General features: G+C 39.2%; 4 protein-coding genes across 4 annotated transcripts in view; 2 read left to right on the top strand and 2 right to left on the bottom strand.

The window, feature by feature from the left end:
- Positions 1-13,477: 13,477 nt before the first annotated feature.
- LOC139736494 (uncharacterized) lies at positions 13,478-16,976 on the bottom strand. Its single transcript, XM_071647244.1, has 3 exons — positions 16,496-16,976; positions 15,530-15,732; positions 13,478-14,564 (listed from the first exon to the last, which is right to left on the bottom strand). Exons 1-3 carry the CDS (start codon positions 16,762-16,764, stop codon positions 13,540-13,542), a joined length of 1,497 nt encoding a protein of 498 aa, XP_071503345.1. The 5' UTR covers positions 16,765-16,976; the 3' UTR covers positions 13,478-13,539.
- A 7,784-nt stretch (positions 16,977-24,760) lies between these two features.
- LOC139736493 (uncharacterized) lies at positions 24,761-40,486 on the top strand. The gene is made up of 4 exons (XM_071647243.1): positions 24,761-24,860; positions 34,613-34,806; positions 39,148-39,352; positions 39,870-40,486. Exons 1-4 carry the CDS (start codon positions 24,783-24,785, stop codon positions 39,969-39,971), a joined length of 579 nt encoding a protein of 192 aa, XP_071503344.1. The 5' UTR covers positions 24,761-24,782; the 3' UTR covers positions 39,972-40,486.
- Positions 40,487-48,802: 8,316 nt separating this feature from the next.
- On the bottom strand, positions 48,803-63,297 carry LOC139736475 (HHIP-like protein 2). Its single transcript, XM_071647226.1, has 9 exons — positions 63,165-63,297; positions 60,026-61,111; positions 59,178-59,509; positions 58,238-58,367; positions 57,079-57,221; positions 56,278-56,359; positions 55,620-55,708; positions 50,924-51,001; positions 48,803-49,140 (listed from the first exon to the last, which is right to left on the bottom strand). The coding sequence occupies exons 2-9, from the start codon at positions 61,081-61,083 to the stop codon at positions 48,803-48,805; spliced, it is 2,250 nt and encodes a 749-aa protein (XP_071503327.1). The 5' UTR covers positions 61,084-61,111; positions 63,165-63,297.
- Positions 63,298-67,028: 3,731 nt separating this feature from the next.
- LOC139736474 (uncharacterized) overlaps positions 67,029-72,089 on the top strand; it is a 15,019-nt gene continuing 9,958 nt past the window's right edge. The window contains exon 1 of the mRNA XM_071647225.1: positions 67,029-67,128. The gene's annotated coding sequence lies outside the window, so the exon portion shown is untranslated. The remainder of the gene's footprint in view (positions 67,129-72,089) is intronic.

Below are 72,089 nucleotides of genomic sequence, written 5' to 3'. Positions count from 1 at the left end.
CAACTCAAGTATCTTCTTCCATGGAATGTTTTTATTTTGATTGGCTGTTGGGTATAGTTGTCATGCTAGTTACCAAGTTACCATAATTGTAACTTTTATGCAACGGGCCCCTGAACATTCCTAGTGTAATGTAAATGAAATACATAGAAACAAGCCAAGGACGACGCGGTTGCTGTGAGGATGTCACCAACAGTACAGACTGTACAGTTTTCAACTTTGACCGTAAACTCGGTGGAGTCCAGTGGGGATTCTTCATCCGTCAATATCGAGACAGGATCTACCGTGTCGTCATCCTTTAAGTAAAAGAGACAATGATGAAGCCAATTTAGTATCCAGTTTTATTATAATTATTATTATTTTTCAAATAAAGCCCTTTATAATTAGTAAATTGCAAAATTATTTCATTTACAACAGACAATGATATTCTAAATATCATTTTGTCTTTGGGGTGTATCCCTCCAAAGTGTAGAATTTCAGGCATTTCATGAGTATGCAGATGATAGAGCTCAGATGACCATGCTCACCGAGTCATGTAACAGTATAAGCCTGCATTCATATGCATTTAAATGAAGCCAATTTCATGGCTCAGTGAATGCATGAACCAAAAACTGTGGCTTCATGGTTCCCACTGCAATGATTTTCAAGATGACCTATAGTTTCCAGAAATAAGTGAAGGTAGTATAGTAGCAAAACTACTTAGCCAAAATCAACAATCATGGTATCAATCTACTCATCAATAGCAAAAAAAAAAAACAATTAAATGAATACATGTACATAAAAACAAAGGTTTTCTGACATACGAAATTACCATAAATTGACCATCCCTATTTTTATGGGGGCCATCAGATCATGCAGCTGTCTGGTGTTTGCAAGACATTAGTTTATTGTGCCTTCTTGGACATGAATAATAGTGGCAAGTTTCAGATCACAGTACACAATTCACAGACTCATATATCTTGCTTACTTGAATGTTACATAGAATAGGACTGAACCATTGCATGTATTGAGCAGAGTCATTAATAGATATCAAGAGAACCTCAAAAATATGTTCAGTTCTTTTTCACAAGATGGCAGGAAATTTTCCACCCTGCCCACAAATCAACTTGTGTAATAATAGAAAGTCTACTATAGATTGAAGAATCCTTTTCTTTTACCTTTTGTCTGACGAAGCTGCCACTCTCCTTCAGCAACACAGGAGTGACAGTAATAGCAGCCTTTGACTCTGCATCTATTATAATTAAGGGGGAATAAAAGAAAATAGGACTACACTTGATAAGTGAATTGACTGTGATCAATTTCAGACTCTTGTCTGACCATTGCAAACACAAATCAATATCATTAGTGATTAAACCAATATGATAAATGAGGGTTATAAGAACTGAAGGAGAACACCATTCCAAAAAATCTTAAACACAAATCACAAAATTATCTTTGGGCATCAAGAAATTATTGGGAACATCAGTTGGGGGCTGGACCCCCTCCCACACCTCTGTCTTACAAAGGTTAAAGGTTGCATTGCTAGAGACATGTGCAGCCTAGGAATTGAGATTTTATGGGTTACATCAGGAAACTGAAATCATAAATTTAGAAAAATAAATAAAATGTATACTGCCTATGCCTGTGAATATATGCGTTCTATGAAAAAAAACACCTTATCATAAATTTTAAAGAATAAATAAATAAATAAACAAGAGACCCGCGGGTCTAGCGCTCACCTGAGTATCGCAAGTTCACCTTTCACGCAGTCACTAATCTAAATTATTCACAGCTCTACCAAAATTTGACGAGGCATTCTCAAGTGGAAGATGAAAATGTACAATAAGGGCCCAATTTTTTCAAGATTCCTTAATTTGGGGGAATTGGGGCCCCCTGGGGCCCTCTGGGTGGGGCATGGTGCCCAGTTTGATAAATTGAGATCCTGACCACCTAGGGATGCTACCTGCCAAGTTTGACAAAAATCCATCATGAGGTTTTCAGGAAGAAGATGAAAATGTACAATTCAGGCCCCCATTTGGACCCTTCCAACCACCCCCCTCCCCCTACCCCCAAGAGGGGCACCCCTGGATCTCCTATGAACAAACTTGAAACTACAGTCATTAATGTACTCACTCATAGTATTATCTCAGCTCTATAACTTCTGATTCTAGAGAAGATTTTTAAAGATTCCTTCATTTGGGGGGTTTGGGCCCCCTGGGGGCCCCCTGGGCGGGACATGGTGCCCATTTTAACAAATTGAGATCCTAACCCCCTAGGAATGCTACCTGCCAAGTTTGGTGAAAATGGGTCATGGGGTTCTCAAGAAGAAGATAAAAATGTACAATTTAGGCCCCATTAGGACCCCTCCTCACCCCCACCCCCCACCCCCCCCCCCCCGGGTCCCAAGGGGGGCACCCCTGATTCTGCCATGAACAAACTTGAAACTACAGTCATCAATGTGCTAACTCATAGTATTAACCTAGCTCTATCACTTCTGGTTCTAGAGAAGAAGGTTTTTGCGGATTCCTTAATTTTGGGGGGTTTGGGCCCCCTGGGGGCCCCCTGGGTGGGTCATGGTGCCCATTTTAATAAATGGAGTTCCTAACCCCCTAGGGATGCTACCTGCCAAGTTTGGTGAAAATGGGTCATGGAGTTCTCAAGAAGAAGATGAAAATGTACAATTTAGGCCCCATTAGAACCCTTCCCCACCCCCCTCCCCTGGGTCCCAAGGGGGGCACCCCTGATTCTGCCATGAACAAACTTGAAACTACAGTCATCAATGTACTAACTCATAGTATTAACTTCGCTCTATCACTTCTGGTTCTAGAGAAGAAGATTTTTACAGATTCCTTAATTTTGGGGGGTTTGGGCCCCCCTGGGGGCCCCCTGGGTGGGGCATGGTGCCCATTTTAACAAATTGAGTTCCTAACCCCCTAGGGATGCTACCTGCCAAGTTTGATGAAAATCGGTCATGGGGTTTTCAAGAAGAAGATGAAAATGTAAAAAGTTTACGCACGACACACGACGGACGACGGACGACGGACGACGGACGACGCACGACGCACGACGCACGACGGACGCCGGACGAAGGGCGATCGCAATAGCTCACTTGAGCCTTTGGCTCAGGTGAGCTAAAAAATCACCCGAGAACTTGCCTTTCCTTCAATCTCCATCATCCAGTTTGATGATAACTTCAATGACTTCATCAGTCCAATTTGCTAGCGAAGTAGGTTTACCCCTCCGACTGTTGTAGCAATGCAGCTTTGCAGGATTGCTGCGGCTTGCATCTTAAGTCCTGCATCTAACAGACTGATGATACCCTCCTCTCTACCATGTATCCGACGAAATTCAGCAAGGAGCAAAAAGATAAATCAAAATACATGTATTAGGATATAAATCTTATGATTTTTAACATTTTTCACATGGAATGTAGCTTTGCCATTGAAATGTATTCATTTCTCTCTCTCTCTCTCTCTTTTTCTCTGGTCTCTCAACTCAGCTGCACTTTACAACCCCATAGTAACAGGGAATGCTGCACAGTAATAGGGCCCAATTTCGCACACACATCAAAAAAAAAAAAAAAAAAAAATTTAGGGCCTATTTAGGGAAGGACTAACCCCAGAGCCCTCCCATGACAGTGGGAGGGCCCTGAAGTGTTTGCATTGTATGTTAAGTAGCAGTAAGGTAAGGGTAGGCCCTACCACCTATCGTCAGGGTACCTTGACATCGGCACCCTGCGTATCATGGCTGTTTGCGTATAAAGGTACGTCAGGGAATAAGTGCCATAAGCTATGAAAACAATAAAAACGAAGAAATGAAAATCTAACTCACAAACAAACTAACAAATCCGTTTCAATATTAGACATCCGCTCAGTAACGACGCATTGCTGTGAAATTCACGTGTGTATTACCTATGGAGGGAGGGGGTGCCCATCATTAGGTCCCCTTTTGAGCTTCGCGAAGAACATGGAACGCATCACAAAAATCGCGCTTTTTTAAAATGGAGATTCAGAATCAACGTAACGGTCAAGACATTCAAAACTGCAGGGGAGATGGCATGTTTGAGATAAGAATTAGGTGAATTTGTTTTATACTTTTGGAATAAACAGGATACAAAATCCTTATGCACTTGTCAATGTAATGATGCACCCCACTACCCCCGGACATGGGTGCGTCATGGTCATTTTTTGACTGACCACACGGGGTTTTTGACGGACACCACAGTCACTTTTTTGACGGACATAACGCTGCAAGTGACGAACACCACAGTCACTTTTTTGACGGACAACACGTTGAAAGTGACGCACACCTCGGTCACTTTTGTGACGGACATCCTCGGTACATTTGACGCACCCCCGTAAATACCGAAACGATTTTTGCATCCGTTTTATTCAAGCAATTTCATTTTCTTTTGGTTCGTACACATAATTTGTAAAAGTTTCGGCAAGTTTCCCTTACCATGTAAGCACCGTATTGTCATTCACCGTACATCACGCTGCTGCTACGATATTCCGAACAGTAGTATGTATTCTGTGCATGCAATCCATATTATGACAATCACATACTACTTAGTAGTATGTGCAGAATGCGCTGTGTGCGCGCGGCCATTGCTAGTGCGGTGGATGCATACTGCTGCAGCGCAGGTAGGTACACCACGCCACGGCATTCATATTCCCGCTCGCGTTTTTTTTACTGCGTAACTACAGCCTAGTCGCGGTACGTAGAGATTCGCACAGCTAACAGCGTCGCGCGCGCGTCTGGCCAGCTGGTCGGGCTATCCCGCAAGCAGAAAATAGCATGCGGCAGGCAGTTCTTCTGCTGCCGTTTCGACAGGAAAGATTGAACTAAGTTGTTACATCGCTGAACAGTCCCTGGTTTGAGATTGAGTATGCATGATTTCATGGGTTTGTTGGAGGGAAAATGTAAGGAGAAAGGGTGGCTTTTAAATTCTTTGCTTGCCAGATTCTGGCAAGCATTTTTTCCTCTTATTCCCGTTTACGCTTCCCGACTTTGATTTTCACTTGCCGCGGGAAAGCGCTCACTGTAATTTCACTCGCGGTACGTACGTGTATCCGGCGGGACCGGTAGCGTGCAAAAATGCGTGCAGTTTTCCATAGCCAAGTAACGTACCATGACGCACCCCTCGGTTCAAAATAATGCGTGTTATTTTCCATAGCCAAGTGACGTACCATGACGCACCCCTCGGTCAAAATTTTGACCGACAATGATGGGATTTTGACGCACCCCTCGGTCAAAAATTTGACGGACAAAGCTGGTAAAATGACGAACACCTGGGTCACAAATTTGACGGACCAAACGAGGAAATGACGCACCCATGTCCGGGGGTAGTGGGGTGAGTCATTACATTGACAAGTGCATTAGGGAGACGATCGGATAGGTGGTACCTTCAATCATACACCTTCCTACCAGTACTAGTCCACTACTATAGTATAAGTACGGTACAGGCGCCGATATTAAAAGTGCCCAATTAAAAAAAAAAAGCTGAGAATTGTGACCCAAACAGGAAACATCAATAACATTGCAAAGCCCGTCACGTTTATTCAGTAATTGAAGCTACTTTAGTACATATTCAAATTAACATTTTCAAAACCGCAAAGAATACAGACTGTGACATTGTGTTAATATCCACAGCCCTGGCAGTACGTGCGAGGGCTGTCGCAGTTTAGGGAAGGACTAGACCTAGCCCGACCAGACGCTGTTACAACTACGCTGTGCGAATCTACGTACAGCTACATGTACACAACCTGCTACTAGTATAAGCCTTTTCGCAGTTGTAACTGCGCATGCGCGAGAAAATCGGGTTTGGAGATAAATTAACCAAACAGTCAATGCGTGCGCGGCTCGGGCCGGGCGATCGAATCGACAGGTGATTCGTGAATGCATTGTGGATGTTGGCGGACCAACGAACGGTAATTTTTGCCGACATTCTGTGAATCTTGACTCTAGGCCTTTGATAATCTGTTTATCTATATATTCCTATATTAATGAATCATGTATTTTTTTTTTATTTTTTTTATTTTTTTTATTTTTTTGCGTTGTGAGATTTTAGACGATCTTCAATCATAGTCAGTTTTAGACTAGGTCCAGGCTAACTGCGACAGCCGTCGCACGAAGCGGCGCGGTCCCCGGGGCTAGGTCCAGGCTAGGACAGGTAGGCCGGATAACGTGGCTTTCAGACAAAACATCACATATTAAAGATAATGGATGGGACTGTTAGTGTTGTTAAGAATGAGATTCTAACTTCTATAAATGGCATAGATTTCTAGGCCTAATGTTGAATATGTTTTCAGGTGCAATATTTATTCATGGTTACGTACAGGCCAGGAACTGATGTTTGAGATTGCATTAATTGGATTTTTGACAAAAATACTCTTATGTTTGAATTCTGAATTCTGTCGATTTGATTGTTATGTAGACTGTTAGGTCTAGAGCACTCATAGAGCACTTACTATACCCAGTAATGGTAAATGACACCACCTTTTCTTCATGAATATTTGCTTCAAATATTTACTCTTTTAAATTACTTTTTGCAAATTCAAATTCATTGTTAGTTTACATCAATATCAAACATCCAGAAAGTGCTGAAAACATAAGCTAACAGTAACATCCAAATGTTAAAAGAAAAAAAAATTATACCTACTTTAATTCCATAGTCACCAAAATGATCCCGTACGGTTTTGGGACTTTTGTACACGAGTGTGCATTCAAACAAATGCCACTGTATTTTACGTTCGTGCCCGTATAAGGTCATATTACTTGTAATTTGACCTTGTACTTGTAGAAGTGGTCTAGAGAAGACTATAGATCTACGTGTAAACTCAGCCTATAGTATGAGTATGACATGTTATTGTAAAACCTTAATTAAATGGGAGTCTTTGGATGAGAGAGCACATTTTTTTGTCACTGTGAGAAAGATGTTGAAGGTGTGAGTGTAAAGTTGTTATGTTTAATATTGTGTACGGTGTGCGTGTATGTCTTAGCATCTTGTTTACATTTGTGGAGAGTGAGTCATCAGATCTATGTCTAGCGTCAGAGCATGAAAGAGGCTTGCAAGTAATATTGCATAACCATGCACAGTGCCTGATTCCCCCATTCTGCGGGGAGCAGTCGATTTGGTTCACAATTCCAATTGTTCTAACTTCTCCGCAGGATGGTGGTGGTGGATTTGACAAGCACCGGCATGGTACTGTGCACTGTTTCTTTATGCAACCTACTTTTTGGTCTTTGCTTCCTTCATTTTTTTTTTAATTGACAGAACCCTTTCCGGTGTAACTATCGAAAATCCTTACATGTTGGTCTATATTGCTATATATTTTTTTGTGTATCGTTATATTTCTTTCATGTTCAATGCCCAACTAGCTATGCATTAATTCAGTTGGGCCTAGAAGATGATTAATTATGCCTACTTTTGTGTGCTGGGCAGTAGAGCCAGCACATTTTAGTTTTTACACATAAAGATGGTTTGGATAGATAGTATCGTAAATTATTTTGTTTCCTTTTCTTCCACTTCAGCTCGAATCACCATGAAGCTGTGTGCAGTTGTTGGCTGTAGCAATGGATCTTATCAGCTGGATAAGTGGAAGCAGGGAAAATGCTCCAAGCATCAAACTTTCAATGGACTAGGGTGTTGTGATTGTGATCCTCCATTTCATCTCTTCCCATTTCCCACTGAGAAGCAAGATCAAGATGGCAGAAGGCGATGGAATAAGCTTATGAACCAAAAGGATCAATCAACTGGTAAAAACTGGATAAACAAACCTCATGATAGAGTGTGTTCGAAACATTTCCCGGATGGGAAACCAACCTTGGCGCATCCTGATCCTGTACTTCATCTTGGATACAAACTTTCACCGCAAATAGCACCAAAGCGTGCACCACCAAGAGATCGTGAAGAGCCAACCAAATCTAGGAAAAGAGTTTGCCGTACTCCCACTACATCTTCAACACCAAGTCCATCTATTGGCATGGCTGCTTCAGTGAAGGTTGAAGAGGATCACAGGTACACTTACAAGTGTGATTGCAAGCCTAGTTGTGATTGTGTAGGCTGCATCCAAAAACAGGCAAAAATTATTTCTCTTGAACACAGAGTCAAGGAGTTACAACACAAATTAATTTCAAGACAAACTGAAAACAAAGGACCAAAGAGCTGCAGAAAGAAACTTATATGTGCAGAGAACATAAGTACTGACAAAGATGTTAACCATTGTACAGGTATCAGCTCCAAACAAGCATTTGAGGACATGTACAAATTTGTAGAGCCTCATGCAAAGACAATGAGCTACTGGAAGAGTGCTAAATGTAGCAGGAAAGGCCGTCCATTCAAGGGTACCCCAAAGAAATCTGGTCCAAGGAGAAAATTGCAACTAAAGGATGAATTTCTACTTGTTCTGATGCGTCTTCGATTAGACTTGACTGTCCAGTTTCTAGCATTGCTGTTTGGAATTGTATCCAGCACATGCTCCCAGATAATTACAACTTGGTTAAGGTTCCTTGCAATGACCCTAAAACCTCTGATTGTGTGGCCAAACAGATCATCCATCTCTCTTAATATGCCCATACAATTTAGGAAGCACTGCCGGAACATTAGATCCATAATTGACTGCACGGAAATATTCATTGAGAGGCCACGATCACTTGACCTGCAGGCATCAACTTGGTCAGATTATAAGAAACATAATACCATTAAAGTATTAGTTGGGATCACGCCAAATGGGCATATTTCCTTCTTGTCAAAAGCCTACGGAGGAAGAGCATCTGATGTTGCAATCTTCAGAGAAAGTGGGTTTCTAAGCCTCCTAGACCCAAATGATGTTGTAATGGCCGATAGGGGATTTCCAATACAGGAAGAATTACTCTTGCACCATGCTACGCTTGAAATACCACCAGCTGCACAAGGCAAGCGTCAGATGACAAGGAGTAAAGTGCAAAAGACAAAAGTTATTGCCAATCTTAGAATTCATGTGGAGAGAGCAATTAATCGTTTGAAAGATTTTAAAATCTTAAACAACACAATGCCTCTCACACTTGTACCCAGCGCAGATGATATATTGATTGTATGTGCAGCTCTAGTTAATCTGCAACCAGATCTTATTAAGTGATGTTCAGGTGGACTACAAACTTTTGTGGTAGTTTTATGTCATGACTATGATTCAAAATATTTTTGTGAGGTCAAATAACTGAAAAAAAATTGTAATGGAAAAGATGTACATATATATCCAAAACAGAGTAAAGTTTCAATTCTTCAAAGTGATGTCTTACTGCTTTTGTACTTAAAAAAAAAAAAATTACATATACTACAAAGTATTTCTTCGAAAATATTTTCTTTCATATCCTTTTCCCCCCTCTCGTGCTTTGAAAGAGACAGCAAAACAACACAGTGGTGGATCCAGGCAGGGGACAAAGTTGATGCGCGCTCCCTCTGTAATTTTAAGCCACAAGATAGTTATGGTAAATTGCAAAAATTGAATGAAATCAAATTTTTTTATAAATGTGCTATTTTGTGGTGCTGGGTGAATAATTTTAATGCTTTGTTAAATCATTTTCAAAAGAAAATACCGAAAACTTTGGAAATATTGAATTGTTCCCATATAGGTATTGTATGTACTACATGTAGGGTCCTATAGTGATATTTTGCCATTTGTCATAATTATAAATGAAAATATGTTGTACAAAATGATTGCAAGTACTAGTAGGTTTAATTGTGTTTTGGGACAAAATCCAGCACTTTCTGTAGATCAAGTAAAAAATTTTTGAATTCACCAAAACATTGAATGTGTACACTAATATAGCTAAATCTAATTGTCATTTTGTGCCAATTTTATATTTGCTCTTTGTGCCCCCACTCATTCCAAATCCTGGCTTGTGTAATAGAATCAATGCTCAATCCATTCTAAATTTCATCTCACATTGTCTTAGGTGCTGTTGATGTAATGCACCTAACATTGCTTTTAGGTGCTAAATGGTTTCTAATGTGTTTATCATTTAACTTTGACCAATTGTTATACAGGGTGGCCCAGAAAAAATGGCCTAACCTATTTCCCACGGATTGTTTTTGCAATGAATGGTATCAGTGGATGAGGTAACGTCTTCTGAGAAAAATGACACCAAGATCAGAAAATTTGGTTCAGCAGTTTTCATTTAATAGTACATTGTGTGGGGCAAAGTCACGCCTTAGAATTGTTCTCTTGTCGGCTACCCCTGAACTGAAAATGGTGGAAATCCGGGCGTACCACAGCTAGAAAGAGTAATCAGATTAAGTTGATCAATTCTTACGAGTAGTCTCTAGTCAATACAATTTATCAACTGAATCAGATTACCCTAAACAACTGTGGTACGCTCAAATATCCACTATTTTCAGTTTAGGGTTAGCCGACGAGAAAATTTTTAGGGCTCGACATTACCTGACAAAATGTACTAGAAAATGAAAACTACTCAACCAAATTTGCTCATCTTGGTGTCACTTTTCTAATCAGATGTTACCTTATCCACTGATACCATTCATTGCAAAAACAATCCGTGGAAAATAGGTTAGGCCGTTTTTTTCTGGGCCGCCCTGTATAGTAAATAAAGAAGCTTTAATAGGAGTGAACTGTAATTTGTTAAACAAATTTCGGCATTACTCTCATGTGGTGAAGGTCGCATGTTCGATCTGTAATGAATATCGCAAGTCACCAAGTCACAAAAAAACTGGAAGTGGGATTCAAACCTGCCATCTACTGCATGCAGGGCAGGAACTTGCCCACCAGGCTGTTCTGGTTCAAGGCTAAGTCACAATCTTCGGCACGTGGGAGTAATGCTGAACACTTGTTTGAAAATTATTGTAATATTCAGGCGCGGTTCTACGGGGAAGAGGGGGGCTTAATTGTACATTATATGTCAGTATACAGGGAAACCCCGTTATAACGAGCTCGGATATAGCGAGATATCGCTTTCAACGAGGAGATTTTACTGGTCCCATTTTCATTTGCACATATCAAAATGGTACAAAAATGCATACGTTTATAACGAGGTACCGGTTATAACGAGGAAAAATTGGCGGTCCCTTGGACCTCGTTATAACGGGGTTTCCCTGTATAATGATTATAATCTTTGGCTCTAGGTCCGCACTTGGTAATACATGTATGTATCTTGTGATTCCATGACTACTGAGAGTCTGTACAGAAATTTATACAAATGAAACAAAATGTAATTCAGTTACATGTTCAGGTGTTTTGTTTTATTAGAAGTGAGCCAGTCTTCAATGCATTGAAGCTCAGACATTGAGGAGGTAGATCTTTTTCTGTATACATAAGTACACCCGATAAAATTTAGTAAAACACATAACCTTAATGCCCGCTGAACACTACACGATGGTCTTCAGCCATGAAGTAACATGAAATTGCATACATTTTCTGCACAGTGGGTCAATGGCCAGTCTTAAAAAATTTGACATGTCAAATCCTTAAGACTGGTCTTAAGACCGAGTCTTAAGACTGGAGACTGACAAGGTTGTGACGTCACACTTCTGGTCTTAAGACCGGTGAATCTTGGCAATAGTACGCGGTGGGCTTTAGTTACAATTTGATGAAAAACCTGATAACCTTTACCATCATTTTAAAGGTTTTAAACTTTGTTACAGGCTACTAGTCTTGTACATTAAAGTTTGTTGCTTTAATTATATCTAGGGAGCACACAGGTCTAGTACTGATACTGGATGGAAATAAATTAAGAATGAAGAATACACACACATTTACCTACATGTACATGTAGGTGTAATACTGACATTGTATTGAAACAGCTATCAAGAATGCAGAGAAATTACATGTACATGTAACCTCATAGATCACTCATGATTTTCCCAGTGTACTTGTTTTGTCACGTTTATCCCACTATCACTTGTGCTTGCACATTGAGTAATTCCCTTTAAAAATGGTTACATGAATGATGAATTTGAATGTAAAGAACTATTTGAAAGATGTTTTTTTTAATATGGCCATGTCATTAAAAGAGAAAGATGCATGTAATGAATATGCACCTGTATTTGAGTCTTCAAATTCTTATGTGCTGTACTTACACAAGTTATCTTTTAAAGTCATAAGTAGCTGCCTGCAGTAATAGAGTGAAAGGGTTGAGAGGGTGAAGAATGCATGAGAGAGATTGAGAGAGCACTAAAAAAAAGTGAGAAAAGGGGGAGGTGGGGGGGGGAGAGGTAGAACAGTACACGAATATGTGCAGTCAACCTCGCTGAAATTGAATACAAATGAACAAGAAAAAAATCCTTTCACAAATGTTGCTTTACACAATAAAATAAATACTGGTTTACACCTATGTGAACCAGAATTTTTCTTTGACTTATACGATTATTCGAGTTGTGTGAAGATTCGGAGTAGCATCTCTTAAATTCCATATCTCAGACTAGCGTCTATTAAATTCCATATTAAAGCAAATACATCGTTCTCATCAGGGTCATTGTGAATAACTCTTGAAGCATAAAAAATGGCAAGCATAATTGCATTTTGATATTAATAATCTATGAGAAAAGAGTGTGAATCTGTATGCAGTCATTTAGGCAAGGCACAGGTATTTCCCAGTGATGTACATGTACATGTATGTAAGTACATGTACATGTAGTAGCAGGTATAGCAATGACGATTTTTGTTTCCTTGAACAGTGCAAACTCACAATATGCTTACGACCAATAAAATTACCTCGATATTTCAAGTTCACGTATCTTTTCATTTCATCTATGAATAAAATCAGAAAATTAATGATACTAGCAAAAATATCTTAAAGATAGAGACATTTGCAGCCTAAAACCTGATATGTTCATACACCTTGAAAAGTCACAAAACTTTGCATGAATAAATGTTAACTCTTCTCAAAATGTGTGTGAAATCTTAGAATCATACCTTTAATACAATATTTGTAAAGTATGAAAACTAATCAACTAGTGTCGCCTGATATCGCAATATACATTTTAACCAGATAAAATTTAAAATGATGAGACTTTGTCATGTCCCCTTGAACTAGCTCAGACAAAATATTACAAAGTACTAATTCAAGGTTCTAGATTGATAACTGCTTTATGTGAAAGACATAAATAACCGAAGAAATCTCACATTTTAGGCTGCAAATGTCTCTGTCTGCCATTAACCCTTTATGCGTTACGTTCGCAATTTTGCACAATTGTCATGAAATTCAAAGGCAGGAAGTACTGCTCATTGTTCTGGGAATGAACAATCGAAAAAATCAATACCTTTCTCCCAAGGTGCTGGGTCTGTTGGGGGACCAATTCAATGCACTATTAACCCTCTCATTACCATAGGCATGTAGATGTCTAGTAAGTCAATGGAGTTTGCAAGGTCTGGTACTGAGAGGGTTAATGTGCTCAGAAAAGTATTTAAGTTCATTTTCTTGGATATCACTCTTTAAGTAATCTTAAAGTAACCCATAAAGAGTTAAGGGGTAAAAGGTAGTGTGAATGATAAATATTTTCCAGATATTTTAAGTTATATTCCATTCATAGTACTGTCAATATTCAATACAGTTGCTGCACACACTATGCTACGGTTCATGGCTTTTACTGACAAGTTCAGGGGCAATGTGTTGGCAGAAGAATTTCTCGGCCACATCCATCGCTTTGTTCCACATTTCTCTATTAAAAAAAATGCGCTCTAGATGGAATCCTGATTGGGTGTATACAAAGAAGTCACACCACGTGCGTCCAGTGATCCCCATTTGGCACTGAACTTGATAATAGTACTGGTGATTGTTTTTCAGTTTTGTTTCTCCATCTACCATGGTGAGATAGTCGAGATTCTCAGCTGTTGGTTCCTCAAAGGCAATGGTCCGAGGACACTTTATCTCTAGGACTCCAGGCTCATCACAGCACTTACAAGAAACCAATCCATCAGGTGAAGCTCCAAGAAACACCTTGATTGGATGGACGAATAGACCACACTCCTTTACCTGTACACTTTGGTGGCCATTTTCTTTTTGGATTGTTTCATATGCATTCCTTGCGATTGGCTCCATTATCCGTCCATACTTCAGATTCGGTAAATTTCGATCAATAGTAGAACGACCCATCAGTCTTTCTATGATAGGTTTTGTGTCCTGACTTTTGGAAGAACATGGATCATCGAGCGTAGCTTGCCTTGTAATGGCTGATTTCAAGTTAGATGCTGTTATCATTCCTGCACGAAATTTTGCCCACTGTATATTTTCTGCTTGGCCTCTTGTATGTTCTTCCACGACATTAACTTCCTCCTGTGTATACGTAGGCAAACCATTCAGGAACGACTCTACAGTCTCATACCTGCCACCTAAAGTTGTCAGACAGTCGGGATCGACTGAATTCTTTGTTTCAACTTCTACCTCTTGTCCCAGATTGAAGTCTACTTCAGGAGAGTAGTTCACAGATGGTGACACATTGTGGCTTTCTTCATCCTGTAAATACTTAAATACTGTTGATCTCTCACAAGTTGGGTACATGGCATTCGCAAGTTGTCTTGCTGGTGGTATTGCCTTGCTTCCCATTGGGTTGAATAGCCTCTTTACTGCTGTGTTGACTGGCTGTTTGCGTTTCCCTGTATTAGAGAAAAAAAAATGGAATCAACATTGAACCCCAAAATACATAATAAATAATTTTGATAATTTCCTTCAGAGGCCTTTCAACCTAAATATACTTTTTTAAAGTTCATTAAATATCAGAAGTTATTAAACAAGTAGTAAAAATTTACATCCTAGATTCATACTTTATTGCAGTTTTTTGTTTTCCAATTCTTTTGATAAATACACGGCTTAAAGCCACTGTTTAACATCGTAACTGATCGATTTAAAAAATTCTAAAACTGTGTAGCCTGACCTCTCTAATCATGTTCAGATGGATGAAAAAACAGCCAAGAATGCAAAAATAATGAAAGAAAACCAGTCATTATCAAGATATCTATGAAAGTTGTAGTTATTATCGCTAGCTATAATAACTCCAGTACTGTAGTCTATGGGGTGATCTTTTAGGTTTTCACTCTTTTGAAGCACTAAATAATAACATTGAAGCCTAATTTTTTCACAGGTGCATTTTTACACCCCATCACATACTCTGATAGCATGTAGGACCATGCAGCTCAGATTTTTTAAATCTAGAAACTGTTAAACTATGCCTTTAATATACATGTACAATAACAAAATATTGGCCTATTTATCGAGGGAGAAAGATAATTCAATTCTAAACAAAAAAGTTACCTTCTATTACTCCTCTCCTTTATCATAAATTTGGGGTCTAAATCAATTCTTGATCATGCTAACCATCAGGCATCAGGCACTGGCATATTTTCCACTTTTGGTCATATTTCCCGAACCCTGTCCAAACAATAGAAAGTCAATGGGAGAAATTTATATTTCCCGGACAATTAGGTGGGAAATAAGATTCTGATCGGGAAATATGCCATCCCTCCTAACCATTACTCATAATCCATGGATGAATTAATGTAATGATTAAAAAAAAAGAAAAAAAAGGGGGGGGTATTGAAAATAGGAAGTAAAGTATGCTTACTTTTGTTTCCATAGCTTGGTTTCACCCACTGCATCTCACACACTGGCTTGCCATGAAGAACTGCAGCTGCACCCCCACTGTACACATTCCAACTGCAGACTTTCGATGTGCATGGTAGATGTCGATTTTGCGACACTCCAGTCATGAAGGCATGATCCAACTTGAAAACCAGTGCAGCAACATGGTTGCATGAAGATCCCAGACTGTAGAAAGTAGAATACAAATCATAATGTAATTAACATATATAGACAACAATATAATAATAGTTTTAAACTTCAAAACGGAGGTATCATCCTACTCTTACCCAGTCGGGGAGCCATTGGTATGAGCTGTGCAAATTTACGTGTCATGCAGTTTCTATAGTTGGAGACAGAAATGAACATTATCGAACTTGTGGAAAATATTGTCCTGTACACCCTAGTGATAAAATATCCTTTTTTTCATCCCACTCCTTCAATTGGATACATGTTACATGTAGACTCTATATCTTGATGATGTGCTTCACATCATGCTGATCACTGATCTTGTTCATATTTTATTAAAATATACTAGATCTCGACTCGAGGGATTAGCACTGGCGGACCCCCCCCCCCCCAAATTAAATAAATCAATCTGTCAGATAGAGGGCAGTGCTGAAATTTGTGTTGGCCATAGACTTACATGGTGTTTGCAGGAGTGTGTGTAAGTTGCTTATTCAATTGGATAGGAGAAAAAAATACAGTGCGCTCATCAAAACCTAAATTTTCCACAACTGGACGCAAGAAGAGACAAGGTAAGTATTTTGGGTTTTTAAATCAAACGGTTCATTTAGATGCCCATTTGTACGGCACATAGATCTAGACCTAAGTCACCTAGTCCCAAACAATATAGTCTACCTTCGTATTAACTATTATTCAGCAATTTACTAGAGTCTAAGTGCAAGTTTATCTGGCAACAACATCATTGCATAATTTGTGTGATTCTTACCCAGCAAAGCAACTACAGTAGGCACTGTAGATTTTTCCGGAGGACTTGTCAATGGCAACCCACACGCTGTGAGGTATGTTTTTTACTGCCAATGAGGGAGTACATTGTGCTTTCAACACAGAAACTTCACTTTCCGCTGAAATTGGGTGGTAGAATATTTCGTGGAGCCACTTGCTGTTGAAGTAAGAGAAGGCCTTTCCCTCTTTGTAGTCTGAGAGTAATCTTTCTTGCAACGTTTTTGGTCTAGTACCACGCGATTTCCGTTCCATCTTACTTGCTTCACTGGGGCAGGGCGCCTCGCTTAACAACCACTCGGCTATTTCAAAATAACTAACGGGTGGCCAAAACTTCACTCCTTCTTTTTCTGGCAACCAGTCATCTTTCAGGTCCGCCAACGGATCTGGAATTTGTTTTCCGTTTATGAACAACAATTCTGCATACTGTTTTGACCGCGATCGTTCTTCTTCAACTTCGCTTGGTTTCACACTGTATCCAAATCGCACTGCGCTGTTTGTAGACTAACGCTTGCAGCTCCGCTTTCAAACCCGTCGTTTTTAGTCCTCTTATGCGAAGAAAATCCTTTAAAGCGTCCACTTTCCAAAATTTGATTTCTTCCAAGGTTAGCTGACGTTCATTTTCCGTCCCATTTGCCTCCATTTTCGATAAATAGTTAAATATTCATTTCTGAATTCTAATCGTCACTGTACACACGTACGATTCAAGTGCAGACTACGATTATTATAAGTTTGTTTATCTCCAATGACCTTTGACATAAACCCACAATGCAATGCGCGCCGAGATTGCGAATCGGCTTATACTGTACGTTTGCTCCGTAGCAGCAACTGGGCTGTGTACCAACAGGTATAGTTAGGGAAGGACTTGACTAGATTACTGACACCGCGATTTCAAGTTAAAATGTTTACTTTTGAAAAAAAAAAATAGCTTGAATTTTATAGAGAAAATATTTTCTCAATTTGGAACATTCAACTATCGAATGAGATAACTGATGTGCTTGAAAAAAAAATGCACGATAACGTTAATACTATAGCCCCCACCATTGTTAGCATGCGTGATTTTGCGCTTGTTACTTGCAAGCGACACTACTGTATACTAGACTCTACAGACTGTACAGTACAGCGATCATAATGACATTAAGTAACAGTACATCAGGCTACAAAGTAAAACTAAATTCATTCAATTATCAAAAACACCAAATAGATCTCGTCTACTTACAAGTCACTAATATTTTGAGGTCCTCATCTGGACGTCAGACGTTTAGAAAAGCGATCTAAGTTAGATATCGAAGACGAAGCTGAAGCGAATGATCGACGAATACTCGAATGCGTCAGCCGGCGGCGCGCGTCGTAGCTAGCTGTTACTAGTATAGTACAGTGTAGTACGTATGTGTGTACGTGTGAGCTGAATGCATGAATGCAGCACGCAAGTGCACAAAATCCATTCTAGCAGCAGCGCGCACTCGATCGGTACCATGGCTATGTTATGATTTTGCACAGGTTTATGTACTTTTGGCGCGTATGATGCATGACAAATCATTTTAAGATTTAGAAACCCGTTTGATTTTAATTCGTCATGAAACTGGGCGATCAGTGTTACCTGATTCGTAATGTATGACCTGAAGTTCGTAGTGTTTAAGAAGATTTGTACAGTACCACTTCGGGTGACAATGCGAATTTGTACTGAATCATAGTTAAACAAATGTAAGATTCGTCATGACTTTGTCGTTTGTCACTCGGGAATTTTCATTCGTCATTACATGATATTAATTCGTAATTACATTTCAAAGAATCGTACTGCGAGTAAAAACATTTGTAGTGAGTGATGAAAAGTTGTCATACCACTCATGACAAATTACTTGACAAACTTTTGAGGATGACCTACGAATTAATTCTTTCAGTGTACACACAGATATATATATATATATATATTGTGAGTGTGCATATGTGTATATATGTATGTGCATTGTATATTCGTATTATGAATATCACTCCTGAAACGGAAAGTTGATAATACATTAAGACAGCAACAAGTGTAGTGGAGGGAAATGGAAACAAAAGGAAGCAATTAAGAGAAAACAAAGTTGAGCTGTCCTATTTCTCGCTACATAGAAGGCGTCACCTAAAATGGTTGTCCGAGAGGTATGCTCACGGACACGCGCATATCGGGTAGGCACACAGGGGCACAGATCAACTCGAATGATTACCTGCTCCACGCCGATAGCTGGGTTCTGTGGATACGGCAGCTGGCCGGTGCTCGGGACGGGCTGTGAACCGTAAGCAGCCATCGCAAGTCGTGGCGGTGGTGGCGTGTGATATGCTGTGAGACGAAAGATGAACACACGATGGCGGCGAAATTCAAGCCAGGGTCACGTCTCGGTCCCAAAATGGTGATGTATTCAAGTGGTTCGATCTCCCTGCAAATTCTAATACGGCGAACTGCTTTCGAGATACGTTCGGTCCATGTTCTATCTCATACGAGCCTTGTGAATTTCTTCCTTCTACCTCATAATAACGATATTCCATTGCCTAAACCTGCATACGTCTTGCAATATGAGCGCCAGCGCGCCCGTGTCTCGCAAGAACGCATGATGTCGAAGGGCAAGTACAAGTATACATTGTACATATGTTTGAACATTCCCCGTGTTCAGATGACTGGACTGTGAAGAAATCTGTTAGGCCACCAGCACCCTCTTCCCTTGTGTTTGCTTTCGTCGAACAAAATGTAGTGGAGGTGCAGGTATCACAGTAGGTCTGTATAGTCAGTGTTGTTTTCTGCCTCGGAATATTATGGGGGGGGGGGGGGGGGGGGGGGGGGAGATACCTGCGATCTCTCTCGCTGATGATAACCAGTGTATACTATTACACTTCCAGATACTATTACATGTACTTTCATTCTACTAAAGATAATGATTTTTTTTTTAAATAACACATCCTGTATTGGAAAAGTTAAAGTTACGCCAGGTGCATTCACACACTTTTGTTATTCAAAGTAATAATGTAGTGATTGACAGATGATGTTGCATCAAAAGTATCGATAGAATTTTCGTTTAGAATGACTTTTTTTTTTGGGGGGGGGGGGAAGGGTTGGCCGGTCCAAGCAGTGCACAGAAGGTTAGCATAGAAATATGGAACATGTTATTTATAATCGGGGTATCATAAATCAACCCGAGTAAAGCATGTGCATTTGCGTTGCCGATGAGCCATAAACTTAAAGACTATCGCCACAAGAGAGCGTCCTTTCACAAAGATGACGCTGATTATAATCTCTGCCTTGAGAGAAATTTGTACCTTCATTTTGACATGGTAACCTGTAGGCCTATACCTGGTATACAGAATGAGGGCAGTGCTCATCATTGTTACGACTTGGGAAATTGATTTCCCTGTTGTTATCACCATGTTTCTGAGTTGTGATAAGGGGTCGTGAAATATTAAACATTAACTCATAGTCGAAATGTATAAAATACTTAGTTTATAGATCAACGTGTAGATATATCTATAAAGCAACGTAAGCGAGGAGAAAGGAAATATTTCAGGATACTTAGGCTGTTTGAAATAGAATTTAAGGGTTTGTTTGTTTGTTTGTTTGTTTGTTTGTTTGTTTGTTTGTTTTAGTAGGAACCCGCAGAACAAAATCTGACACTTTGTGTTTCGCAGATCCCGAAGAAAAGAAAGAAATGTAGCTGTTGAAAGAGAAAGTATGCAAAAAAAAAAAAAAAAAAAAAAAAGTGTAGCTGCACACGCACACAAGCGCGGGAACGGACAGTCGCATGCACCATTCATAAAATATCTGTATAAGGAACCCTGCACTTACATAAACAGTAAAGTATGAAATGTAGGATTTTACTATACGAATGTTTATAGCGAGCACTGAATTTATTAAGGGAGGAAGAGAGTGAGGAACTAAGGACGATAACGAAATATGAAGATAAAGAACAGAGACGCAACTAACACATGAGATATAGCATCAAAGTAGTAGTTATATTTGGTTGTAAAACATGGGACGTTTTACAGCACTGTAATACCTCTTATTATATAAGTAGAAACAAACGTTGTTTCTACAATAGCACACCGAAGAGGGAAGAATTCTCCAGACCTGCGAGTCCAGCTGGCAGAAGGTAAATAATGATTTCCGAACAAGGAAGCTATTAAACAAAAGGATTAAGATGACTCGGTTTAGCATGGTGTAATCATGGAGTTGCAATGTTTGGTATGGCCTATTGTAGCTGCGTCATGGTCAAACCAATTCACAGCATACGTTACGTATAGGCCTATTATACGTATACTGCCATGAGACAAAGCAGCATGGAAAAGATGTAGCATTCGCTCAGCAAACATTTTCTTTATCGTTGAGAAAACATTATTAAACTCTTTTCAACGTTTGACTATTCGCTAATCAGAACTTTAAATTTTGGAATTGCCATGCGAACATTCAATTACTGAAATATATACCACTTAGTGTGAGCTTTCGCGTTTTATTTGTTTGGTGCTAATGCTTGTGTGACGTTGGCTTTCCCCGGCTGCTGTGCATTTCATACGATATGTGCATGAGTCACGCACATAACAGCTGTTTTGTTTGTTTTGTTTTTTCGTTTATCGTCGCTGCATGTTCTTTGGAACGAATGATGCTATATAAACGACATAATCTACAAAGAACGTGCTACCATGAATGGGCTCAAATTTCAATCAATCGGCAGCTATGCGTAACCATGGTGCTGGTGACGCTCATGTACCTTTTTCTCAAATACTGGAGTACCCCTTTCCATGTGCACACGATCTTACAGATCTTATCACGAAACTATTTAAAGCTACCATATACAAGCAAGTACATTTCTTTATATTTCATTGCACGCGTTCTCTCTTATGTCTTAATGAAATACACTGTTTGATTCTTTAATTCAGCGCCCAGAATGCGACCTAAGAAATTAAAAGAAGGTACATTGTTCATTTTAATTTCACTATATAGAGAATGAGTCGATCACACTAAACATAATGATTTGTGTCACATATCAATGCCGACACTTTTAACCAACGACATTTGAATAACGACTTAAAGGGATCGTACAGTTTTCGTTGAGACCTAATTTCAGGTTTCTAACATTTTTTTTGTGAGATAATGAGAAACCTCTTATGAAATATGAAAGAGCATGTAATTCTATGAGGAATTCAACGTTTATTTGATGAAAATTGACCCACACTTTATTACGATCGCTTTGTTTTACTTTGTTTTTGGATGTTTCATTCATTCCACACCCGATTTTCATCAAATAAACGTTGAATTCCTATTAAAATGGTATGCTCTGTACTATATCATAAGTGTTTTCTTGGTATCTCGCAAAAAGTTAAAAGCCCAATTCTCATCTCCACCAATACTGTACTATCCCTTTAATTTGAATAATGATAACTAATTTTGAACGATAATGATGTTGACAATGAACCAAACCAAACGAATGAAATAGAAACACCGACAGAACAAATAATCGTTTTATTCTATCAACGCCACCGTTGACCTGCGTAGAGTGGTATAATAGAAATTAAAGGATGTCTTAAACGGAAAGATCACGCGACTTGAATGATTGCCTTCCCCCAGCTCAATCCTTATCCCCCCCCCCCCCCCCCCATCACAAGATTCTGCTGATTATGTGTTTTTGTTTGTGTGTGTGTTATGGACATGTGCATTTATTATTTGCGTGCGTGTCTGTAGTTCAAAGTATCAGTATAAACAACTACTTACAGAGACACTTGCAAGTCTTTTATTTTTTTAGTCCATGAAATAAAGGAGATATTCCATGTGTGTCATACCGAATAAACCAACCCGTTTCACTTCACTTCATTACTCAAATTTGCCACTGGTTTTATTGGTATACATTTACTTCTCTTTTCCCCTCTCTTCAAAACTCCAGCAATATTTCCCCGTATGATAGATTAAATTGCAGTGTGCCAAGCGTCCAAATGAGGATCATTATTGTGAACAAGAAGATTAATCGCAGCTCATAATTCTCATCAAGCTTGTATTTCTGAAACTTTCAAATGATGATGGGTGTCGATAAAGTCCATTTGCAGGTGTGAAACGTCCCCCAAATTTTGCCTTTTCACCTCTCTGCCGACACTGTGCAAGAGAAAGGCTTATGATATCGTCCCTCTTTGGCTGATAACTTGCATCTCTTGAAGCATAAATTCATAAGTCTCTGCAGTATGAGTAAACGTTACGGAATTTAACTACCCGCAGAGAACAACGTTTGGCTATCAAATTTTACGACTACAATTAATGTCCTTCGCTCAACAGATTGTACGTTTCTGATTTCCGCGTACGCAATCAAGTTTTTTTTTTTTTTTTTTTTTAGATCTCACATTGAGCGGACTATACTAAAAGAAGAAAGACATAAAAATGAAGAGTTATCATAAAGTTGAGAATTATCACACATACAGTGACGTCAAGCTAACACTTTTCTTTGCTACTATGTTTGCATTGCGACATCAATAGTGGTCACGCTGGCTATAGAAAATCGTGTGACTCACGCGTTACGTTTCAAACATACGATACTGCATCCGCTCAGCACGGGATCAACTACCTTCCCTAGCTCTTTAGAAAAGGGGATTTCCTCCTCGAAGGAGGCGTGGCCATGAATACAAACACGGACACGGATTGGTGTACAGTGACGTAGCATTCCCAATTTGTGGTGGCCCCTGCGTGTATTGTATTCCGTGAAATATGTCAAATGAATTATTCCTAGCAGATCAGTGTGTCAAACCTGGACTTTGCCACTTGTCATATTGCTGCTAGCATAGGCGCCGGAAGTGGGGGGGGGGGGGGGGCAGGGGGGGCGGCCCCCGACCCCCCCACCCCCCCCCCATCCAAAAAGTGGGGGGCAAAACGCATTTTTGCCCCCCAAAAAAGCCCCCCCCCCAAAAAAAAAAAAAAAATGATAATAAAATAAATGAATAAACAAAGAAAATAAATAAATATGTATATATATGAATAAAAGGGAAAAAATATGGCTACAAACGGCAGCTTTTTTACTGTAAAGTGTAATGTCAAAATTTCAAGCTCGCTCGCTTCGCTCGCTCGCATTGAATCGTTATGCCATTCTCCTAATGTTGCTGACAGTAATTGCCAGTAGTTGCGCCCGATGCCCCCACCCCTTAATTTCCAAAGCGAAAGATAAATATAGCTACAAACGGGAGTTTTGGGACTCTAAAATGTCAAAATCTTCAAGCTCGCTCGCTTCGCTCGCTCGCATTGAATCGTTATGCCACTCTCTTAATGTTGCTACCAGTAATTGCCGGCAGTTGCGTCCGATGCCCCCCCCCCCCCTTAATTTTCAAAGCGAAAGATATCGCTACAAACGGGAGTTTTTGGACTCTAAAATGTCAAAATTCTCAAGCTCGCTCGCTTTGCTCGCTCGCATTGAATCGTTATGCCATTCTCCTAATGTTGCTGCCAGTAATTGCCAGCAGTTGCGCCCGATGCGCCGCCCCATTAATTTCCAAAGTGAAAGATAAAGCTACAAACCCCAGTTTTGGGACTGTAGAATGTCAAAATTTTCAAGCTTGCTCGCTTCGCTCGCTCGCATTGAATCGTTGTGCCATTCTCCTAATGTTGCTGCCAATAATTGCCAGCAGTTGCTTCCGATGCGCCCCCATTTATTTCAAAGCGAAATATGTAGCTACAATTAAAACTCCAGTTTGGGAACTGTAGAATATCAAAATTTCAAGCTCGCTCGCTTCGCTCGCTCGCGTTTTATTGTTATGCCATTCACCTTATGTTGCTGACAGTATATAATTTGTCGATCGTTTCACACCGTCATTCCATAATCCATGTATGGAAAACTTACAATGTTCCTCAATGACTGCGTTGTTGAATGTATCACATTCCGTAATGTATTGTAGTCCCATTATTGCTCACACACACACGCACAAGCATACAGACCGTCAAAATTACTTTATGGTTCCCCCCCCCCATGTTTCGACCCACCGTACGCCACTTTATATAGTATACATATATATATATATATATATATATATATATATATATGTATATATACATATATATATATATATATATATATATATATAATATATAAATAATAGACGTGTGCGCGCGCGCGCGCGCGTGTGTGTATATATATATATATTGTGTAACATATGCATGGTCTAATCTTGAGCCCCCTCCAATGTTTGCCCCCCCCCCCCCCCCCCCCAATCCAAAACTGCTTCCGGCGCGCCTGCCTGCTAGACACCTGTAATCATATATCCCCGAGCAAGTGCAGTAGATGATCATGGAGACAACACAGTCACCTACAGATATGGACGACCCACCTCCACCCCCGTATTCGGTTGCAGTTGAACAGGTAAGACATAATAATTATTGATGTATTACAGTACATGTATCATGATTTTGCCACTAAATTTTGAGTGCCACAGATGTAGTATATATTTTGTCATCAGAAACGTAAACATGATTATAACATCCCCCAACACGGCATCATTTCTCTCGTTGTTCTCCCTCATCGTCCCCCTCATCTTCCTCCTCCTCCGCTTACTTGATCACGATGTCATTGTCAATGGTATTTCACCTAATGGAAGGACACGCCGTCGTCGTTGCCTTCCCATGTCTGTGTGTTCTCCGCGGATGAGAAAAACACAGCACTGTGGTGTAACGCAATATGAGTAGAGTCCTATATGACTGTATTATTATATACCATGCTCTTACGGCGCATGGCGAGTGGCAAGTTCACGTACAATCATATATAATAGACAACAAATAACATAGATCATGGTATATACGATCAACGTGTATACCATTATGTCCGGGTTCGACGTGCGTATCATTCACACTGGCTCTTCGTGAGTAACCTTGTATTCTTGGCAATGGCACACAGCCGTGGCTTTTCACTGTGAGGTCCACAATGAAATAAATGCCATGGCCATGGTGTCGTGTTCTCGTGCAGTGCACTGGTCCATATTGTGCACATTGATACTCACACTGCCATGTCAGCTGCTGTGTGAAATAATACAAGTTCAAATACACTCGGCTGACTGCACAATGAACAAAACGTCAACGACAGATAGGAAGCGTATATTCAGTGCAAGAGCATGTAGAGCTGATGACACAGTAGCACCGTGGAATAGGCTACCATATCTCTCTGTAGTTTCAGCTTCAGTTTGATTTTATTTGTCCACCTGTACAGATGTACAGCAATACACACAAATACACAATGAAAATGATAAAATTAGATACATTGTACTTCTAATCATACTCGTTACGAATAGACTAACAGGTACACAAAACGAAATGACATACGTATAAACAATTACATATCATAACCATGAGGTACGAGTGGAGGAGACCGGCATCAATTAAAGCAATGTACTTGATTGGGATGACGGCCTCGGATAACATCATACATAACTTTTTTTAAAGAAATCAAAGTTCTAACTGGAACTGTAGGAGGAACGAGGGGCTGCCAACTCTCACTCATTAAGAGTGAGACTCACTCATTTTGGTCCTTTCTCACTCTAAAACTTTATTTCATTTGCATGTATTTCTATTGATCTCGCTCATTTTGACTCCTGAATTATAGCATTGGCCTATGGGAGTCTCACTCTCAACTAGATTTAGTTACCAAAGTTGGCAGCCCCCCAAAAAAATCACTTCGATCGCGACCTATAATTTCACATGTGCAGTGGATGGAATACATTACTTTAAACAGCGGACTATATGTATAATGATACGAATACAAAGAACAGAGAAGGGGATACCTGATACCTGAAAGAAAGAGAAGGGAGAAAAGAGATTAACATGCATATTATACCATTATTGGTACCTCATAATTGAATATAGTGTTGGGATTAAGCCGCACCGTATGACATTTATATGATGGAATAAGAATTGTCTGCAGCTCTACAGTAAGACTTTCGGACGTGGAATTAACGTTGAGCATCATTCTAAATAATGCGAAATGATTTCACGAGCCCATGCAAATCCAAAATAATGAATCCACAATGAAAGAGCAACATTATACTGTTTACACAGAGATAAAGGAAAGTAATCTGCATCCGTATACATTGTACGCTATATCGTTGCCTGGCACTGGCACTCTCGAAGAGTCTCCGGTAGCCATTTTGTCAGGCACCGTTATTGTGGATGACCATTAACTGTAGGTCCATGATGACACCAATCCTGTACGTGAGAAGCAATTTGACAAAATGCATTATTTCAATACACTTTAATTTCAATTTATTTTCATATTTCTCATGAAAATTTAACACCCTCCCCCCCCCCCAAAAAAAAAAAAAAAAAAATTAGACAATGCCAAAATGTCAAAATACAAATAAGGCGGAACTTCATTTGAATGTACAACTATAAATCTCAATAAACAAAAAAATATGTTTGAAGTAGTGTTGGTCTGTATGTTCAAAGTACGAGAAATATAGAGCCTCAGTACCTATTAATAGAACATTGGTCTCTTTACACGCTGAACATGTTTATGACATAATGACATGTCACTTGACATGTACTCCATTGTTCCATTCTTTTTTTCTTTTTACATGTTAGAGCAGCCTTTTCATGGGCGTCACGGGGGGGGGGGGGGTGCGTTGGATGCGAACGCATCCCCCTTCAGTTCATGATATTCAGTGTAAATATTAAAAAAGAAAGTTTATTTCGATGATAGTATTTTATAGGTAAATTGTTCAATGATAATCTACATCAAAATATACTGCTACCTTAAACAAGTGGGACTGTTTCAAGTCGATAAAACACGCAAACATATGCATCAACTTGCACCATTTACAACATCAAAATGCAAAAAGTTTTCACCGTGGGAGGGGGACACCCCCTCCCACACCCTCCCCCTCGCTAACTCTGCTCGCTCTTGCTTGGTCGCGTGATATTCAGTGTAGGCCCCTAAATATCAAAACAGGAAGTTTGTTTGATGATACTATTTTATAGGCAAACTGTTCAATGATAATCTACATCAAAATATACTGCTACCTTAATCAAGTGGGACTGTTTCAAGTCGATAAAACAAGCAAAAACATGCATCAAATTGCACCATCTACAACATCAGAATGCAAAAAAAAAAAAAAAAAAATCTCAGTGGGAGGAAACCCCATCCCAGACTCTCCACCCTCGCTAACTCCGCTCACTCTTGCTTGGTCGCGTTCATGATATTCAGTGTAAATATTGAAACAGGAAGTTTATTTTAATGATACTATGTTATAGGCAAATTGTTCAATAATAATTTACGTCAAAATGCACTGCTACCTTAAACAAGTGGGACTGTTTCAAGCCGATAAAACATGCAATAACATACATCAATTTGCACCATTTACAACATCAAAATGCAAAAAGTTCTCACCGTGGATGGGGGATGACCCCGTTCCCACACCCTCCCCCCTTCGCTCGCTCCGCTTGCTCGGGCTCGCTCGCGTTTATGACATCAGTGTAAGAACCAATACAAGAAGTTTATTTAAATGATATCATTTATAGGCACATTGTTCAATAACAATTTACATCAAAATGTACTGCTACCTTAAACAAGTGGGACTGTTTCAAGTCGATAAAACAACCAAAAACATGCATCAACTTGCACCATCTACCACATCAAAATGCAAAAAGTTTTCATCGTGGGAGGGGGACACCCCCTCCCACACCCTCCCCTTACTCACTCTGCATTCTCTTGCTTGGTCGCGTTCATAATATTCAGCGTAAACATTAGAACAGAACGTTTATTTCGATGATATTATTTTATAAGTAAAATGTTTAATGATAATCTACATCAAAATATACTGAGTATCTTTACCAAATGGGACTGTTTCAAGTCGATAAAACACGCAAAAACCTGCATCAACTTGCACCATTTACAACATCAAAATGCAAAAAGTTTTCACCGTGGGAGGGGGACACTCCCTCCCACACCCTCCCCCTCGCTAAGTCTGCTCGCTCTTGCTTGGTTGCGTGATATTCAGTGTAGGCCCCTGAATATTAAAACAGGAAATTTATTTGATGATACTATTTTATAGGCAAACTGTTCAATGATAATCTACATCAAAATATACTGCTACCATAAACAAGTGGGACTGTTTCAAGTCGATAAAACAAGCAAAACATGCATCAAATTGCACCATCTACAACATCAGAATGCAAAAAAATTCTCACCACACCCTCCCCCTCCCCACCCCCAAGATGAAATCCTATCTACGCTGTACCCTTTCCCCGCTTGGTTTCCCTTAAAAATCACTAAAAGTCTGGGGATTGAGAGCTTCCTAAATTCCAAATGTCTGTCCAAAAAATTCGTTACAGTTAGTGTCAAAACGTACCCCCCCCCCTTGAAAAAAAAGCTGGTGACGCCCCTTCTTTGATTTAAGTTTAATAGTTAAAGATGACACTCTATTAGACTTGACAGTTATATCATATCAAACGTGAGATGAATACACAGACATATATATGAGTTTTCATCTATAGTAATCAGATTCGATCCAATATGAACAGACACAACCAACCTGTTGCTGATTCTGTTTGTTTCAGAATATTTTGCTAACGGCAAAAAATGTGTGGAACAAGGAGACATAGATGAAAGCAAGATATTATTCAAAAGGGTGTAGAGGAAGACAAATTGATAAAGAAACTCACCTCTTAACAAGAATATATCAGTTAATATGATAATAATCTGTATACATATGCTTTACAATGCATTTATTTTCCCTCATATGGCTTATTGTAATATTGTTTGGGGTAATTGTAATAAGACGCAGGTAAATTTATTGTTTTTTTTTTGTTTTTTGTTTGCAAAAGAAGGCGATCAGAATATGTTCACACTCTACGTACTTAGCGCATACAACCCCGTTATTCAAGCAGCTAAATGTGTTAAAAATTGATGATATACATAAGTTTCAAACTTCTGTATTTATGTATAAGTACACGCAAAATTTGTTATCACAGTCCTTTCAAAACTTTTTTTGACTATAATGCCAACATTCATTCGTACCCTACAAGACACTCGACCAATGTCAACAGATTTTCATCTACATAATCCAAAATCTCTTATAGCTCACAGGTCAGTGAGGCATCATCGACCTGATACATGGAATGCTTTACCCGACTCCCTAAAGACACGAACATCTTTGTTTTCTATTAAAGCTAGTTTAAAGAAATATGTTTTAACTCAATATATTTAGTAAATTAAAGGATAGTAACACAAACATTCAACTCACTTATTGCACCCGCACAGCACTCACTCACATCTTCTTTTTCCCTCTAAAGCATACTATTGTAATATAGAACAAAAAAAAAATCTGTACTTTCTGTGAGAGGCAATCCTGAGTTGTTTTTCCCAATGAGGCCATCAGCCCAGTCAAGCTATGCTTATGCTGACGGTCCCCTGCTTCCTTATTTAATCAAATGTAATGCCTTATTTGTATCATATGAAACTATCAATGTTTTACAAAGATTTTTGTTATGCATGTATAGTATCAACTGCACTTTTGTTTTGTATTGCTCCTTTGTCATTTGGTCATGTTTGGTTTGAATTTGTCACATTGATGTTATTCATTTTTTTATTTGATTTGATTTGAGAAGCAAAATAAAATACGAACGAACGAACGAACGAATATTTGTGAGCAACTTGTTGAAATGGGACAATGGATCTAGTATGTTGATGTAATTATACAAGTATTATATTTTTTTATCAGTTGAAATTATTAGCTACTGAAGAAAACTAAAACATGAGTGATGATTAATTCTAACAATATCTTAGAAAATATTCTTAAATAATGAGTGCACTATCATTAAAAGTTTTGGCTTCATTTTTTTTTTTTTTTTTGGGGGGGGGGGGTTCTGCTGTTTGGTGATGACCTTACTTTTTAAGACATTGAATATTTCCTTGATCTGTTTTTTTACTTGAAGCACTTGATAATAGTATATACTATAATGATAGATCCAAAGAGAGATAACAAACCTGACAAATAAATGACGATCGTATATGTACTCAAAATAATGGCTGAGTGTGAAGATATAAGTTGTGTCGCATAACGATAACACGAGCATTATTTGAGGTCTTATAGATATGATGTGATTTGTCAAAGATTACGTACAGGTCATTATCTGATATCGACATCTTTTGTTCAACCATTGTGCAATGAAACTGACGAATCTTAGCTGTCCTTGACGGTAGAAACATAATGAGATGTATGCGTATAGAATTCGCAGTGATAATGATTATCATAATAACAACTCAGATTAATAAGAATATGTTGTCTAAAAAAATGAACGCCGGTCAATTTACAAATTGTTCAGTTCAGTATATTATCTAGAAAATGAAATGATGAAAGCTTCATTAAGTGAGAAATGAAATTGTTACGGAATCTTAACTTTTCTCATATCTGAAAAAAAAAATCAATCGTGATTTTCTTCACAACCGGATGCATTTACGCAGATAAGTATATGATTGGATGATGGTGTCACAACCTTATACACTTCCCGGACTGATCTGCACGCAGATTTTTTCACTACATTTCCATGCTTTGCAAAGACTTTAAAGACATTAAAACGGTGTAATAGTTTTGGTTGAGACCTAACTTCAGGCTTGACCTTTATTGGTGAGATAATGAGAAACCTCTCATAAAATGTAAAAGAGGATGTAGTTCCAAGTGGAATTCAACGTTTATTTGATGAAAATTGGTTTTGATGTGGCTGAGATATCCAAAACAGAGCAATCCTCAAATAAAAGGCAGGACCCACCTTTTATTATGATCGCTTGTTTTACTTTGTTTTGTTTTTTAATGTCTCAGTCATTCCAAAATCAATTTTCATCAAATAAACTTTGAATTCCTCTTAGAATGGTATGCTTTGTAGCCAAGTCCTCATCTCCACCAATAATACCATGGTTTTAAAGCTGGCATCAGCAGACCAGGAGCTCATTAATTTGTTTTCCCATTCCTTCGTTAAGGTATCTCTTTCATATCCATTGTGCTGTATATCCCCTTTATCTTTGCTTAAATCGGCAGCTGTACAGTACCTAATCAGTTTCGGGAAGGATTTTAATCACTTATGTTTGTTTCGGCGACAAGCACCAATAGGGTCAATCTCAAAATGTGCATGGGGTCCTTTGTCATATCATCCGCCGAATTTACGCCGAAATCTTTTTGTCTCGGCTTGAAATTAAGATGCGATTCGGGACCTTGCTCAAAGTTGGTCTGAATGAAATAATAGATTAAAAACAAGACGAACAGCTTGGATGGTAGAGGTTTTATCACATTCAAATAGAATTGCTTTACTTGGGCCTCTTCCTCTTCTCTCTTTTGAATCGGAGTGCCAATCCGTTTACTCAGATATGTATATTTAGTTATGCATTTTTCCCATTATTTAAAGATTTCCACTACAAATAAAAAGTATCATTTTCAATTTGTCCCTTTTTACTCAGGGAACTTACCAGTTGTGAAAGCATTGGTCTTCTTTTAGTCTGTGAATTCCGTCCATATTCCTTAAAGTCTTGTGCTATTATTTCACAAAATTCCACGCCTGTCAAAATATTTGTATGTTATGTGTATATTATACATACATGTATATGTACAGGTGTATGTTCGTAAATTTGTTCATATTATGATTATGTGGTTGTTTAGTATTTATTTTATGTAAGTAATTTATTCTTACTTTATTGCATTTTCCCGATATGCCATTTCACCTGCTTGTTCAAATTATGATTGTTTCTTTGTAATGTCATTTTGCATGATTTGGATATGGAAAACTATATGTGAAAATAAAAGATGAATTTAAGATGAGATATTTCTTGAGTTTCCCTGATTTCAGAAATCAGTGATATCAGTTCCAACCACATATTCAAATTGACAGCGGTGATGATGTCATCACCCAACAAAGTCTTCAACATATAATACATAAAGCAATGTGATTAAAAAGTAGGCCTTTCTCCTGCGCATCACATTGTTGGTAATTAGGAAACAATGATACTGTTGTGTTTTTCGGGTGTGAAGGAAGAGGTTGAAACTGCTATTACATCGAGCAAATAAATGCTTTAATCAGTAACCATTGCGTATCAGTGATGTGTGATTACACTACAAAGCAATGTTGGCGTGGTTAGATAAGCACCACTTCTAAAAGCAGTAATCTCCGATTAAGAAAAAAAAAGTCAAACAAATTTAGACAAATCCTCTCCAATGCAGATATCTGGTTAATGACAGCTTTTCATATTTTTGTTAAGTTATAATTTCGCAGACAGTAAAAAGAACATTCATAATTGGCTCAGAGATCGCACTATTTACAAATTATTTGCAATGATAAATCATTTGTGAATGATGTTCGTTGTACATATTTAACTTCCCCTTAATATGGTCCATGGGCTGTGCTAACATAATAGATTGGTGATGAGGCGGACAAAACTACATACATGCCGTGCTAACTTTTTTTTTTCACAATGCCCGGCCGTGGTACAAGAACGCGTATACATACGCCTGTGGATGTTAAATGTTGACATTATTGGTTCATTATTGCAGTCCTATACCAATCACTAATCTGTGTCCAATGAATACTCTGGGGAAATTTGCAGTAGAAATAATATTCGTCGTGTTATTATCAGAATAGCACCTCTGAGTTTAATTGCTGGCCCTGCTCTATAAGCCATCAAAGAAATTTACAGAAATAAATGTTCATTTGAGAGAGAGAGAAACAGAAAGTTTAATCTATTGGAATAAAGTGCCTGTTTAAAAATCCTCTACAAACTTGTAAATATTCAGAGGTGACCATAACAATCAACTATCTTTTATCTGAACAACATAAATATGCTCTCATGAAAGCTATTTTTATGCCTCCGTCACGAAGTGGTGCCGGAGGCATTATGTTTTCGGGTTGTCCGTCCGTCCGTCCTTCCGTCCTTCCGTCCGTCCGTCCTTCCGTCCGTCCGTCCTTCCGTCCGTCTGTAATGAATTTTGTGGACAGGATAACTATCAAAACCTTTTGAGGTATCCTAATGAAACTTGGCATATATGTGTATTAGGGGGTGAAGTTGTGCTTATCAACTTTTGGGTGCACATGCTCAAGGTCAAAGGTCAAAAGGTCAAGGTCAAATACATAAAATTTCACTATTTCCACCATATCTATGCAATGCTGAAGATATTTTCTTGAAACTTAGTGTATACATGTATTACCCAATTAAGATTCTCTGGTGAAAGTTTGGGTCATGAGGTCAAAGGTCAAAAGGTCAAGTAAAAATATTAAAACTTCACCTTTTTTTTCTGTACCTTGGAAATTGTTCAAGGTATCTTCATGGAACATAGTATATATACATGTACTGACTGGCAGTGATTATCTAGAGAATTTAGGGTTCATGGGGTCAAAGGTCAAGGGCAACACTTCAAAATTTTACTATTTCCGTCATGTTTATGCAATGCCAGCAGGAATTTTTTTTTTTACACTTGGTGTATGCATGTATAACCTAATAGAGATTCTCTGGAAAGTTTTTTTTTTCTTTTGTTTTTGCCTCAAAGGCCAAAAGGTCAAAGATCAAATGAAAGTGCTGAACTAGGTTTTTCCTCCATATCTCGGAAGTGGCCCAAGTTATCTTCAAACGTACTACATATTTATGCATGTCCTGCCTGACAGTGATTATCTTGTGAATTTTAGGGTCAAAGGCCAGATGAAAATGGTAACAATTTACTATTCAATACAGAAATTGCACTTTTTCTCAATACCTTGAAAATTACTCAATGCATAAACGTATGAATGGGTCAAAGTCAAGTTAAAGTCCTTAAATCCCAAATACATGCTCTCCTATTCATCCAATTAAACCTAGGTCAAGGAAGGTGAACATTCAACACATTTGTGACAAACTTGTCATTTTGATATTTTGCCAATTTTGTGAAAATGTAATCACACATTGTCCACATGTACTATGGATAGACCTATTGGGAGAATCATGCATTATGGCGGAGGCATACCAGTCGCCATAGCGACATTTCTAGTTCTATTATTAACATTATAAAACACTAACAATGATTAGTAAAATTGATTATGAAAATTTACTCTCAACTGTACCCCCGTCCCAACCCCCAACCCCACCGTCCCCATCTCTCTCCCTTCCTCGTTCAGGTATCTGTCGACCCGATGCCACCGGCGGAATACCCAGAGAGTTCGCCCCTAACGACAGCGGTGACGGCTCAGCCCATGCCAACCGCGCCCATGGAAACGAACGGTACTGGCGTCGAATCGGAAGAGGAGAAACAGCGAAGACGGGGTTACTATGACAACGCTCCCGTGTACACGCAACCTGTTGCTCATCCTAGGTATAATATGAACACGAGTATACAAAAACTGTCGCATAAGTTCTGGCCACATATAGCCAGTATGATGGCCTAGCGCTGCTGTTCACATTTATGTACTGCAGGAAAAATACCGAATAAAGTCGTGAAAGTTTGGATCCTGCGACACATGCGCTACGTTAAATTTCATTTACCTTTATGCGTTGACAAAAAAAAAAGGTGGTTGGAAATACTCATGGAAGTGCAATTGATTAAGCAACAATATTAGTAGAACACATCAGTGAAAGTTTGAGGAAAATTGCACAATCGATGCAAAAGTTATGAATTTTTTAAATTTTTGTGTTAAAACCGCTGGATGAGGAGACTACTACAGCTTGTGAGTCATATGCGTACAACAGTATAAAGAAAATGTAAAAGAAAATTCAACATATTTTCACTTTTTTGGCATAATAAAAGTGCACTTGACTTGCCTCTTTCTAAAGGCAGGGGGAATAATATTACCAATAACATTTGTCGGTAACGAGTCAGGGGAATGTGTACTTTTTTTCAAAAGATGGAATTTTGTGAAATTCTCTTTATATTTTCCTTATATTGTTGTACGCATGTGACATCTAAGTTATTCATACACTGCAGTAGTCTTCTCATCCAGCGGGTACTGCACAAAAACTTCAAAAATTCATAACTTTTGAACGGATTGTCTGATTTTCCTCAAACTTTCAATGATGTGTTCTACTAATATTGCTACATTCTCTCAATCCTTATGTTTATGAAGGTGAACTTGTCCTTTAATCAAAGTTTGGAACTGAGATAATCATCGCAATGTTGACGATGTGATTTGTAATGATTACTATCATCAACATTACTATCGTTGTTCTTATTCATTATTAAGGTTTTTGCTTTCATTGCCATCATCATCATCATAATTGATGATCTTATGTGGTGATGAACGTTAGGATTTCAGACAATTAACAATTTAGTATCAAAATTTCTTCACTCTTGTAGAAACGGAGTTCAACGACTGTCATCCAGCATGCAGTGTGAATGCGATGTCTTTTATATCCATTCGATTTGATCGTCATAGTCACAATGATTGGTATTATGATTTCATTATCAAGGAATCAATTACTAGTGGCTCTATGTATTGTGGAGTACTGTATTTACTGTAATCTATATCACATGACGAGCAACTTATACCATGGGCAGCGGCGTAAATCCGTACTGAGGAGTGGGGGGGGGGGGGGGGGGATGGTCACCATCACCACGATTACAAGCCCATAACCGGACCGGCGCAGCCTTGGGGGGTGGGGGGGGGGGGGGGGGGGAGAAGCTTGGTGCCCCCCCCCCCCCCCCCCACACGCACACTTTACAGGGATCGGATGTCCCACTCTTTTGCATGAAATATAAAGTGGGAGGAAAGTGGCAGCAAAAATATGAAGACTTTTTGTTCTTGTTGTTGCTTTTTTTTTTGCTTGTCAGATGACTGCGGCGGAAAATCAGACCTTAAAAGTATGAAGACATTTTTTGTTTTTGAAATATCTGTGAGAGAGAGCGGAGCGACCGGGTTAACGGGGGGAGGGTGTGTATGGGGGGGGGGGGGGTGTCCCTCTCCCACACGAGGAAGATTTTGCATTTTCAGACCTGAAATTCAGCGATCTGGTGCACATTTTTGGTGAAATTTTTTTTGTTTTTTCTTTAAAAAAACAATAGAAAATGAAATATTCACAATATATTATTGAATGACTAAATCGTGGTATTTCAGCTCTTGCTCCGCCTGTGCGACATCACTGCGAAAGCCTACTAAATAGTGGGGCCTATCACTGGCGTAGACAGGATTGGGGGAGCGGTTATGAGATCGTGAGGGAGTGAAGCAAGCGAGGGGGGGGGGGGAGGGTATGGTATGGGGGTTTCTTCCTCCCACGTTGAAATCTTTTTACATTGAAAATTTTGACATTTTACAGTCCCAAAACTGCCGTTTGTAGCTTTCTTCGCTTTGGAAATTAAGGGGGGGGCACACCGTGCGCAACTGCTGTCAATCACTGGCAGCAACATCAGGAGAATGGCATAGCGATTAAATGCGAGCGAGCGGAGCGAGCGAGCTTGAAAATTTTGTCATAATGCTTTTACATGCTAAAAACTGCCGTTTGTAGCTATACTTCTTCGCTTTGGAAATCAAGGGGGGCCGCACCGGGCGCAACTGTTGTCAATCACTGGCAGCAACATCAGGAGAATGGTATAGCGATTAAATGCGAGCGAGCGAAGCGAGTGAGCTTGAAAATTTTGACATTTTACAGTCCAAAAACTGCCGTTTGTGGCTGTATTTTTTTGCTTTGGAAATTAAGGGGGGCGCACCGGGTGCAACTGCTGGCAATTACTGGCAGCAACATCAGGAGAATGGCATAACAATTAAATGCGAGCGAGTGAAGCGAGCGAGCTTGAAAATTTTGACATTTTACAGTCCCCAAACTGCCGCTTTTGGCTGAATTTTTTTGCTTTGGAAATTAAGGGGGGCGCACGGGCGCAACTACTGGCAGTTACTGGCAGCAACATCAGGGGAATGGCATAACGATTGAATACGAGCGAGCGAAGCGAGTGAGCTTGAAAATTTTGACTTTTTACAGTCCCAAAACTGTCGTTTGTAGCTATATTTTTCGCTTTGAAAATTAAGGGGGTGGGGGCGCACCGGGCACAACTGCTGGCAATTACTGGCAGCATGCAACATCAGGAGAATGGCATAACGATTAAATGAAAGCGAGCGAGTTTGAAATTTTGACATGTTACAGTCCCCAAACTGTCGTTTGTGGCTGTATTTTTTCGCTTTGGAAATCAAGGGGGGGGGGGGGGACACACCGGGCGCAACTGTCGGCAATTACTAGCAGTAACATCAGGAGAATGGCATAACGATTAAATGCGAGCGAGCGAAGCGAGTGAGCTTGAAAATTTTGATATTTTACAGTCCCAAAAACTGTCTTTTGTGGCTGTATTTTTTCGCTTTGGAAATTAAGGGGGGGCGCACCGGGCGAAAATTGCTGGCAGTTACTGGTAGCAACATCAGGAGAATGGCATAATGATTAAATGCGAGCGAGCGAAGCGAGCGAGCTTCAAATTTTTGACATTTTACAGTCCCAAAACTGCCGTTTGTAGCTATATTTTTCGCTTTGGAAATTAAGGGGCCGGGGCGCACCGGGCGCAACTGCAGCCATTCACTGGCTGCAGCATCAGGAGAATGGCATAGCGATTAAATGCGAGCGAGCGGAGCGAGCGAGCTTTAAAATTTTGACATTTTACACTCCTAACACTGCCGATTGTAGCTATATTTTTCGCTTTTGTTTGTCCCACTTTTATGGGGGAACCATACCCCCCCCCCCCCATTGACGCCTCTGCATATGAGGGTGCTTTTGTTAAGTGAAAGATCTGCTGCACACTCTTTGATAAATTAGGGAAATATACGTCAATCTCAAAAGTGTACAAAGTCTATCGAAAGGGATCCTGTTATACAGCGGAGCTTTTGCATGTTTATGATTGCAATACAACGATCTGGTGCATCTGGCGATATTTGGACAATTTTCCATTAAGAAAGTTCGAGATTTGTCCTCATCTCGGGAATTGCTTTGGGGATAAATGATTTGTCTGCCTTAACACTTCCGTAGGGGCGGGGCAAATGCCCCTTTGCCCCCCCCCCCCCCCCCCCCCCGAGATAGATTCGACGCCCCTGATCTTCCTTGGGTATGCTCATAGATGTATCCTGACTGAGTCACCAGTCACTGTCGTTTCTCAGGAATGATTCAGGAAATTGCGGGGGTTCAATTATGGCGATATAGTTTTTGTTATTGTTTGTTTGTTTGTTCGTTTGTTTGTTTTCGTACATATCTTGCAGATGGTCCCCAGTTACTCGCGTCATAGCATGTTTACATATAGGCCTATACTATTTGACGTTGTCAACGTCTGAGCCATTACCTTACAGTGTATGTCGATGTTACTTTCTTCGCGAGCGAGCGAAGTAAGCGAGCGCTTGAGAAAATTATGTATACATTTTCCTACAAGATAGAATACTGTTCAGCTCTGTTACCTGTCTGAAGGCCGGCGTACAAACGTCATGCAATATGCCAAAATTGATACAATCACATTTCTGCTTCCTCCATTTTTTTTCCTCAAAATTCAGGGGTTGATGATTGTACAGGCCATCCCCCCCCCCCCTCCTCCATTTCAGGGGGGATATATCCCCCCCCCCCCCCCCCCCCCCCCGGGATTTACGCCCATGCCACCATGGGCAATCAACCATGGCTCGCAATGAATCAATCAGATGTCTGCGCAACGTACCCATTAATTTTGATTTTGTCACACGTACTCTCCTACTTGGTTTCATAGCACCACAGTGCGCTCAGATGATTGTTGCGCGTCATGCTACTGCACAGGAAACGAGTGCGATGGCGACTGTCTCTCATGCTTACTATGCTGCTGGATTTGGCGTGGAAACTCACACCACCACGGCGGTCACGTCAACCACGATCACGGCGGGTGCTGCGATGGTGACGGTGATGGCGGTTGCGACTGCGATTGCAAGTGTTGCTCGGTGAGTTTCATCCGTTGGTTGCCCAACACGAATTTACACGTATGCTGGCATTACACTGTCTCGAAATTTAAGACGCCCTCACGAATAACCTGATGTTGTTACGATCAGACACGAATTGGAACATTTTCCTAACGTGTGTCCATCTTTGCTCAACTTCAAGACAGTGTGACGCCTGCTTTCAAGCACGATCCTGGTTCAAGTTCCTGATCATGGCTGCTAATCGTTGTCGTGCCCATAGGCACACACGCACAAACACCCTCTCAGTCTCTCTCTCTCTCTCTCTCTCTCTCTGAAAATCCACTTTTCTTCTTTGACTATTATATCGATCATTATTCTTTAGATTTCTGTTCTAATTCATTATCAGTTAGCCGATCTATACAAAAATCGCAAATCTACTATTTGTGTACTTTTATATCCGATGAACTATACTATGATATCATATCTATAGACCAATCTATCAATTATCTATCTTTCAGTCGATATTTATGTTTCTATCCCATCAACTTCTGTTATCCAGGATGGATGCGACCATGATTGTGACTGTGATTGTGGTGGATGTGATTGTGATGGATGCGACTGCGACCTTGGAGACTGCGACCTTGGAGGCTGCGATTTTTGAGGATGCTCCCAACGTACAGCCTGCATGATGAATCCTCTTCGTCAACGTCATGAAAGACGCGCATCAATAGACGAGGTTCCGTGACGTCAAATGACGCTTTGCTTGCGGAGAAAAGACAAATCACGTGTGTCGTAAGCGCGTAGCTCTAGCGCGCGGGACGCGTACAGTACCCGCCTGCCTATGGGACGTAAGATGTAACGCTTACGCGATTGCCCACGCGTATAGGGCCCGATAGGCAGTTTTTGTCCCAGGCCCGCAGCATGGCTTGATGACGTCATTGAAACTTCGTCCGTATTTGGGTGTACGTAAAGACGCCAGTACTTAGTCCTACATTATTCTTTCCCAAAGAGCTTATCATAACGAGCAGAAAAATCTCTTTAATCTTACCTCAGACTGCTCAGAATGATGCTACGGAAAATCATGTGCTGCCAGGAATTGTTCCGAGACTCTATGAATGGCAAACCGATGTTCTTGACGTGACAAGAGGACAAAGGAAGTTTAGGAATTAGTTTATATGCAGGGACCTTAGAACGTTTTGTGTGTGATTTGCGGGGCGGGGAGGGGAAGGGCTCGTGTTTGATTCACTAGTAAAGGGTCAATGCCTCCCCTCCCCCCCCCCCCCCCCCAATCTTGGGAAGGAACCATTTTCGGCATTTTGAAGAGCCAAAGACTGTTTCTTGCGCGGCCCCGTACTACAGGACAGTCTTGCGTTCAAAGTGTTCATCGGCAATATTTGTTTTTTCATACATTAATTTTGACTTTCGTTGAACTTTAAATCAGTCAGCATCGCTTGTGCATGAGACAACCCTCATGAACTTCGAAAGCTTTAACAAATATGTGATACCTCTGCCGTATGTACGCATGCGATTGTGTTAACGAGTACACTATAGTTTTAGTTCAGACCTAACTTCAGGTTTCTAACATCTTTTTGTGTGTGTGTGTGAGATAATGAGAAACCTCTTATGAAATATGAAGTATTGATTTTTTTAAAAATAAACATTGAATATTCTTAAATAAACATTGAATTCCAAGAGAAATTAAATATTTATTTGATAAAACTTGCTTTTGAAATGACTGAGACATCCAAAACAGAGCAATCCAAATAAAAGATCGGACCTACACCTTCTAAAGGGATGACTTTGTTCTACTTTGTTTTTGGATGCCTCAGCCAATACAAAACCGATTTTCATCTAATAAACTTTGAATTCCTCTCAGAATGATATGCTCTGTATAATTTCATAAGTGGTTTCTTGGTATCTCCAAGGGCTCTAGTTAAAAGCCCAATCCTCATCTCCACCAATACTATACCATCCCTGTAGGGTGTCTGTATAATATTTATAAGTGTGTCACTATAGAACGGAGTGTGGTGTGGGTGTGTGTATGTTATTAAAACAGTACTAGGAAGCAAAGAGGCTTTACCCCCCCCCCCCCGTCACACACACACACACCGCACACATCCTTAGCTACCCACTAAAAAAGTGGAGATACTGTACTGATTACTAAGATGGAATTGTAATAATCGATATAACAATGGTACCTTATTGACATCATCATACTCAGTATCATTTAAATCTTTATCATCACACTTAAATTTCAGCATTATTATCACCATTATCATCATCGACATTATTATCATTATCATCATTATTATGAAAATGACACAGGTGTGAAACTCATGGCAACGTCAGTCATTTCAAGTTCCTATAGAATCACACCTTACGGCCCAAGATATTCAACTCTAAAATATTTCATGAAATAACGACTTTTTTTTAAAACTCTGAAATGTTAAAATGTTTACGATATGTCTTTAAATAGGACATAATTAGGCCTACACGAGCGCGTCAAATGCACGGCAGGTTTGTTTCACCTAGCTGTATAGTGCCAACGTTAGTCATTGAAATACATATAGGACTTGTACATTGCAATACATTATAACTCAGTATGAACCTAACGCAGAGCATGCGTCATGTTGTAAATTCAAAAAAAAAAGTGTAAATACTCTATAGAAATATACGAATTATTGATTTCCCTGGGATAGCAAGAATTATGGTTATACCGCACAAACGTGCTCTGCTACAAAGGTTAGGAAATCGATCACTTGACGCCAAATTAACAAATTGCAGTCCGTTCCACTGATGTGTGCACCACTTACTAGTATGGTAGTAGGCCTATAACTTAGGCCCTAAAGCGTAGTAAAACCAGGTTATTTTGAAAGGTTAATAGAAATTCTGATTTTCTATATTTTCTATATTAGCTTTGTGAGCTTGTGTATCCCATATGGCAATCCATTCTTGCAAGTGAAATCTTGTTATCTGTAGCAGGCTACACGGTCTATGATTTATCAAATGCATGTACATGTATAAGAAATGCATAATCATTCTGTCCCGTCGAGGCTTACAACTTTTAAGACGTAACGTTTCCGGTGATTATGTATTTGGCGTGCATACAAATTTAACATAAATTAATGGATGCATACTTCCACGAAGATGATGTTAAATTTCCAGAATAATTCCTGTATGATACAAAATTCGTAGGCATACCTGTATGTAATACGTTGTATCATGCAACTACTTTATACCCGTTTGCATACTGGTATTAGCGTGCGTGTGGGAGAGGAGCGTAGTATGTTCGTCAAAACAGGAACGTGGTAATGTGTTCGACGGGGTTTGTGTGTGTGTGGGGGGGGGGGGGACGTACATGTTTATAAAACGAACGCGGGATTGTGTTTGACGGTGTGTGTGTGTGTGCGACAGATAGGGGTAGAAAATAAGGACAGACAATATTTTGATTACGATTCTATTCTTTAGAACTGATCTTTGTTTCATGACGTATATAAATCTACATGTATTTTCAAATGATTGATTATTGTACTCGAAATTTCAGTTGCCTGGTTTACACATTCGATTGAATGCTTACTACATTGTAAATGCAATAATAATTATGTATTAAATGAAATCAAATGAAAATTACTGAAATGAAATGTTTAATTCGTTTCATTTTTGTTAACAATCTTCAAAAAAGTTAAAATAACAAGCACTTCCAAATCCTAAAGCACATTTCGCGCGTATACTAAAAAAGGATCACGAGTTTTGCCGATTCATCTATTGGTGCTGGTAAGAGCGTGGTATTCAACAGTGTTGTATTGTGGAAATTGATTGTGCAATGGCACTGTTGCTTTGAATTAAGAGTTTTTAAGTAATGTCATTTATAACAATGATAGTACTTTGAAAAATAACAATGATGATGGCAATGACGATGATAACCATGATGATCCTGATGATGATGTAAATGTTGAACTAGCACGTATAGTCATCAAAGGCAACCCCCTCTGTGAAGACAGCTCTGCAAAAATCGGTCTGAGTAGGTCGATCCGGTGGAAGGCAGTTCTCGATGTCTTCGCAGGACTATGTTCTCACCTGGGGTTCTATACTCCGCCTGTCTTATCTATTTGTAGCATTATCAAAGTTATTTCCTTTTTCATCCAACCTGAAATCGAAACATGATATCTAACCGCAAGATGGGTTGGCGAATTCCGTATTTCATTTACGTGGCTCGACCAAAGGCGATCGTTGACCGATTGTTAGCCACTTCAGGGTGGTAATACAGTGGACTCCCTTTATAACGAAGTGCTCGGGACCGGTATAGGGTTTTTGTTTGGTTTGGTTTGGTTTGGTTTTTTTTTTTTTCGTTATATCAAAATTTCGTTATAACCGAACAAATAAACAATTAACAACATAGAGATGATAATGTTGGAGCCTAAATTCTTACCTCCCAGTAACTGGAATTTCGTTATAACCGTGCTCGTTATAAGGGGAGTGCACTGTAAAGAAATTCGCCCGTTGTCTGTCGAGTGTAACATATAGGTTGAAAGACAGACTCCTTCCACTTCACTTTACATCACATAATGCTCTTTGCGAATCAATTTTGTGAAGTGAGATCTTTTTATGTGTGTGAGTCTTGACTCCAACACGCTGAGCTCTCATTACTATAGCTCGATATCCAAGGGGCGAAGAGGTTTGTATTCTGCACTGTTCTGACGGAGAGGGGATAACACAAGATCACAGAGTTGGCTCAGCTGGTCTCACTGGGTCTTGAACCCTTGACCTGTAGGATTGTCAGGCAGACAAGCTACTGACGGAGCCAGCTTATATTGCTTAAAACTTTAGGCCTGAAATAGCTCAATGGATTGGTTTATTAAGTATGCTTATACTTTTATGTTCATCCCTATAAGAGAGGTTATTCCTCACAACAACAACAAAACAACACCACACACACACACACACACACACACACACACACACACACACACACACAACAAAGCACAAAAACAAAGACAACAAAAAACAAAGTAACCACAACTGCATGTGATCTCAATTCCAAATACTTGTACTGGTATCATTAACTTGACGAATACAAAGTATCTACATTGTAGGGATAACTGGTTACTATGTCTTCAGAGGAAGCAAAAATCCATGCACTTGAATACAGGTATTCTCATAATTCATAACTAAACAAACCTTACTTTTATCAATACGCTTGAGAACATCAGTCAGACGATTAAAGGCGATACAAGTCAATGCCTCAGAAAAATCAAAAGCCACATGTAAATTAATTCATGAATTACCATTGACAAAGAGAAACACAAACAAACAGTACAATGTCAAATATCAGTATGGTTTCTTGTTTGTTTATATTTGTTTTAATAATTGAAAACAGGCATTTACACAGTAAATAACCTCCATGACTGATACAGAAGGCCTACATACGTACCAATGTCATTGGTGCTATGAAACGGCATGATGGGCATGAACAACTTCAAACATTATGATATCAAAAATATCTTGAAATATAACAAAGAATAATTATAATGAATAGAATAGAATTTGTTATTGCATAGGGTATTTCATTATTTTAAACACATCACACAAAAAGTGTGGTATCATTGCATTCTTCACATTGACGGTCTGCTTAGAAATCAGGTAGCACCATTTCCAACGGAAGCAATTGATCAACACTGCTAGTTTGTGCATGTAGTTTCAATCTACATAATGATGCTAATTGATAGCACACATCTATTACTCTATCATCTGGTTTTTCAGATTGCAGCTATTATGTGCACTCCACAATGTCCAATGATGAGGTGAAATAATAAATGAATACATACAATGTATATTTCCATGACTGAGTACACATCCCGGATCATAGATTACTATACCCGCAGGGGATTCACAAGGGTGTAGTCATCACTGACAAGCCACTTATAGGCCAAGTGTTCAATGTTATAATTTTCTGCGTATTTTATCCATTTTGAAACCTTTCCCACCCACTCATCCCATCCCCCCCCCCCCCCAGGAAAAAAAAAATCAAAAAGGAATCTTAGAATAATTTGCTTTATTGTCTCAGTTATTATGACCTTAGCTGGCTTTACTTCATACTAACTGTACATGTATTCTGAATCAATCAAGTATGGTTTACTTTCTACAATGGGACCTTTACCTTTTTTCCTCTTTTTTTTGTTGAAAGGAAAGTTGAAGTGTCGGATATGGCCAAAATGTCACCCAATGGAACAAAATAGGAGAAATGCCTTTCAGTATGCACAGCGTATGACTGACTTATGCGTTGTATTGACACATTAGTATTCAATTTTACTTAATAGAGATAATATGATAATGTACCTCAGTTTGTAGCAGGGACGTACGTATCAAGAAATACAACCTCAATGTACAGATAGAATAGACTGTATACCATTTTGTAGAAAAATTCAATGAAATTCTGCGAGTAGCATATGCCCTGTGGAAGACAATACTGTACATACAACTAGTGTTGGTAGCGTATGGCAGGTGGCCGAGCAGCAGCCAGCTCCATACATGGGAGTTTACTGGTACGGAAGAGTTAAATACTGCAGTGTGACTTCAATATCATCACCTTGAAACTGAATATCATTTGCTTCAAAATGTCATGAAATGTGATTCAGATAAAAACAAATGCTTATCTCAATGTTGTTGTTGTTTTTTTTTTTCATAATAACTCATATCAGATAGAGAAACAAGCGAGGGCGCATCAGTCCGTTTTTTAATTCCTGAAGGGAGTTTGGAAAACTTGATCACATATGGTGAAATTATGTATTTTTGCATTCAGTGCTAATTTGCTTTAATAATTTCAGAAACTTACAAAACAATATTTACACATTGGTAATCTATTTAGAGTGTAAACACTATTCATAACCACCCTAGGGGCTTGCTCACAGAAAAACAACACTTTAACCACTACAAAAACACATTCAAACACAAGATCTGGAAGATCTCACGATTATTTCTTGCCAAATCTTTTGATGGCATTATCTTATTTGATATAATGATAAATACAAATTCAATTTGCTTTTCTTTATCCTTCATTGTGGAATTTCATTTTCAGGGTTATATCAAGTATATATTCACTTGTGTAGTGGCGCTAGAAGCAAAAGATTGGCAAGTTGCAGCTTACGAATTTGTAAATATGAACCATACTCATTAATATTATAATATTAAACATTTTGCACATTAGTTGATTGCCCTAAATTGTTGGCCAACTGCCACAATTTGACAGCAACATTAAAGGATTCAAAATCTATTTCATATGACATGTCAAGGTATTCAAGTACTGCTGCGAAGGAAACATTATGTTACATTGATATGATATAATTAACTTATCAAAACATAAGTCATATTCAAATGCCACTGAGACAAATTTTAAAGTAGATATTGGTTTAGCTGATCAGCTCTTGAGAGAAGATAAACCCATCCAAGCAAGGTCTGTATATGAAATATTTTGTACAAATAAGTGACATAAATCATTTACTTATAGAATATGATGCCCGGTGAGTTTCAAAAGTAGTACATTCATTCACACTAAAAAAAAAATAGGAAAAAAATCACGAATTCTACTTCCTATAACAAGCAATGAATGCATAACCTTAACCCACATTGATATAAAAAGTGCGAGAGATTGTTCCTTTCCCAAAAACGCAGTGCCTCATTGTGGGTAGCATATGGGTAATAGTGAAAGAAATTAGACTCGAGGCGGACGTTACTCTTGATCTTGCTCTCCCTATTAATCGAGCTTTCGGCCTGACGGCCTGACAACAGGCCGAAAGCTCGATTAAAAGGGAGAACAAGATCGAGAGCAACGTCCGCCTCATGCCTAATTTCTTTCACTATAGAGATATGTTGTTTTTGTTGTTGTTGTTGTTCAACTGCACATGTCATAGCTTCTTATATTTGGAGCTAGGCTTCTCCATAATCACAGGTTAAGTTCACACCAAAGCTTTTATTTAGCAGTCATCAGACTCACTGCTGCAAAGATTTACATGGGGTATTATTGCTAGAGATATGCACAGAAGCCATCTTTGCGTCAATTGACCCTGGAGAACGAGAAACTCTCCCACTGACTGACTTAATACTCACTCCTTTTCGCGTTCCTTACTGAACATGAACCAAAGAATAGGTACTAGCAGTAGACTTCTATGCTCATGATTAATTCAGTGCATCAGGGAATGTGTACATTTGAGGAGAGATTCATACAGTGTACTTAAAGGGATAGTACAGTATTGGTGGAGATGAGAATTGTGCTTTTAACTTTTTGTGAGATACCAAGAAAACACTTATGATATAGTACAGAGCATACCATTTTAAGAGGAATTCAAAGTTTATTTGATGAAAATCGGGTTTGGAATGACTGAAACATCCAAAAACAAAGTAAAACAAAGCGATCGTAATAAAGTGTGGGTCCCACACTTTATTAGAATCGCTCTTTTTTGGATATCTCAGCCATTGCAAAACCAATTTTCATCAAATAAACGTTGAATTCCTCATAGAATTACATGCTCTTTCATATTTCATAAGAGGTTTCTCATTATCTCACAAAAAATGTTAGAAACCTGAAATTAGGTCTCAACCAAAACTGTACGATCCCTTTAATGTCCACATAGAAGCCAAAGAACCAAATCAGTCAACATTTTGAACAATGCCACATAAGCTAGAAGCAAGTACACAGTAAGTAGTCCAACACTGCTCTAATGACGGTCATTCTGGTCACTGAGCTGTAACCGAGAGGAAATAAAGCCCTTCACTATTTGTATTGGCCATGGAATGTCTGTGAAATTTCAGGAGTGTTCAATTTAGACAGATTTTCTCCATGATTCTTATAATACGGTGAGAATATCACCACACTACACATCCTCTTACATCACTAAATTTGATTATCTTTTAGTTCAGTCTTATAAGAAAGCAAAAATTTGGTCTTTCATGTTAAAACACTATCTGTACAAGTAATGAAAAGGTTGCATGATCAATACAACAATTTCATTGTGTTATAGGTTGTTATAATACTGCAATAGAATGCTTTAGCATTTATCACTTACTTTAAACATTAATTCTTGGGGAGTATCACTCAATTTCAGTTGGTATAGTGTGTTATATTGACAGATACAAATCAAAACAAAATTTACTTTGAAGTACATTTTCTTAGAAAAATATCTAAACTCTTATATGAACTGTAATTGTTACAGTGCTTCTAAATGCTTGTTAAAGTCAGCAAATATAAAACTTGATATAATATATCTACTTTGTTCTTACTGGATCTATTTGATTCGCTTGCATAGTATGTGATTATTTTGGGTAACATAATTACCAGTATTCACACGCTGACTGGAGGAAGAAATTCAGACAGCACGCAGTTAATAGTACAGTTCTTCTTATCGGATAAATCATATATATCTGTATATCTAACATGAAAGATAAATGATGACTGAATGACATACCGGTCAAAATTTTGTGACCATTGGTCCTTAAGAATCAACCACCTTGCTGGAAGAGATCCATGAGCTGCTGCTGACACTCACTGTTCAGCTGCGGGATGACGAAGGCATGGTGCCAGTGGAAGCGGCGAACAACGGAGGTTTCCTTGATGACAAACTGCTCCCAGGTGCCGCGATAACTGCCGATGATGAAGTAGGTCTGACCGACTTCCACATTTGGGCAGCGGCAGCGAGCCGAGCGTCCATACTGCGAAATGACAATCCGGCGTCCGATGCTCGGTACGTCGTACGCCCTCTTGTGGACTTCGTTGACACGCATGGTAATGCGAAGTTCGGCATTGTAGTTCTGGATTTTCTGCACTGTGCCTGTAATGACTGTTATGAAAAGCAAAAGGGTGTGCAACAGCAAGGTGCATTAATCTAAATGCAATAAAGCAGATAATAAGATCTTGGGTAAAATATGAATTATCTTAGACTAAACTCCACTTTAAAAATTAACCCATCAATTCCCCAGAACCATATTTCTACTGTTTTGTTGCTATGTCTGATATGCATTGTTAGTATTTCATAAGGTAGAGTAAATTTTTTTTTTCAATTGAGCCCTTTGTTGCTCTTATACATTGTACCACTTTTTTTTTCCAGTTGCAGAAAGGCTTCTTAATTTCTAAATAAAGATTACTACCTCCGCCAAGGAAGGAAGTTATGTCTTCATCGGCGTTTGTTAGTTTGTCTGACTGTGTGCAAAATAACTCTAAAACTTGTTGGATTTGAATGAAACTTACAGGAAAAGTTGATAATGACACAAGGAACAGATGATTAAATTTTGTTATTGACCTGAGAATGTTCAATGAATTTTTGAAGGATTTTTAATATTTTGGTAGGCAAGGTCAATGAACTTGGGAATTCAAGCTGTGCATATTTGAGGTTGGGCCAGGCTCTGCTTGGCTCTGCTTAGGCCAGGCACCATGGAGCTGGAAGCTGATGACGAAAACAAAAGGCTTCTAAGTTGGGAAATTGGGCGATTCTCAGCATGCATGTATGGGTTGAAATGAGCTATTTGCCGGTGGTCTGCGCTCTCAGAGTGCTTTTTCGGTTTATAAATGATTCCCAAATTGGCAAACTTCTACATTTTCATTTTTTTTTTCAGTGGGGGGGGGGGGGGGGGGTGTGCAAATGTAATGAATATAACCAGTTCCATCTATTTTTCCCCTATCTAATCTTTTCCAAATAGCTTTATGCAGTAAAATTTAGGGTTAGACATTTGACATTTTGCAGATACGAGGTCTACACATGTATATCCATAACAGGTATGGCACCAAGAGGTATATCATGAAATCAGGGCATTGTGGGATTTTTTTTTTTTCATAACTGACTGGTGAAAGACACTTTCTACCCTCACTCTTCTCAACCAATTGAGAGTGCACTTCACTTGGCAACTTAACTACTTGTATTACCATGGTTGTTATGGAAACATACCAAGTACATGAAATAGATCTTTCTTCATGAAGTCCATGGGACCAGATATGGTAGACTGCCTTACCAAGCCTCACTGAAGTGCTGGAATGCAACAGTATTTCTAAATTACTGTCCTTATTGCAATTTCAATCATTTTTTCAACATCCATATCAAGTGGAATGACAAAACTCTACGAAAATCATGTTCCCTGGAAACTTCCCTTAAACTCCAGATTTGACAGGTTGGTAGCTACTGCATGTTTTTTAGGGCTGAAAGAGAATGTCTTTCAGTGGTTTTCTTTTCTTCAGCTTGCCTTTGACATACAGATCCTTTATTTTCTTTTTGGAAAGTACAAAATGTGAAAATCACACACATGTACTTTGCAATCATCCTGTTAGCATATAAAATATACAAGTGTATGGCTGTGTCTCTTTTGTGTCTGTTTTGGTATCTGTCCATGTGTCTGTATACGTGATGTTGTCTGTATTTGTATTCGTTTATGTCTGTGTCTTTGTCTGCATCAGTATTATGTCAACGTCTGTCTCTGTCTATGTCTCTCCTCAGTGTCTATGTCTGTGTGTATGTGTGTCTGGTGAGGCCATTTCTTTGTCTGTCTTCACCTCCATTTGTGTTCCAGAGACTTATAAACACCAGTATCTTACCTAAGGCTTTTGAATTCATACTGGAAGAAACCGTTACTCACCAAACTTTGCAGGGCAGTAAGTTGCATTGCTCACCTCCAGCGAGTCTGCCTTGCACCTCTTTGGACATCTCCTATTTTCTGTAAAACACAATGCAAAATGGGCAGCACATACAAGAAGTTACATGCCCGGATGCACATGTATGAACACAAGTAGATTTCAAATTTTCCTCACTCAAGGAACAAGCAGCTCACAGGTAGCTTTGACGGGGCATGATAAAAAAAAAAGTCTAGGAAAACACACACACACACACACACACACACACACAAAACAATCTACAAACCACGTTATAGAGGAGAGCTCTACCAACTAAAACAAAAAAAAAGAAGCTAAATATGATTGCCCCAATGTAAATATGGTAAATATTCAAACGAACCTTCATATACATGTAAGTCCTTTATGCTTTATGACCTGCACCTTATTTAGTCCAGTCAATCTAGCGATTTTTAGGGGGTAACCCACCACTAATTGCAACAGTAGGAATTTCACTGCAGAGCAAGTCGTTGAGGCCTCCTGAACACCATACTAAAAGTCCCAAAAAATCCAGCGGGGCAAAATAGTAAAATTTGCATAATATGCAAATTAGCACCTGAAATGAGAGGAAATTGACAGATCTCAGCTTCCCGTTATCCAATTTTAAAGATTTAAATGTATAAACTTATATTTTGTAGGTCAATGAACACGATAGATGCCTTTTCGAATTGGTCGTACAAAAATAATTTACATAAAATGCAAATTAGCGGTAACTGTAAGAGTACATTCATAACAATAGTACTCACGTTGGCATAATGCACGTTTTGCATATGGGGACGCGGGGTTGAGGGGGTAACTTTGGGCGCCTCCCAAGGGGCCGCTTTAAATGTGCACCACTTTTTACTATATAAGTATTGTAAAGCAATGTCTCCTGTATTGATTACATTGCATTTCTTGAAAACAAAAATACCCTTGCTATAAGGCACGATCGAATTTTGACAGTATGTACTTTTGGAACATATATATTCGCGTTATATGATATTATATGTTTTCTATATTGCCAAGAGGATAAAGGGCATTTCGGGGGCACACGCCACAGGGTCGCCCTTCAATAAGCACCCTCTTTATTGTGTAGATCTTGTAAAGCAAATCTTCTTCTATCATATTCATGACTTTTCATTTATATAAGAGTGTATTTGCTGTATTGCTGGACCTACATTTAAAACCATTCACGCTAGAACAACTGCATTTGCGTTGCTAATATCCGTATCTTGTCATAAAGGGCGTGAGCGTAGGTGTAAATTTAGACACCTCCCCAGGGATTACCTTTGCATGTCCACCTTTTTGACAATGTAGTTATTGTAGAGCAATGTTTCCTCTACTAATTAGTTGCATTTTTTGGGAAACAAAAGTGCCTTTGCTATACGGCACGATGGAATTTCGAAAACATGTACGTTTGGAACATATATATATTCGCGTTATATGATATTATATGTTTTCTGTATTGCCGTGAGGGTGGAGTATTTTTGGCACATCCCACAGGGTTGCCGTTTGATGCGCACCCTCTTAAGTGTATAGATCTTGTAAAGTTAAGTTTCTTCTATCATTTTCATAACTTGTCATCGATGAAAATTGTATTTGATGTATTGCCGGAACTACTTTTACAACCATTCACGCTAGAACAACGGTATTTGCGTTGCTAATATCTGTGTTTTGTCTTAAGGGTGCGTGAGCGTAGGTGTAACTCTGGACCATTCCCAAGGCATTGTCCTTTAATGTTCACCCTTTTGACAATATGGATATCGTTAAGGGATGTCTCCTCTATTAACTACAATGTATTTTTGAAAACAAAAGTGCCCATGCTGCATGGCATGATCGAAGTTTGAAACATGTACGTTTGGAACATTCGCGTTAATGATATTCAATGTTTTCTATATTGCCGTGAGGGTGGGGTACTTTGGGGCACATCCCACAGGATTGGAATTTAATGTGAATCCTCTCACTGAATAGATATTGTGAAGCAATGCTTCTTCTATCATTTCCACGACATTTATCGATATAAAAGTGTGTAGCTGTATTGCCGGAACTACTTCTAAGACCATGCACCAAAGAACGTCAGTATTTGCGTTCATAGTATCCGTGTGTTGTAATTACGGGGCTTGAGCAGAGGTGTAATTTTGGACACTTCCCAAGGGATTGCTGTGAAATGTTCACCCTTTTGACAATAAAATTAAGGTAGAGCATTTTTTTCTTCTTTTAATTATATTGCATTTCTTGAAAACAATAGGGCACTTGCTGTACAACCGTTGGAAAATTGGAACATATTCGTGCTAAATGATAGTGCATGTTTCCTATATTGCCCTAGGGGTTGGATGATTTGAACACATCCCACTCGGTGGGCTTTGATTGTGCACCCCTTTGACTATATGATATTGAAAAGCAGTGTCTCTACCATTTAAAAATCATGAAAAGTAAAGTGTTTTTATTTACAACCCGGCAAAACGACTTTCTACGTGCATGTACAACTGAATTTGCTTTGGCATATAATGCATGTTTTGTTAAACTGTTTTGGGACCACGAAGGTCAAGGTATGGGTGATTTGGGCACTTCCCAAGGGCTTGCGTTTGAATGTCCAACTTTTTGACAATATAGATATTGTAAAGCAACGTCTCCTGTATTACCTGAATTGCATTTTACGAAAATAAAAGAGTATGTGCTAGACAGGCGGAAGAACTTTTCAGAGGCATGTACCCATGGAACATTTTTTTTCGCCGTTGTATATACTGCATGTTTTTCATTGCCCTTAGGATTTCACCTTTTCATCTTATAGATATTGTAGAACAATAATTCTTCTATAACTTCCACTGAAATTTAATGGAAATGAAACGAAAAGGACGTTATAGAGGGTTGTTTGTTTGTTTGTTTTTTCGCTTCAAACAGCTGTATTCACGAGTATATACTGTGTTTTGTACCGGGCTGTGATGGTATAGGGATAAATTCGGGTACCTCCCTCCGAGTCGCTTTGACTCATGTGCACCACTTTTTAAAGATGTACTTTCATGGAAATAGTCTTTGCTAGACGGCCAAACGACTTTAAAGAAAAAAAAAATTCTTGTACGCTTAGAACAACGGAAATCGCGTTGGTTGATGCATGTTTTGCAAATGGCCGTGGGGATATGATCGATAGGGGTAACTTTGGTCACTACCCACAGAGTTTCCTTTGACTGTGCTATCTTCAATATCTCAAAACCCTCAAGGGTGCAAGAGCTGAATCATCCAGAATCGAATAAGCAACTCTCCAAATTGGACAGGTTATAGATGTTGACAGTTGTTTATATTCGTACTTTGATTCTACGTAATTAATGGATAAGCTATCATTATCTGTCTGATAACAAACTATTATTCGCTTAAAATTATTCATGCTAGGTTTCTAATGCTGAAAAGTTTGTTTTTGGTGAAGAGAAACTGAAATATCACATTTGAACACTCTTGATATGCTCATATCGGGCACTTTGGTGCATTTGAACATTCCGTTGGCTCGGTCCCTTTGCATATTATGCAAATGAGGCCCAGATTATGTACATGGAATTGTTTGTATCGCACTAAGTGACATTGCAAACATATGTTTCAACACTTTCAGTGTTCCAATCTGAAACCTAGAAGCATAGTTTTCATGGAAACACTGTATTATTATCATTATTGGAGCTAATTTGCATATTATTCAAATGAGGCCATGAATATGAACATGGGATTGGTTGCATCGCACTAACTTACATTGCAAACATATGTTTCAACACTTTGGGTGTTCCAATCTGAAACCTAGAAGCATAGTTTTCATGGAAACACTGTATTTTTATCATTATTGGAGCTAATTTGCATATTATGCAAATGAGGCCCAGAATATGTCCATGGACATGTTTGCATCGCACTAACTGACATTGAAAACATAAGTTTCAACACTTTCGGTGTTTCAATCTGAAACCTAGAAGTATAGTTTTCATGGAAACACTGTATTGTTATCATCATGAGGAGCTAATTTGCATATTATGCAAATGAGGACCAGATCATGTCCATGGAAATGTTTGCATCGCACTAGCTGACATTGTAAACATAGGTTAAAACACTTTCGGTTTTCCAATCTGAAACCTAGAAGCATAGTTTTCATGTAAACACTGTATTTTTATCATTATGGGAGCTAATTTGCATATTATGCAAATTTAGCCACTTTACCCCATTGGATTTCTTGGGACTTTTAGTATGGTGTTTAGGAGCCCATAACAAGTTGCACTGCAGTGAAATTCGTACTGTTGCAATTAGTGGTGGGTGAAACCCTATTTTGACTGGACTAATTAGACTTATAGATGGGACAGAAAAACAGAGAAGATATCACGCATATCATCGCTGGGGTGACAAGACCTTGTATCTGCAATTTTGGTGAAAATGACTTTTTTTGGATTAATGGTCAAATAATGGTTAAGTGATATCCTGTCCAAATCCCAACTGTCTTACTCCAAATATGAAGCCACCAAGGCATGTCAAAGGAAAGGTTCTCCCATTCACCACAGTGCTTTGGCCGCCATGATTTTTTGGCTCTCCTGAACATTTGACATTTTGTAGATACGAGGTCTTGTCTCCCCAGCGACGATATGTTTTTGTACCTCTCGTGCATGATTAAGAAAAGAAGAAGCTAAACAGTGTATTGATTGTGCTATGTTTCTCATTTACCTGAAGGTGTGGGCTCAAATGGTGTGGTAGGACCAAAGATGGGTACGTCTCTTACAACTTCAGGAGTGCATTCTTCTGGATTACCTCTCCTGGAATATGAGGGGGAAAAAAATGCAATAGATAACACACAGCATTATAAACTGAAAAACAAACAACAAACTTACCAACACAAGTAATATGATATGTTATACCATGGACATTTGACAAGCTAGACAATCATCTTTTATTTCTAATTGAAATCCATTTTAACTACTTTGATTGATTTGGATTAGTACCTTTTTTTTTATCCCATTGAGGATGGTTTGATTTTGCTACAACACGCATTTCCCATAGATGCTTGCCCGAGTATATTCGGGACTCGTCCTCAATGGGTTAAGATGGAGACATCTCTATGCTCATGAGCAAGAATATGATCTATTTATTATTGTTACAGTGATTACTACAATTCCTATCATCATCATCATCATCATCATCATCATCATCATCATCATCATCATCATCAGCATCGTCCACATCATCATTATCATCATCTTCACTGGCCTGGACAGGGGCGCACATGAGCTTGTACCACCCTAGAGATAGTCAGCATGCAAAATCTGCATCCTGTCTTTAATTTAAAACTGCAAAAAGGATAAATTTTGACGTCATTTATACCTACCTCCTTGGATCGACAATCTTGAAGACTTTTCCGCCATCACGATTTGACTGTGGGTTGCTTGTTGACAGTAAGTACAGCTCACCTAATGGGGAAAAGAACATGTTGGGGTATCATTTATTCATCATACCAATATTTCTTTCTATACTGACTATGCATCGAAATACTTTGCTTATAAGATGTACCTAATGTAACATAGTCCATGGTCATTCTCAGAGTCACTCATATTGTCAATCCACTCCACAAAACATTTGGTGCTGTCTCTATTGATCATTAATTAATATTATATATGTTTCATTATATTCATTACATCATTTTTCACTCTTAGTGTTTCATAAGGCACAATAAAATCTTTCCTTTCATTTGAGACCCAGTTTGGTAGCATTCCATTGTCTTTTGTTTTGTTATGTTTTGTTTTGTTTTGTTTTGGGGTTTTTTTTGGGGGGGGGGGGTTGCACAGGTACTAATATAAAAAGCTTCTAAATTTCTCAGTTTATAAATAATCCTTATATTGGCAACATATTTAGACAAAATTAGTAGATCTCTCGTAAAATGCCATTTTGTTTGTGTATTTTTTGCAGCTTTCATGAAGTTAACATAGCACTTGCATACAGTCTCTCACAAATAACGGATGTGCAGTAAATTTCAGAGTTGCTAATTAAATGAAGACAAGATGATGATTTCTGCAGCAGAATTACCATGGGACTTCAGGGTGTATTCATTTAAAAAAAAAATCTCTGGCAGCTGGGGGAATGTGTCAGAGAGAGGATGAAAAAAAAAATCCTGCCTATTTCCTACATGTACCTGATTCATCCTCTCCAAAGGAGAGAATATTTTTGGGATAAGTTCCCACCATGTTTCCAGTGCACACTGTCTGGTCTCCCAGACAAAATTCCCTGTTGTTCCACTCCTCCGTCCTCCGATCTTCAGTGAGTTCAAACAGTCTCCTGCCAACATAACATGCAAATAGTGCCATCATGAAGCTATTGAAGAGATATCTAATAGTATTTGTAAGAGGAAGATGGGTCATGTAGAATGATAATCAATAGAGTAAAAACAAAGCATACCTCTTGTATTAATTTTGTGATTTTGTGTTCATTACTATAAGAACCAAATATATCAATGAAACTAGAAAAGCACTCTGAGAGCGCAGACCTCCTCCAAGCAGCTACTTTCCACCGATGATCTTGCTCTTCCCAAAAAGATTTTTCTCCTCTCCACCACTAGGGAAAAGCTCTTTGGGCTCGGTGGCTTCCATATAGAGATCAGTGATTTCCACCCATATGTATACATACTGAAAATTGCCCAATTTCCCAATATAGAAGCCTTTGTTACGTCATAAACCCTCAGCTGCGTGGTGCACCTCGCCCTAATAGCAGAAACGAGAGCACGCACTTTAGTGCGCTCATACAAACCTCAAATACGTGCAGCCTGAACTCCCAAGTTCATTGACTCTACCTGCCAAAATATCAAAAATCCTTCAGAAATTCCCCCAAAATTCTCGCATCACTACCAAAATTTAATCATCTGTTACTTGTATCATTCTAAACCTTTCCTGCAAGTTTCATCCAAATCCGTTGACTACTTTTTGAGTTATTTTGCACATGGACAAACTAACTAACTAACTAACAAACAAACCAACAGTAACAAAAACATAACCTCCTCCCTTGGTGGAGGTAATAAATAGAGCAGGGAATAAAAATATGCAAGGAACAAATTGGATATGTATTCTATAGAAGCTTGGTCAGTCAGTATTCCATAATATGCTTGCCATTAAACAGAGGAGAAGATTCCTGACTGACAAATTCATCATGCGTGATATAGAACATGCTTACTTACTGATACCCCATGAGATTCTACAACTTTTCATCCTCATCAAAGTCATTGCTTGAATTAACTAAAACAAGAACCACTTAATAACAAACATTAGGTATGATGAGCAGAGGCTAAAAATCACACATACCCAGACATGTAGTCACCGTAGATGTATTTCCCTTGCAGATTGGGATACTTGCATCCCCTGTAGACAAAGCCACCAATAACTGACTTACCCACTGTGTGAGGATAGGCATGGATTGGTAGGACTTCATCCTCTGCCAAAGGAAAACAGAGAAAACAAAGTGAAAATGTCACAGCTCTCCGTGGAAAAGAAATGTAACTGATTGCTTTGTTTGTATCAAACAGGGATCAATCCGCTACGCACTTTCCATTTATTTGATGATTACTTGAGCACATACAGGAATAGTATTCTGACAGTTTGAAACATCTACCTTGAGTGGAATTATAACCTTGTGTTTCAAGTTAGAGTGCTGTGTAATATACCTGGCTCTGGAAGGAATGTGCCTTGAACTATATTTTCTTTCTTTTTTTCTTCTTTTTTTTCAAACAAAGGTGGCACACATAGTCACTTGTGACAAGTCTCCAAAATTATATTAGATAATGTTAGTCATCATCAGAGTGCTTCACATATTACCACAATTCATATTTCACACCCTTCATCTATATTTTCTTCTTTTTTTTTAAGATGAGATAAATTTCAATATCATGCCAAATACTTTTACATTTGCACATTTTTCCATACCATGACATACACGGGCAATAGCAATGAGTGTGTATTAGTGTGTGTGTGTGTGTGGGGGGGGGGAACCCAATCAGGAGCAGTAATGAAAACCCCCCCCCCAAAAAAAAAAAAAAAAAAAAAAAAAAAGGAGAATCCACAAGGCACAACCCCTGTTCAAAATTACAATACTTCCCAAATGGAAATAGAAAAAAAAAAGAAAAAAGTTCAAGGCTTTTACATCAGTTTTAACTTAAAAGCAAACAAAAGAAAGATTTTTCTTTTTTCTTTTGAAAGTGTCTTCTACCCTTAAAAGTGTGACTAAGAGACCAACATGTTCACTCACCTAGCCAATCATGGCATATTGAGTTATCAAAGCAGGCGAACCCTTCCTTTCCCCTCCATCCGTAGTTACCCCCCTTCACCACGATATCGATCTCTTCGTAGCTGTTCTGCCCAACGTCTCCGCAGAAGATGCGCCCCCTCCCGTATCCGGTCTGTCTGTCTCCACGGTCCACTGAGCATCGCCACATGTTGCGGCTGCCGTACGCATAAATCTCGTGTCGCCTCTCGCTGCCGTTGTATGTAACAAAGGGATTGTCTGGTGGAATTGCATAAGGCAGACCGTTCTCTTGATTGTCGACATCGATTCTTATCACAGAACCTAGCAATTCTCCTCTGAAAAGACAAAAATGGAGCAATTCCAACCATAAATCAGGCGAAATCTGAAATGATGGTAATAATGCAATCTTTAACTTATTTTGTTGATTGTACCTTCATCTACATAGATGCTCATTAAAGTGGTCAAACCATTTCAGTGTCTGATATGACTGTTATCAAAGATGTTGTCTTAAATTCTACAGTAATCAATCAAAACAAATAAAGTGCAATTAAAATAGAAACTTTTTTCTACAGAAAAGTAGCAGTCAAGGATATTTAAAAACAGAATAATTCAGCAAAATTGCATGAGATGTTAGCATTTTCATAAATCAGTATTCTTGAGTAAAGTCATGACAATAAACAGTGAAAAAACTTTATCACTGTTTTGAAGGACACCATTATAACAAGTGAAAACTTGGGTTGTTGCCATACAAAAATTGTGCGTTTCAGATGAGTTTAGCTGTGCCCTTGAGAATTCTCCGTTTGCTCTTTTCAAGTTTTTTAAGGATGAAGTTGAAATGATTTTCAACTTACAGATTCTGAGCATTCCCATGCTCACCAAATGGATCTCCTCCATATCCACCATCACCAATGAAAGCATAAAAGTAGCCCTGGTCATCGAAAAGCATCTGTCCTCCGTTATGGTTTGGGGCTGGCTGTTCAACATCGAGGATGACACGTTCTGTGGTCATGTTCACGCGATTGGGGTCATTGCTCATCACCTGGAACTCGCTGATTCTAATAACAGAATTACTTGAGTCATCAGTGTAGGTGCTGTAGTAGACAAACAGTCGGCTGTTGTTGACAAACTGTGGGTGGAAGACGAGCCCCAGGAATCCCCTCTCATCCCCCCACCTGTTGGAGGTGAGCACCGAGTCCTGGATGTCCAAGAATGGCTCATTCAGCCTGGTTTTATTCGGCAGGAACACATGGACAACTCCTACTTGCTCTGCGATGAAGAGTCGGTGGGTGTTGTCGTTTGCGTGGACCGCCAGGAGAGGATTGCGAAGGCCGTTAGCGAATTCCTCAAAGCACAAGCATCCGTCCCCGGCTCCCGTCTGCGAGTCCCAAGCCACATCATTCAGAAAGGAGTTAGTAAGGATGTCTGGGTAGCAGTAGTCCTCATCGGGGTTCCGGACAGTGCTGCAAAAGGCAGCCTCTCCCTCCTGATAGGCATCCAGGATGGTTGAGTCCTCCGTCAAGAGTGGTATCAGTTCTGGGCAAGTCCTGTAGAGTGACGAGCAGTAATCCCCACACAGACCAGGCAGCGTTGTCTTGCGCAACGACGTCTCGGCGTCAAATACGTGCGCAGCATACGGCGAGCACTCCTGGCACAAAATATCCTTCAGGAAGTTCTTACATGTGGCTGCGCTGTCTGCGGGTAGCCGCTTCTTCAGTAATTTGTGCAGGCGCTGGATTTCCAAGTTACGTGACAGAGTGCAGCAGCCAAAGTCTTTGTAGCCATCACAGAAGGGCCCGCTGCTTGGGTCCAGCTCAAATGGTGGAAAGAAGTCCAAACATTGTGGATGTCCTACCACTGCTGAGGCACAGAGTGCTATAATAAGCACAATTTGCATGGACATGGTGATCATCAGCCTCTCCTGCACTTGAAATAAGTACCTGACAACAAGAGACACATAAGACATGATGCTTCTGAAAGGAATCAGTATGAATAGTACAATACCAATTACTGCACGAGCTGAAATTTTCGTGGTGGTTTTATTTTCGCAAATTTCGCGAATCGCCTTTGAAAAGCGAAAATAACAATGCGTGAATAACTACGTTCACTTAGACCCTCACAACCGCGAAATGAACAACACGCCAAAATGTCCTCCAAGTAGCAATTCGCTAAAAAATATCTGTACGTGAAATTTTCAGCTCGTACAGTAATGTGAATTGTACTACACACTATAAAAATCAAACAGAGCATAAAATCCTGTTTGCAGACTATCCAAAGTCATGATTCAGCAAAACAGTAAACTGCTCAAGAACTGTGGAATGGAAAGTAAAATAAGAAAGTATACTTGGTTGGTTTGCCACTCACCAGTAGGCCTACTTTGAAATACATTATTTGGGTAATGTTCAATTTCTTTTGGGGAAATTTGCTTGTTCTTTCCCAACTCACTCCACTGCACTGAAATCTTCTCAATTTAATACAGTTTGCTCTCTATACCATATATGATTGCTAAAGCTTTGTTTTTGTTTCCAATGCATAGGTCCTAACAGTTTTTAGCACAATTGTGCAGGTTCCTTCTAACTTGACTCAAAAGAGTCTGTTATTTGCAATCTAATTACCGGGTACCATGGATGTGGTATCCTAAACATTTACCCATTCTTGCTTCCCAGTTTAAACCTTATGCACAAATTAAGCTTGTAATGAGTGTAAATCTAGCAACCTACAGTTAAATCTTAAATGAACAAGAAAAGCACTCCGAGAGCGCAGACCTCCGCCAAGCAGTTACTTTCCACCGATGATCTTGCTCTTCCATAGAGATCAATGATTTCCACCCACTGAAAAATCGCCCGATTTCCCAATATAGAAGCCTTTGTTTAACGTCATAAACCCTGAGATGCGCGGCGCGCCTCGCCCCAGCAGAAACTAGAGCACGCATTTTAGTGCGTGCATGAAAACTCCAAAAATGCGCAGCTTGAACTCCCAAGTTCATTGACCCTATGTGGGAAAATATCGAAAATCCTTCATAAAACCCATAAAAATTTCAGGATCACTACCAAATTTTAATCATCTGTTCCTTGTGTCATTCTCAACCTTTCCTGCAAGTTTCATTCAAATCCCTGCACAACTTTTTGAGTTATTTTGCACACGGACCAACAATCAAACTCACAAACTAACAAACAAACCAACGCCACGGTAACGAAAACATAACCTCCTCCCTTGGCGGAGGGAGCTAATCAAACATTTCCATTCCAGTTACAACTGATTTCCAATGAGGTTTAGAGTAGACTAGCGCATTAGAAACTGCTAGCAGAAAGGAGGTTTGAGATACGGTATAGAACTAGATGAATAAAAAAGTTCACAAAGTTTTGTAATTTTACAGAGCAGGAGTTTACAAAAGACTTGCATGATTCTAACAGTTAGATGCACAAAAGTTACAGAGACTGAGTGCTACACAGAGCTAAAAGAATAGAAAAGTGAAGAACAGCTCGAAACACACTATGTGAGAGTTGGCAGCCCTGTCAGGTGCATACTTACCTGTTAAGTGGCTACTTTTTACTTATTTTGAAAGACTAAAGGGAAATATACCTTCCATTGCAACTATCACTTTAATCTTTTGAGCTATCTATGCTGATTGTTATCTAGGCCCAAGTTGCAGACTTTGCCCGACGCGCGAGAAAAATGGGTGCCATACGTGAGACCGTGAGATGGCCCCTAAATGCTTGAGTCTCACTCAGAATGCGTGAGACTTGGTAGCTCTGTGATACATTGTTTTTGTATTGATAATCGCCATCAGCTGCGCTGCAGCTGGTTGGCTTACACTGTCACTGCAGCATGCAGAGGCAGTCAGACTGCAGATCGTGAGATAGTGCAGTGCAGTGTTACTGTTAGTGTTACGGTGTGTTAGTGTTACTCTACTTAGCTCAGCGCTCAGAACTTAATAACTTCTTACAATCTTACTAAACTTAGGCCAAGTGGCTAACTCTTACAACTTCTTACAAATGTCCGGTTGACTTGACGGCGCAGGCCAAAGCAATTCTTGGGTTGAAAACAAGTTCTTAGTGGACGTTACATACTAGTTAATGTATAACCAAAAATCACACGACATCTTCTGCGCAACAAAACACCGTCCTCGTCTGACCTGTGAACGTTACACAACCAGCCACTAAAGGTAGTTTACCGGGTTTATGTACTAGAGTCTCTAGACCCTAGTTCTACTTCAAAACAAAACTTACAACAATCATGAACACTTTAGTTCCATTGACCAAACACTAAAACAAGAATAGTTGCAATCATACAAAGATAGCAATTAAAAAGCAATCGACAAATCAAACAAGTACGTGTAGTACAACATATTACTTTCCTCCTCCCCCCCCCCCCCCAATACTGCATCATAATAATTATTGTGACAACAAGGGTCTGAATGATAGACATTTGATTCGAGGTCACCTGATGGTTAGTGCTTTATGTTGGGGGAGTGATCAATCACGTGATAGGCGAGCGTGCTGGTGGTGGTGGTGGTGGACTACCAGTACCCCATTTTACAAAATTAATATCAACTCTTGTCATGCTTGTAGTTAGTTGCTTGAATGGGAACTTCCATAACAGCAACAGCCAACAGCCAATCAAGAAGCTGGGTTATTGTCATTACCATAACAATTGCCATCACTTAGAGTTGCTACCGGAGTTGCTATCGTATATATTTTTTGATAGTTATGGGATTTCTGGGGTCCGTTTCATGAAGTCATCACATATCAAAAATATAAATAAATAAATAGATAAATAAATGAATAAATAAGAATGAAAAAACAGTTACCTAACAAATCTAAGAATGGCCAAAGTCGTTCATAACAGGTGATATGGGCATATTTCTATGAGAGATTTTCAACGAGAAATAAAATTCCATTTCATGGAGTCTCTCATTTTAACTGTGCCATAAAGATAGCCTAGTATGACAATTTAATGACATGCGATTTTGTAGTGTAACGGTATTTTTAAAGACCTGTTTGGATCATCACTCAGAAAGGAAAATAGCTGTAAGATACAGCCTTGATGATGTATTAATAGTAGCATATAGGACATGAATAAATGAATAAAGAAAAAGTTTACCTCGCTCAGTTCAGCATAATTAAGTAAGCTTCTAATCCAATGTTTGATATATTGTGTATTGATCTATACCTGCTTTGCATTTTCCCCTCTTGCAGGTGTTAGAAAATGATTTTTTTTTTTTTTTTTTTTTTTTTTTTTGGCGGGTGAGCGTGAGATGGTTTGATGTGGAGTGAGACTCACGTTGTAGGAGTAAGACTTGGTATAGGTCTGCTATATGGCTTGGATTTGAATTTGAATTTGAATTTGAATTTATTTGTTCAGCATTAAAGACAAAACAACAGACTCATGGCAATGATAAACAATGATGACAAGCACAGAGTAAAGACGGATCTATGGAATATGATAAGCTGGAGCTTAGGAAGCAGCCAACGAGAAACTAAATTAAAAGTTTCCTTAAAATCTGGCTGACTAAGGTAAGCAATAAAAAAATGCATTGGTTGTAATCATTCTAATATTTTTAGACAAAAAGATGAACAAATATACAGATGTAAGAACAAGACAAAAAGAAACACAACAATGATACACGAAACACTACATTTACATTACGAAGACAGTACAAACACAGTGGTGAGTTACAGATAAAGTAATGCCAGCCAAGCATATCAAGAAGTTAGGAATGATAGTTTTGTATAAATTCTCCTTATTACTTTCGAATACATTAAAAGAGGTAACTTTATGAATTATCATCTGGTATTGAATTCCACAAGCGAACCTTGATAAAACACAAATTTCTGAAATAATGATGTTCTTACTTTTGGCGTGTGAAAATTCTCAGTGGTACAGTAAGGATGAATATGGCAATTTAAAGAGAATTAATGCAGCAGAGAACTGGTAAAAAGAAAGTACCTAACCGGATGGTTAAAGGGTGTGTACAGTTCTGGTCGAGGTGAGGATTTGGCTTTTAACGTTTTGCGAGATATTCAGAAACCACTCTATGTCAAAAAGCATGCAATTCTAAAGGGTATCAAAAGTTTATTTGATGAAAATCGGTTTTGAAATGGCTGAGATATCCAAAAACAAGGTGAAACAAAGAGATCCTAATAAAAGACGTGGCCTGTCGCCTTTTATTATTATCACTTTTTTGGATAGCTCAGCCATTTGAAAACCGATTTTCATCAAATAAACGTTGAATCCTTCTTGAAATTACATGCTCTTTCATATTTCATAAGAGGTTTCTCATTATTTCACTTAGGAATGTTCAAAACATGAATCCCCATACCAGTACTGTACAGTCCCTTTAAGGCCTACCTAAGTCTTGGTAATTGCATGTGATGATCATGAGATTGTGATGATTACAGAAGTTGCAGTTGGTGGTCCCAGTAAAATAGGAGTGATGCCATGGACTGCTATATGTTTATGTTAAATTATTTCCTTACAATTTGATTTCTTTTCTATATTAGACTCTGTGCTAAATGTTTTAGGACTATCACACTCTGAGCAAAGGTCAAGTAGTAAATTCAAATACTCAGTGTACATTCCATATTAACAAAGGTTGATGATTGATTATGAACTTAAATTTACAGGGTTTTTTCTAATGTAGAAATTTATTGGAGAATCATTTTTTTAACAATCAAGGCGTATTTATTATGATTAAAACTGTTTGCTTGTATCTAATCTTTGTCTATTGTATATTATGTGTCATACTCGCATGCTCATGCAAAATATGTACAGTATATACGATCGAGGCCTACATTATTCACATTATGTCTATGTTTTGTTGTTCATAAACTCCAGCTCATATCATAAGTTCTTGAAATAAGTTCTTTTTCCTCCAGAATGGTCTGCATACGATCATGTTACAAGTTTATAGAATGCATGCACGTTTGACACATTTATGCTACTTCGCCATGGGGGTATATATAAGCTATTTAGTTGCCATTGTTTGTTTGCTTGTCTATGGTGCCTGTTACAACAGATATTGATGAAATTCTTATAGATGAGCCAATTTATCATAGAAATAAGAGATGAGTATAGATAGGGCCTGTATACCAAGCTGATTATAAATTGCCAGAGGTGGGTGATTATAATGGCGGGGGTTCGTGATCTCTCCTATGTGACATGTAGGGCCTATCTAATTTATATTTGCTTTCTGACTTCGTAGGCCCATATTGTGCAAACAAAGTTATAATGAACATCTTTTCATGAAGTTTTTGACCACTTTTGTTAAAGGGAGCAGATGTGGGAGCCCAATATTAGTAGCTCCGCCACTGTACATAATATTATTCGGAAAATTATCAATCAAAAAAGTACATGTACTATACTTTGGTTAATTTCCAAAGTTGCAAGAAAAGAATAATAAACCAGATTATTTTGTTGTCGCGTGATCGAAAACAAGAATAATAATCTATCTTATTTTTTTTCTGTTTTAATTTTTTTGTCTCTCTATTAACTTCAATAGATATATACACAAAAGTTCAAATTGTTGTGCAGTTTGCGGAGAAGATAGTACGAGTAACATATTGGAAATGATTTTCAAGAAATTGAACGTAGAGCATACGTTCGTATCTCTGTCATGTCTGTAATCGTGGAGCTCTATGACACAATTCACAGTGTAATTACGTAGGGCATACGTACGCGCCTCTCTACGTAGGTAGCGAACGTTGGACATCATAGCGCAGAAGGCGCCACACATACTGCGCGTGCACAGAACCCTTGTGTAATAAACGTACACACACGGCCGCCAGCCGGCCACGTACATGTACATTGTACATGTACAATATACGTGCAAAGAAGCGTCGACTGCATTCAGTTACATGCGCATCGAAGGTGAAGTCGAATCAAGAATCCAGCATAAAATCTGTGAAATTTCATCGAAAGGGGTCTTAAAAATTGACTGTTTGGTGTTTGATTCAACGTAAGTACATATAATGTTTTGTCATCTTCAGTTAGAGATATATTCTACAGTCATATATTCCGGGATATTCGCAAATGAACAAACATGTCAATTGACCGACCGATTGGTCTGTATCTTGTGTCGGATGTCGGGGATACAGTGGTAACGGTAGGGGCCTACGTGTCATGTACTGTACACATGTAGGGACGAGGCCATAGGGTTGGTCCTACTTACTTACTCATCGACCGACTAATTTTTATTTGCCTGATAAGAATATTCAACACTGAAATTCACGTAAAAACTTGACCTACGTGATTGAGAAAATTCAGCGCTATCAAATGCTGTTGTTCCCTTTTTAATTCGAAGTTTCAGTGCAAAAATATCGCCGTCGAACTTGAGTGCCCTCTTCTCAGCTTCCCTCGTTGACCGAAAGATCGGTCTGTATCTGTCCGTCGGGGAATGTTCCGCGGAGACTGCGTCTGGCTTCATGGATCCCCTCCGTATACAGACCGAAGTCAATGATTGCGGCTCCTGTGTGGAGCAGTCGCGCACAGATCAAATGTTACGATAAACCAAATTTCAGACAGCTTTTTTACATTCAAACAAGTTTGACATGACATGACACATTATGCAGCAATATTTGGGATAAATTTTTCAATTGTCCAATCGAAATACTCACATAAACTTGGTTATAATGCAGACATTTTGTCGATATCGCTAAATCGCCGTTCGCAAGCTGTAAGTCGCCATTTTGAATCTGTACGCCAATCACATGCGAGGTACGTGTTTTAGTAAAACAAACACGTAGAAACTACCTCGCATGTGATTGGCTAATAGATTCATAGTGTTTGTTTCTGCAGTTTGAACGTGACGATGCGACAGGCTGTGTTTTACGTTGAAAATTCTACTAAAATTTTGGATTATTCATTAATCTGGTGAGTTTAATGTATTCTTAAAAAGCTAATTTCACTATACAAGCTTAAATTTGCCGACCTAGGGCCGTGAATTAGACGCAATCGAGAAGGGTGAGGTACCTCACCCAATTTTCCATAGAGACAGTGGTTAAGAACATCCACACAGCAATGGGTACTGCAACCTTCCGTCTGTCTACGGAGGACAGCGTTAATGGCAAAGAGTCCTCCGGACAGACGGATCTTTCTGTCTACTTCCCTCGGTACCACCGCTCCGGCTCCTTTACTTAGATCGACCGCTTTTCTTGATTGATATTGACAATGCACACAAACCGAGTTGCATTGAACACTGTGTTGTACGAAGCTTTTTAAATGCGTTGACATTACAGGACATTACATTACGATTCGGTTAAAATATTCATTCGAAATTTTGTCCTTGTCGAACATAACTGCGACCAGCAGCCCCATACACATAGCGTAATGGAAATGGGGCTGCGCACTGTCTGTAGCATTCACGATCATGACAGGTTAGTATCGCGGATAAATATCAACTTAACATCGGAAATTTCTTCAATTTGAAGATGTGGTATCGCAGGTATGTGACAATAAGGAAATACCTACTCACCAACTACGGAATGGAGGACTGCAACACAAGAGGTAGATGCGGTACTGCACCTGGTAGACGAAACTGGACGTGAAAAGATGAGAATACCGGAAGAATCACCAGGGCATCGGAAGAGATGGACAATGTCCTTTATTGCACGTCCCGAGATTATACGAAAAGAAATGGACAAAAGGTACAGCGACAGCGTGGAAAAACCTTCGAGTGTCGCGGTTAGCACAAGCGAGAATAGTCCACAGCTAGAGCGCTGAGAAGAGAAGACGGTAAAGTCCCTGGTAGAGTCTGTCACGCTATATACAGCACGCTAACAGGACCGAGGCAGCGATTTAAACTGGACGAAGATCGCGGTAATCGTAGCGATAAGAAATCCACTGATGGATTGTAGAAATTGGAGAGAAGGCGAGTCGCAGTGTAAAATGCAGCGAAGCTCGGATGTATAACATCCAAGATTGGAGGAGGGAAAAGAACGTAATACAATAGGCGACAAACTCCTTAGACGTGCGAAGCTATGAAGTGATCGTAACGAGATCGCGAGGAGAAGTGAAGTACGATAATGCTGACGCGATTGCTCCTGTCCAGAAATTGCTGATTCAGGAGAATGTTCTGGTCACGCCAGCGAGTGACCATGCCTTGGCATAAAGGTGATTGGCCGCTTGACCACATAAAAACATGTTGATTGGCCACTACTATTACGGGACGCTGGCTAGCTACGATTACAAAACATTGACTAGGGTTCGAACCTGGGTGAGGTGACGGAACGCACCTGTTCAGGGGTCGCACTTTACTTTTTTTTTAACTAGCCAGGTGGACTACTTAGAATCAATTTTGACACTGAAGCAATATTTTGGCTAGCCAGACGGACTAGTTACTTCAGAATTTTATGATTTTTAGCTAGTCCGACATGATTTTGGGTGGCCAATGGCCAGCGGACCATCGCCAATTTCGAACCCTGCTGTTACCGATGAATTAAGATGGAGGAATCTACAATGTAGGTAGGATACGAGACGCTACAAAGACTTAGAATCTACCAGTGAAGTTGAAATATTGACAACAACAGGCTTCAGGCAACGTTTGGTTCTACCAATAGTCCCTTTCTGTTCGAATTGATGACTAAGCTTAATCCTGTGACTCGGTCGAGAGGAACCTGGGAGAGCTACACTGAATTGACGGCTAGCAGCGTTAGCGCATGCGCACACATCACATGCGCACAAATCAAATCCATTGACCGGATAAGATGTCCATGTCGGTGTGCGCATGCGCTGGCCGTCAATTCGGTGTAGCTCTCCCAGGTTCCTCTTGACCGAGTCACATTAAGTCATCAATTCGAACAGAAAGGGACTATTGGAAGAACCAAATGTTGCCCGAAGCCTGTTGTCAATACTTCAACTTTACTGGTAAGTCTTCAAATTGAAGAAATTTTTCAATTTTAAGTTGACATTTATCCGCGATACTACCCTGTCATGATCGTGAATGCTACAGTGTGCAGCCCCATTACGCTATGTGTATGGGGCTGCTGGTCGCAGTTATAATGAACAGTGAATTTTTGTATTCCCCACACATCCTCATCAACAGTTAAAGCCAGTGGCAGTAGACTACCGTAAAGTTCCGTGTATAAGACGCACTATTTTTTCGTCGGAAAACGTTGAAAATCGGGGGTGCGTCGTATACACGGGTACAGTCGAATCACGGAAAAAAATCCGTCATGTACACCCAATTTTATAAGGCCAACTTGGGGCCATGTATGCCCATCGACGTTTGGAAGGTAAGCAATCACTAAAACTTACGGATAAATTAGCGATCTTTCAATCTGGACACATACAAAAGCTGCAAGTACGAGACAAACTTACATCGGCCTTGTGCAGTAACGATGTATCAATCTGGCCATAGACAACAGCTGTAACAGCACTGCTGTATGCTACCGATGTCAGTCTACCAAGCTACCAACAGCCAACCTAGTAGCTGGAATACACGATGTACAGGTATCATTACTAAATTATCGATACCGTAAAACTTATCAATGTACTAGTATCAATATGGCCATAGGATCGACACTATGTCACCGCAAATATGAACGATGTGTGAAGCATGCATGCATATCCATGTCGTTCGTTTGCTCTTCATTTCACGAGGCCAGCTAGGATAGCATAGCTACACTACTGTAGCTAGCTAGCAAGCCTTTGGCAAAGGCAGCAGCTGCACAGAGAGGCTTTTGCAATGGACTCGCGTGCACACAGCGATCGGATCGAAGCGCGCTTGCCCGTTGCGCGCTGTGTGTGCAAGTCCATTGCTCTCTGTGTGCGTGTGCTGAAATTATAGCGAGCTGCCTTTTGCAAAAGGCTAGCACTGTGCATACAAGCATGGTACAAGAGACACACGTTACTGGTAGTGCATGGGTGTACTACCGTACGCACCGTACGTCTTGCCGTATGATCCCTCTGCTACACTTGTTGATGTTTTTCTTATTTTCCGTAATGAACCTTCCAGTCTGACATGCGTCAATATGCGAGACCCTCTGCTATCATGACAGCAAAGATCGTACTGTACACTCATGAGTACGATATATGCATGACACATGTACCACGATTGAAAGGTAAAACAATAGCAAGTGAGTACCGAGACAAGTCTCGCATTTTGCGACTTCCATATTTTGCCGATGTCCGATGAATACCGTTAAAAGAAAATATAAAAGGAAACGAAAAATAGAGCAAATACATGCTGCATTCTAGGGAAATTTTGAGCTGAAATAATATGTATGACACACGCAATATTTGCGTGGATATTTTCGTGTTTTTTTTTTTTTTTTTTTTTTTTAATTTTAGGTCCGAAAGTAGGGGTGCGTCTTATACACGGGTGCGTCTTATACACGGAACTTTACGGTATATTTTTATGTGCTCTGCGCGCGCGTGCAGTGCGTACTAAATGAGGGGCATACTCTACTAAGCGTTCTGTGAGTCAAAAAATAATGGTCGGTTTCAAAAAGGGCGGTCGATGTGTCAGACGTTACTTGTAGAGTTACCATACAAAATTGTGCAGTAGTAATTATAGGCCCTAGACTAGAGTCTAATAAACACTAACACTGAACAGTAATAAATTTACACGCATTCTACACAGTAGGGCCTAACTAGACACTACAGTAGTACAGTACAACTAACGTTAGCTTCTTTCTAAAAAAACTACTGTATTCAAGTAGATATAAACCCTAGACTTGCACTGTATAAGCTGTTATTTTTGCGAATTTAACACGCGAAAATGCCTCCATGCGCGATGCCGTGTGTTGATAGAGCATTAAAATTCGGTGTTGATTCGTGAAAACATCTCGCGGAAATGTCTATGGCCTCATCATTCACGAAACTATCTGTATACGAAATTAGCAGCGTATTTAATATATTAAACAGTCCAATGATTACCTAGTTTCTATAACTACTGTAGGTAGTACACGGGGGCTAGTT

The sequence above is a fragment of the Diadema antillarum genome, unplaced genomic scaffold (assembly GCF_040938485.1).
Source record: "Diadema antillarum isolate AM-2024a unplaced genomic scaffold, OU_Dant_1.0 seq00000649_RagTag, whole genome shotgun sequence".
Lineage (NCBI taxonomy): Eukaryota > Metazoa > Echinodermata > Echinoidea > Diadematoida > Diadematidae > Diadema > Diadema antillarum.
Note: the sequence above shows the minus strand (reverse complement) of the source record. Positions and strands in the feature narration are given on the sequence as shown.

Bases quoted from the DNA above. Each gene is read 5' to 3' on its own strand.
- LOC139736494 (XM_071647244.1), bottom strand. From the start codon at position 16,764: ATGGAACGGAAATCGCGTGGTACTAGACCAAAAACGTTGCAAGAAAGA. The intron at 15,733-16,495 runs GTAAGAATCACA...TACTTTCTACAG, and splicing joins TACTGTAGTTGCTTTGCTGG to TCTGGGATCTTCATGCAACC. The intron at 14,565-15,529 runs GTAAGCATACTT...TCTCTAATACAG, and splicing joins ACCAAGCTATGGAAACAAAA to GGAAACGCAAACAGCCAGTC.
- LOC139736475 (XM_071647226.1), bottom strand. From the start codon at position 61,083: ATGATCACCATGTCCATGCAAATTGTGCTTATTATAGCACTCTGTGCC. The intron at 59,510-60,025 runs GTAAGTTGAAAA...TTGTCTTTTCAG, and splicing joins CATGGGAATGCTCAGAATCT to AGGAGAATTGCTAGGTTCTG. The intron at 49,141-50,923 runs GTGAGTAACGGT...TTTTCATAACAG, and splicing joins TTACTGCCCTGCAAAGTTTG to TCATTACAGGCACAGTGCAG.
- LOC139736493 (XM_071647243.1), top strand. From the start codon at position 24,783: ATGATCATGGAGACAACACAGTCACCTACAGATATGGACGACCCACCT. The intron at 34,807-39,147 runs GTATAATATGAA...TTGGTTTCATAG, and splicing joins CAACCTGTTGCTCATCCTAG to CACCACAGTGCGCTCAGATG. The intron at 39,353-39,869 runs GTGAGTTTCATC...TCTGTTATCCAG, and splicing joins GCGATTGCAAGTGTTGCTCG to GATGGATGCGACCATGATTG.